The following is a 72,089-nucleotide window of genomic DNA, read 5'->3' on the forward strand; positions in this document are numbered from 1 at the left end:
AATACTTAACAATATACTGTGCGTTCCTGTCATTTCTTAGCGCTGGTGCATAATGTGCTGCCTAGCATGAAAACAGGCACCCTTGCGCAATGGTTCAAGGGTGCAATACTGTAAGCAGGATTTATGTAGTGGTGGAAGGGCCACTTTTATGAACAAAAACAGTCCTCTGTTCTATTTTCCTCTTTACATAGAAAGAAGATGCAACATGGAAAGGCGTAGCATTTTGACGCATTCTCAGGTCTACTACTGATGGTAAATTTGGGAATGCGCCAAAATCAATGAGAGATGCATAGGAACACCCAAGCTACACCCATTGAACGCCTCCCTGTTGCAGAGTATAAACAACCGCAATGGACCGCACTCCGCTAGCCCCTCCTCCGGGTCGCCCCAAGGGAAGCTGGTACATGAATCTTGAGTGGTTCACCCCAGTGGGTGCAAGTAAGTACTTGTTGAACTGATGATCTCTGATGGAGTTCTTGAGTGGTTCACCCCAGTGGGTGCAAGTAAGTACTTGTTGAACTGATGATCTCTAGACCCGATACATGTCCCGGGTTTTAAAATATCGCCCGAGACATGGCTATGCACCTGCACGCCTTGAGTGGTACTTTACCTGAGAATATTTTTTGGCAGCCTACGCAGCAACCCTACACACATACCTACTCCCTGCTGACGAGAGGCAACTACCTCGAAACACGTGTCCAGGGATGGCTAATGCGACACTTATTTTCATTTTAAACTTTTGGCATAGGCGTACCCGCCGATGCTACTTCATGGACCACAATTCTTTGGGGTAACACACTGGAAGGACTAGCAGAGTGCGGCCAATCGGAATTTTGTTTACATTCAGGCTCCCTTGAGCCGGTGGGGCGGACGAGCCCATGGCTACGCACCTGCGCGCCTTAAGTGGTACTTTACCTGAGAATATTTTTTGGCAGCCTACGCAGCAACCCTACACACATACCTACTCCCTGCTGACGAGAGGCAACTACCTCGAAACCCGTGTCCAGGGATGGCTAACGAGACACTTATTTTCATTTTAATCTTTTGGCATAGGCGTACCCGCCGACGCTACTTCATGGACCACAATTCTTTGGGGTAACACGCTGGTAGGACTAGCAGAGTGCGGCCAATCGGAATTTTGTTTCCCTGTTGCAGAGTAATGCAACGCAGTGATTTGCGCTGCTTTGTGTTACTCTACATTTATCAAGCCCCGCAAGGTGGCCTTGCATGACTTGATAATTCAAACGTAAGAGTTGAGTCGCTCTTGCGTTCCGTTGCGTGGAGCAAGGGCAACGCAAATCTTTCATAAATATGTCCCTCACTTTAGAAATGTGAGCGAAGTGGAAAAACTGAAATCATATTTTATAGTTTGTGTGTTAAATATGATTTTCCCTAAACATCAACTGCACACAATGCTCCCTTAATCTCTTCATGTGAAAATTCAGTTTAATGAGAAAGTGCCGTAGTCCATAAGAAGATTAGTGTAAGCTGCCTTGGTGTACTTTAAGGGGCTAAGCACCAGCGTACAAATGCACGAAAAGAGCTAATAGTATCATTTCATAAGCATTTTAAAACCCCGCAGCTTTTGTGATCACAAAAAAACCATACCACACACATGTCTATTTGACAGTCAAATAAAATCTGTTTATTGTGAATGGCTGGAGAGGTAATGAAAATGTAACAATCTAACAGATATATTGGGAAAAGGCGCAACTTGGATCAAAAGCGAAAGACTTTCAACGTAAAGGAAAAAGAGAATTTCCAATCCGCTATTTCCTGCAAATATGTAATGAAATTTAAATTGAATCTAGTTCAAAATCATTTACTGTTTGATATCGCGCATCAGTATACTGGCGTACATTGAGAAAGTAAATAGGCTTTTGAGGTGGATGAAAAATTACTCTGTCTCTTTCGATTTGATGTTAATTTCCAAATCTAAAACTACCTTGTAGTCATTTATTTAAGCCATTGCAGCCAAGTGTTTTTGTTTCAGAAACTTGGAAAGGAGTGCATCCAAAATTTAAGACAGCGCCTTATGCACTTCAATGTGTTCAGCTACATCATTTTGCTCTAACATTCGGGTTGAAAAAAGTAAAAATGGGAAGAGATGTGGTGCACTGTTTGGAGTACTATCCTGGGGAACCATGTTGGCAACTCTTGAATCAATATGTCCATCATGGAGGTATGAGGAAAATGGAACTGTGGTTCAGCGAGCACACTGGAAATCAACAGGAAGAAATTGCCTTACAAGAACCCCCTGGGAAATGCCACTTAACCATAACTACAATAACTGGATGCATGGGGTGCAGAAATCATTCCGATGGTCATATGGTCATTATTGCTTTGACATTTGTGACAATCATAGAGATACAATTAAAACTGCCTTCGCCTCATGTTAAATGAAAATACTCTGGTATAAAAAATCATGTTGAATAATTGCACTGAAAAATACATTGCCTTTCATTGTCATTGTGTTTTTGAAATAAAGCCAACAAGGGAAAAAGATAAGTGGGAAGTTATGTCAATGTACAAGAGGCTAGAGGATGTACCTTCCACTGAGGCAGAGTAAAACTGTTTTGAAGTTGGTCAGTGCAGTAAAAGTATTAAGGTATTATTTGCATTAACTGATGGGGTACAATTGTTTTTTCTGCACTGGTCTGTCAGTGCAAATGTCAATCTTGAACTAGTAAGTGGTGTGCATGTTAATGCAAATTTGGCCAGCACTCATGGAAATCGAACCAAAGTGTGTGCAGAAGAGCCCAGAACAAGTCGGGGTTTTGCCACCTCGCTGCAGCCACACATGTAACTTGACCGCTTTGTGCTGTACCATTTGAGAACACTAGTGAAAGGAAAATTGTGCATCAGAATCTTGTCTTTATGCCATGAGCATGGTGCTGTGATGGGAATATTATTTTGAGGACCCTAGGGAAGGGGTGAAATGCAGAGAATAATGTACACATCTCATATATTGAAGGTGATTCTCTTACTGTTTTTTAAAAATGTTAGTACATTTGAGACACAACGCACCCATGACACACCAGAGAATAAATACCGTGAAGTTAAAAACACTGAATGGGGAGAAACAAGCACAGACCTGAATGATTTGCAGACCATCAACTGTGGAAGAGCGCTTAAATATCGAATAGCATTGACTCTGTCTGGTGAGTCTCAAGAGCGAAATTGCACCCATTTTATTTCCATGATGCGGCTTGTTTAAAAAATGGAGGTTCTATGCTACCGGATATGCTGAGTCACCCAGAGACCAAATCATGATCTCCTTAAATCAAATTATGTGACTTCCTTTTTATTAGCCGTGCAGCTTTAGGCCACCTCCACCTTTCCTCTGTTATAACCTATAACTTAAATAGGCATTGATGGACACACATTTTGTTGCAGCTGGTAGTTGCTATCAGTCAGTAAAACACTGATCACGCCAGGATAGATGTGAAGTCATATAACTGGTACATGGTCCTTACTTGTAGGGTAGACTTGTTATGCAATATTTAATACAATTCATAATTAGAGACCAGAATATATGTAAGTTCTGGATCTTTACATGTAGCACTAATTTATTTATAATCTGTTTTAGAGATCCCTTTTCATTTAACCCTGGGCACAGGCATAAACTGATGTAAGAATTATTTCAATATCAGCCCCAGAGATGGTTTCTCGAGCAACATAAACCCACCAATATTTTTAGTATGCTTACTGTCCGGTTTGCACGACTAAGCAAAGACCCATTCTTGAAACAGCCAAGTTTAGAGACTAAAACTTGATATAAGGCTGTATTATTTCCTGCTATTAATCTCATAGTGCCATCTGTATTAACAAAGTAATTACCAGTAACTTCTAACCGTAGGGCAAACATACAATTTCTCATGATTTATTAACTGCCCTCCAAAATAACAATTCCGGTTAAAGTATGAATCTCTCCGCTTCAGATTAACTACCGACTTGAAATAACAGCAAAAAGAGCATTATACAATGTCTCACCTAAAAGGCTGGCTAGAATTCACTACCATTCTGATTGCAAATATATTCTAAATATAACATTCAGGGAAATTGGCTTTCTGTCTGACCACAGGCGTTCTGTACTTCTGTCTGTTCTTATTCTTCTGGGGTCAGTACCTTTCCTCACCATCTTTCAACACTATTCTTGCCCATGTCCCAGGGGGAATGACTGTATCAAGAATGCAGCTAGAATAGAATCCTGATGGTACCCTGATCACTATTTGCAGCAGGCTTCACCTCTGAACCTACAGCATTGAACTTAGGTAGGGACTCCTCCTTTGTCACCATAAGCATGGCACTCTCACAGGAGAAGCCTGAAAGGGGCTCCTGGGCAGTGATCTGAAAATTAAAAGCTTCACAGGGAACTACTTGCTGCCTAAAGGCTATTTCAGGGACATTGAAAACCCTGGCTCCTGATCTGTAGCCCTGCATGATTGAAACCGGAATCCCATATTCTGAAACCTTTTTATCAACTGACACAAAATTCTAGTCAGTGCCAGCCAAGCATTCAACAAGCATTGCCAATCCAATAGATCCGGAGTTGGTTGACAGCCTTCTAGCTTTGTCAATGTACATTATATTTTGTCATGGTTTTTGCAAAACTTTAAAAGCATTATTGTTGGTGATGCTGCTGGTCATGCCTCAATCTAAAAAGAAAAACATCTTCGAAAAACCTTTTTTTGATATAGCAAAGCACACATTGTGCTGAAGTGGAGTGTTTTATGTGTGGATGCCCTCTGTGTGAAAGGGCAGAATGCCAACACTCTCAGTGTAGTTAGCCAGTGGCTACAGTGGGCTTACCCACTGCCAGCTATTGATGTAGATGGTGGAAGAAAAATATGAATGATACAAAAACTGACCCATGGATGAACAAGGCTGGCTGCAGGCCCCTATAAGTATAATATACACTTAACACAGAATCAGTTCAAGAGGATGGGCGTTCTCTTACATCACTCCTAAAGCAGGGAATGACCTCCCAATCCACATCAGAGCCTCCTCTTCCATTCTTGAATACGGCATGAAGCTGAAAACCTGGCCTTTTAATTAATTGACGTACCCTGTGCAGGGATAGATGCACACACCGGCTCAGCGCCAGAATAACCTAGAGGGTGATAGTATGCTTTACAAATACACATAAAATATAGTGTTATCAAAATCAAAATGTCTAATGACATTACAGAGTTCCCCAGTTCTTGCTGTCACTAGAACATTGTGGTAAGAAGGGCACGCATATGCTCAAGCTTCCACAGATCCTAACATAGAGGCTGTGTTTGACACGTATTTATTCTAGGTGAGCCCAGAATAACTCCCGAGGTTCATAGTTCTGACTTCAACCCTCCCAACCAGTTATCATATACAAATGTTTAACCCCTTCAGTGCCACGCCCTTTCCCCCTCCTGTGCCGGGTGTTGCATTAGTGGGTGGGGTTCATGACGAGATAGTCTCGTCATGGGCACAGCGCAACCGTGCTCCATGACGAGACCATCTCGTCATGGGCACAGAAGAGGTTATCTGGAATCAAGCTATCCTGGCTGAAGAGGGGTGAAACCCCGAAACCGGTCCTAGGATGCTTGTTTCCAGTCCAGGGAGGACCTGGTTTGGCAGTTCGGGCTGGACTGTTCCCATGAGGCACAGGGTCAAGACTGATTTGCGTATGGCTGGGTTCACACTGGAACGGCATGGTGAGCAAAAAAACGATGGATTTAGGCCCAGATCTCTGTACTGGGGTGAATGTATGACATTGTTCTGCATTCTGTCCATCAATTGTTGTTTTTGCACAGAAGAGGTTAAGCCATAAACCTTATGGGGATCACACACAAAATTGGGAAAATATATATTGACAGTTAGGAAAAATGTAGGAAAATACAATGAGAGTAGAGCTATAAGTTATCTATTAAAATAATCAGCCTCAATTAAATATGGAACTTGGTTGAAAAAATATTTTTATCCTATAACGTATGCTAAATAAATATGAGATGAACGACATGACAAACATAATATTGCCATGGTAAAAGTAAAATATCATTCATACAAATAAACAACTAGAACTCCGAAAGTGAGATGATAATCGGAGAGGGAAACTAGAAACATGATTTAAACTGAAGTGTGCATGGAAGAATGCTTGCAGAAATAACATAGAGAGTAAGAAGGACTGATAGAGTGACGGACATTCTGAAAATAAATTACTGTTAGAAAGTAGCATACAACTATAAATACTGCAACGCCGGTCATCATGTATCCAAAATGCAGATGAGAACTACTACTGTCTTCGTAATTCAAAAATGTTACATGTTCAATGCAGAAATGTAACCATGGGGCCAAAGTCGCATAGATCAAAATGGTTTAGTAGATATCGCTAAAACATTTAAACTAAGATCATCTGAATCAACCTTTCTCTTCAGATGCTGTTACAAGGTTAAACCTTACCCAGAAAAAGGGATTTAGGGGAAAAAGAGTCTCAAATGTATAGGAGTAAAGCAATTAAATCCAGGTTCTCCAATGCAGTTACCCAGCACCTATCGATCAATGTGGACAAATATACATCTGAAAACGTGTGTTTCTGTGTCCTAATTCACTCTTCAAACATATTACCAGGAAAAAATTCAATATCACAGAGTTAAAAGAGGAACTGACATAGACAATTGATAGTCTGCTGCCAAAGAATACACTTCAGGAACTACATTAATGTGAATAACTGTTGTCTTCCACATCAGTCGACAAACTACCACTATACTGCGTTTAACTCATTCAAACTATGCTGTAATACATAAAAGTGTGACATTCATTGTTATTTATGGTTTTTATTCCAGTTTACAGGTACACACAATACAATATACAATTGGTTTAAAAAGTTGTGTAAAAACTGTAAAATAGGACGATGAACTCTACAGAATAGACATTCATGCATACTGCCAAAATAGAAAACCTAGAAGCAGCCTTCCACTGAGCCACAACGTAATTTCTCAAATTATGGCTTGGAAAATTGAAATTTGAATAAATTTAAAACACCTCCGTAATGGATAACATTTTTACATGACACATTTTATAAGATGTTGCGACGTCTGATGCCTGGCCAGGCGCTCTTCGACATCCCTTATTGGGACCCGGAGCAAGTGGGATAACATGAAGCTTCTTACATCGTCCTGTTAATATGGGCTGCTAGCAATCTATTTTGCATAAACTATGATAATCTACATAGTGGTATCCAGTGATACAAAATGGAACGAGCCTATGTCTGGCCCCACTGAATGAGAATCTACTATACATTTGAATATACACCATGTAGTTATTTACTAAGGTTTTTTATGGTTCCAACATACTTTGGATTGCTTTGAGGGGTTAGTATTGGATTTGTTTTATTTTTTTCATTTTTTTCTGGCTTTTTGGACACTGTTTTTCCTTTTTTTTATGAATAACTATGTTTTACTTAGCCTTTCATCCTTGCAAGGTCAATAACATGAGTATCATTGAATGGGGCAGCAATAAACACTTTTAATTTGTCAATAATGTCCAAAGACCTCCTTCAGTTGGCTGTTGCCCTCAACATTACCTGTGTCTACATCACATACACAAGTTGTAGGGTGAGGTTCCCACGTTGATATTAAAAACGTGGGAAAATCCTTGTGGATTTGGTTTTAAATGTCTGTTAAAAGCACTGTTGTTTTTTATGAAGGTGTTTCCATCAGTTTTATACGTTTTCTTTTTTTTTCAAAGAAGACTGAGGATGATACATTTAATGTTAGAGTATGCTTCTCTCAGAAAGAAATATAAGTGATCCCATGAACATTCTGCACAACTTAGGGTTAGAAACCAAGCTAGTGTATCCTAAATTTCTCAACCTGTACTTAAACTCAACATGACGACAATACCAGTACTCATTTGGCCCAATATTTGTAGAGGTAAAGTAAATAGACAACAGCATTGCTTGTACATGGGTGGGGTCCTACTGTATCAATGTAATCCTGGCAACTAATAAAAATACTACTACATTCCTATTTATTCACAGGAGCATGATTATACCTCCCTTGTATCTCTTCACCTTTTTCTTCATCTACATTTTTAGGAATCATCTCTCCATTTCCTATGGTGCTATATGTCTTGTAAAGGTTCAAGTGCAGTGTGTTCCCGAATTTGCAAATAGTTAAATAAGTTATGTTATGTTTGTTTGTGGTTTGGTTTATATTGTATTGTAACATGTTAAACAAATATAGTTGTAAAGTTACAAATATATGTATTATTAAGTTAATGCAACGGTCAAAAACACATCCATACATGTACTCATACATGTACTCATATGCCTTTACAGTCATTCAAACTGGTACAGTAGTAGGATAAATGGAGCCATATAAGACATTTTACCGTGGTAAACGTGGCATTTTGCACAGTGAGTAATCGTCTCACTCAAATATTCAAAGGCTGCTTGTATTCAGATGACCTCAGCTGATGAATGTTCTCCCAGGGATACTCTAGTGTTGGAATATTCTGCTGCACTTAGTTTCTACCTTCTCATACAGTTGTACACCCTTTCATGAATCGTTTTTAAGTACATCCAATTGGTATTGTTCCATGTGAATACTTCTTGGCAGTGTTGCTGGGTAACTGTGAGCCACCAATATTACACTGCACATATATAGTTGTTACCCTTTTCCCTCATAAGTTATAGCAAACTGCTTCTAAGCATCACTTTCTTTTGTGCTGTTACAGAGATATACATTCATGTGTTTGGAGTGATTGTGTAGAAAACATTATTTATAAATAGGTAATAATGGTTAATAATAGTTAAATAAGTTGTGTTATGTTTATTTGTAGTGAGTGCAATCCACAATATTCCTTAATTGCAATGAGATAGTGTGCAGGTTTGGGTTTTTTCTACAATCTTTATGACTGTTTTTCCCCACTGTTCAATGATGTGTGCTTAAAAAGTACATTGTTTATGGTGTCAGAGTAAACAAGCTAAAAACAGTAAAAAAAGGGAATATGAAATGCCTATTAATTAAATACCTGCCTTTATAGTATGAAAAATGTCTAGTTATTTCTTCGCATTATGTCTTTATGCATTGTTGAAATTGTAAATTACTTTTGTAATTGTATTAATTGTAAAGCTAATAAATATTTCAGTTTTTTTTAACTTTTTATGAAGATCAGTGGCACCATCTATTGAGGTAATGTACATTACTAATTTGTTTTTGCAGTGTTCCTCCATAACTTCATATTTTGAGGATGCACACCCAAGGACAGATTGCTACAGTTATTAGCACCCCGAGGCACACATCAGTCCAGCAAAGCACACACCCAGCAGCACACAAATAGAGGTACTAACAGAGACAAGCTAACACTGATAGAGCCTCTGACACACCCAGACACGCATCAATACAGTCAGTAACAAACCCAACTACACAATGGTACAGCCATTGACACATCCAGGCAAACAGTAATGCATACACCAACACACCCAGGAACACACATCAACATACCTAGGGACTTACCAATGCAACCATTCACACACCCAGCCATACAGCAATGCAGACAGTAACATAGGCAGCCACACACTAATGCATCAAATAACACACCAAGACACACACTGACACACACAGAGACTTATCAATGCAGACACTGACACACCCAGACATACAGCAATGCAGACTCTGACACATCCAGACACACATTAATGCATTTAACAGCACACACAAGCATATACTGATGCACACACTGACACATACATTGACACACTGTGTGTATAAAATCTGAACCTAACTATAACATCCCTGTAACTTTTGGATTTTTCAGTGAATGTATATATATATATCATACACACACCCATACATACATGAATATGCATTGCTGATTACCTCATGAACTTTCTAGAAAAGTGATGGCACATGAAAGCACAACATACTCAATTCAAAACCTGAAACTATATTCATAGATTTCTCAGTATTAACTGTAAGATGATTTCAAATATGACAAGAAAGATCACTTATGAAAATTGTAATTACATAAGTTACATCACAGGTTAAGTCATGAACATTGAATTTATTGTGGAAGTCATGGCTTGCATTTCTGTTTGCCAATTTATGGAATGTGGGGCAAGCCACACCTTGCGAATATCAGTGTGTTAACCAAACTGTTTTCTAACTGTAGTTTTTCCATTTTAGTTTGTCACCAAACTGTACTTCAGCTGTGTTTGTCACTTTAAATTCAGATTTGTTTCAGTCATAGATTAAGGTATGTTACTCAACCCTAACTGAAAGTTCACTTTTCAGTGAATTTCTTATTTTTTTATTATTTACTTCTCCTGAATTGCAATTTCCACTGGCAGCCAATGAAATCTGTGCACAATCTTTATCTGTGCCAGTGGGGACTTGCCAAAGTCAGACCCTTCTGGCAACTTTTCCATTGATACCGATCCCATGCTGTAACGGGCTTTTGCATAGTGGGGCTGAACACAGCACATGGCCAAGTGTGCACAATGCTATACAATGGCAGCATCAAAAGAAACCAATCAGAGTGCAGAAGATTTGCATATTGACGATCAGATTCACGGTGGTTAGACAAAATATTGAGTTTTTAATATCGACCTACAATAATATCGAGTTTTTAATATCGTAGGGACAGAATATCGTAGTCAAGAATATCGATGGACAGAATATCGACCCCAAGGTAAGTAATATCGATGTAAATAATATCGAAGTACTTAATATCGATGTAAGTAATATCGTAAGCAAACATATCGATGTCAATAATATCGATATTTATATGTATTTTATTTGTATGTTAAAGATTATTGTAATGTATTTTAATATATTGAAAAATAAATGTTTAGAGATTAATAATTATTTTAAAGTAAATTTAGTGTTTTAGTATCAGAGCGGGTTGTGGGTTTATAGGGGAATAGGGTGGGAAGTAATTTAATTATAATTAATGAATTATTATGTTTTGTTTAATTGATATTTATGATTAATTAATTGTTAATTAATTATTAATTGTAAATCAATTTTATTAATTGGTTAATTATATTAGTTATAATTAGTTTATTATTAATATTTATTTATTGTGATTGTTAATATATTTATTGGTAATTAATAATTAATTGGTGATTTATTTGTATTAAGTGATTAATTGATAATTAAATTAATTATGTGAATTTATATGTGTAGTGGGTTTCTAGGGGAATAGGGTGGGATGTAATTAAATTAAAATAATTATTGATATTGTTTTTTTATTTGTATTTATTATTAATTAATTATTAATTGGTAATCAATTGTTATTAGTTAGTTAAATATAGTAAATATAAATAATTTATTATTTCATTTTATTCCTTGTTATTGTTAATTAATGTATTGTTAATTAATAATTGATTTTTGATTAATTGTAATTTGGTAGTTAATATGTATTAACTAGTAAATTAATAACTATATTAATTAAAAAGAATGTATTATTAATTGTAAATAATAGATACATTGATAGTTACATTTATTGTGTTTTTTGTATGTGTAGTGTGCTATCCAACACTTTCCCTACTGTTACACTCCCTGTAGTGGAAATAGCAATTTTTAGCCCTACGCTATCCAACATTTTCCTTACTGTTTTTTTTGTTGGAGTTGGAGTAGTAGTTTTATTTTCTCTGATATTTAATATGTTTTATATTATTTCAGATAATGTAATATATCATTAATAGTGAAAAATATTCAAATTAATTTTTTTTTTTTTATTTGCTATATGTAATTATTTAATATGTATTAATGTAATTGTTTTATGGGTATAGATGTATTGGTAATTTTTTTACAAAATGAATAATTTATACGTTACTAAAATAATAATTAAAACTAATTAAGTAAGTATATATATTATATATTATATGTATATGTTTAATTAATGTTTTTATTACATTTTATATATTAATTATTAATTTTAAATATCATAAAATATATTTAATTATGTTTATTTAATTTATAAGTATTATTTGGTTTATTTTACATATATTTTTAAACTAAAAAAAACAATATTTTTTACTAACGATATTTTTGACATCGATATTTAATTATCAATATTTTTGTACTTACCATGTTGTAGATAGGATGTCGATATTCTTGACATCGATATTTTTGTTCCGATATTTTTGTAGGTCGATATTTTGACCTTCGATATTTAGTCAGTGATCCCAGATTCACAAATCCATGAAGGATGATGGGACAAAAGTATCCAATGCCCAACAGTGTGCATTGTTCATTTTGATTGGATTCTCAAATCTTCTGTGGATTCATGAATCCATGGAAGGTAGAGATATTTCTAACTTAAGAACGCTTTCCAGAACCCCTGACCTATTTTTATAACAGTACTTCTCAAAAAGCACTGAACAGATTTACATCAAACCAAGTAAATGCTCCTCCTTGAGTAAGGCGATATGTTTGTGGCAGTTTTGAATTAATTATGTTCAAATGTTTTTTTGTAGCCAAGAGCTAAGATTCCTCTGGGACTTAAAAAGGAAAACATTGCCTTTTTGTCTCCTCCTTTATATTTCCTCTTGTAAAAAAAGTGGCAAGTTTAAGTGTCAGCTGCTGCATACAAAAGTTAGTGAGGCGGGGGAAGTGGGCATGTAGGAGTATCAGCGCAGGGGGGGAGAGTAAGAAATGGAAAAAAATGTACCTTAAGATGACGGCCGCATCCAGAATCGCGCCCGGTGCTTCTTCTTCCATGTCCCAGCTGGCACTGGGGCTGCTGTCAGGCTCCCTGTCCAATCCCCATGCTGCAGGCTAGAATTACTACTTCTCAGACCAGGGAGTCTGTGTGGTTTCTCCAGCCCGGCTGCTCAATGTAGCCAGGCTGGAGAAACCTAACTGCACATGTGTGTTTTGGTCAGCCTGAAATGCCTGGCCAAACACACATGTGCACTTAGAGAGTGCACATATCAGTCCTCCTACCCCATCTCATGCCCCGCCCCATCCCTGCACATGCTGGCTGAGCCAGCTGCTTAAAAATAAAATAATATTCAAATATCATTTTATTTTTATCTGCAGGCTCTGCCAGTGGGGTGATGCTCTTCTGCCACTGCGGAGGAGACACCCCTGGCAAAGTTATTAGCAAACAAAAAACAGCTTCTCCATGGAAATTCCGACTTACCTGTTGTTGTGGAGTACCTATTGGCAACTGTAATATAGGGTCAGAAAATAGTGGAGTCCAGAAAGCAACTATTAACTTACACCAGCCATGCAAACCATAATTTATTCACCAAATACAATGCTCATGATCTCGAACTTGATGTGACAGATTTATTTAAAATGTTGGAAATTATCTTACATATGAGATTACATTGTACTTTTTGATGTTGTTATTTATTGGTTTAATTCTTGTGAGGTCATAAGAATTGCAAGTGTATAAATGGTGGTTCACATCTACATACATATGTAGAGTTGCTGCGCTTGTGCCCATGCCTGCTCCACCCACACACCTGCGTCACACGCAGAGGAGAGCCATTGTTGTTGTGATTGTAGCTGTGTCCATCGGGTTGCTCTTCTGTGTTGGGGCCGCTTGGAGCGAGAAAAAGAGTTGGGAGCAGCAGTTTCAGCACGCTTCTTCTGTTACTCCAGCATCTGACTGCCACATGCTGATATGGAGTAGGTTGTAGGAGGGGGACTTTTGTTCCATCTCCTCAAGCAACACCCTGCTTGCACCTCCAGTGGCATGGTAGCTGCCACTGCGTCTGGCCTGCTCAAAGAGGTGAGTCAGCCTAGGTGTGCGGCAGGGTGGGTGGGTGCTTGCCGTTTGATGCTTGTTCCGTTGCTGTGTGCCCAGCGTTGCCGGCTGCTCCTGACACCAGGGGGCCTTCTTGGAGATGGAAACCGGTGAGATATGACTTGCTAAAGCCCCCCTGCTCTGCCAAAGCTCTCTGGACCTAGCACCCGAGCATGGAGATTGCTTGCTGATGGCCCTTTTCCAGATATCTTAATTTGGTGTGGTGGGGGTGAGAGGTGGCAGCAGGTCATTGGACCAGGGGTGTGGTAAGTGTTTTAGCAACTTACTCTGTTTCTGCAAAGCATACTCTCCTTGATCCTGATTCCTTTTCCTGATTCCTTTGTGACTCTTTCCTGGGTCCCTTCTTTGGTCATTATTACAGACATCGACAGAGTGATTTTCTGTCTTTTAAACCACATCCCTCTCTAACTTACAAAAAAGCAAGTGGAGAACTCCCATATATGAGGGCTAGTGAAGCTCCAGTAAACGATCTGCTGGGAGCCTGAACGCTGGAGTAATCGCTGATGTCGAGGGTCACCGGTTCCAGGATCCCTAGCGTTCTTGAGAATACCTATTAAAACATAACTCCAGTGCCCAGGGAGGCATATTTCTTGGGCTCTAGAGAGAGGTGTTGTAACTGGCCTAGTTGGTGTATACCCTGGTGTCAGGCATCGGGTAAAAAGCTTTATTTCGAGGGACTCATGCAGATAGATCGGTGGTCTTGGATCACTTGTTTTAGGATAAGGAGGTTGGTACATTAAGGTTGCCCCCGAGGCCTGCCTGTTTGTTGTTATACTGACCAACATTCCAGCTTAAGTAGAAAGTACAGGGGAGACCTTTGACCAGCTTAAGAATAAAACATTGTATTGGTTATGCTCCCACGCTGGTTATGCCCATTCTAACACACATCAAATTTTGATGGTCGGAAGAGTTGCTTGGGTAGGACCCTTGCCCAAGTCCTATTGAGGTGACTGTATTGTTGTGAAGTTTTGGAACACATTGATTGTCCACCTCTTACTTACCTCAGGTGCATACTTAAAACAGAGAGGACCAAATATTACAATGCAAACTTGGGTTTCTTTTACCAGCATTTGAGCGATAGGAAGGGATCAGGTTGGCAGCACCAAAGATCTGGCCAGCTTAGTAGATCTTGGTGGGAAATTGCTGCCACAAGTAGCTACCTTATCCCACCAAACTTGCATTCTCCATTAGCAGAGATTGATTGACTGCCCCCAAATCAAGATGACTCTATAGTTAATGGGAGGGTATGTATACAAGGTGTTGAAGTGTCATCTTTTCCATCTAGTTTAATGTGCAGCATTCAGGGACAGGAGGGGTACACGGCTACCAAAGGGGTATGTGAGTGAGCCTGGTGCAGCCAGTCTAGAAATACCCCTGGACCATGCAGAAAGCTTGAGGAGAAATAAGTGTATGGCTCCATCGTGCCATTTTGCCCAATGGTGTGCCACAAACATCGCTGTTTGGGGGCACTTTTGTAAATAGCTATGGCATTTGCCTCTTTCAGGAAACATGGGCAGTTGAGCAGGTAAATAGGTGTGGAGTTAGAAGTTATTATATCCCGACGATTAAACCAAGTGGTGGTAGTCCCGTGGGGGGCCTTTTGGTGTTGATGCAGGACACACTTTCTTACTCAGTTACACCTGTGCACTTGGCCTCACCGGATGTTCAACTTCTGTTATTTGCAGGGTCAAAACTAGATCTTATCATGCTCACAAACATCTACAACAGGAGTACCATAGGCAGGAATCCCAAGTATTACATCTTTTGGATAGAGTACTTCAAGAGCATGCAAAGACCCATAAGGTAATCATAGTGGGGGATTCTAATTTGACATTCAAGCCTAGCAGCTTGCTTAGTGACTTGAGATGAGAACCTGGTTTGGGGAATTCCAGACTTAGGCCCCTCTAAATGGTGATATTTTTCAAGAGTAGCACTTCAGGTCTTGGATCTTGCTATTGCCCATGGAATGGGCATGTTATGTGCGCTCCTCATCTGATAAATGTTTGGTATTGACTTTTAGAAAAGGGACCTACCAGTGCACAATTGACTATATCTTTCTAGATGTAAGAATGTGGAGCAAGCTGGAAGATATGTTTGTTGTGGAAAGAGGGGAAAATGACCACAATCCATTGACTTTAAGGCTAAAAATGACAGTGACCCTCTCTAGAGCTACAGGTATGGGCAAGGGCTATGAGCTGTTGTTGCTACATACAATAAAAGGAAACAGAGATGGGAAGTAGTAAGTATTTCACCGGAGCGAGTCAGTGCCCTGTATGAAATTGTGGTTATCCATATGGAAAGAATATTTGTGAACTGGAGAAACAACAACCATATCCAGGCTGAGCATTCTATGGCTTTTGATAAATTGAGGGGTGTTTAACCCCTTCCCCGCTCATGACGGAACCGTTCCGTCATGAGCCACGGTTGCCGTGTGCTCATGACGGAACGGTTCCGTCATGACAATCCTGTTGGCGGCCGCTCCGCCTGCGCGGCGCTGTTTCCCCGCCTGTGCGGGGCGACAACGCAAATGGGCGGAGTCATGACGGAACCGTTCCGTCATGAGCACAGCTCAACTGTGGCTCATGACGGAGCGGCTCCGTCATGAGCACAGGCCCACCGCGCTGCCCCCCTGCCCCCCCCAGCGCTGCAGCGGAATGTCCGCAGCAGCGAAGGGGTTAAACTGAAGAGGGTGGGGAGGGTTCCAAAAGCATGATGGAGATTGTTCAATGTAGCCTTTTTGTAAACCGTAAAAAGAGGGGATGTTGAAGGTATAAGGGAACGCAGGACACTGTACAGGGAAACTGTGAGAGCAGCCATACTAGAATGGGATGAGGACTTGTGGGTGGAGCTTTTGGATGCTGAAGTTACTAATGACCCAAAACAGTTTTGGTCCCTAGTTGGCAATAGAGAAGGGGATCTAGGCGATCTGGCTGAAATGTCCATCCTGCCGAGTGAGTGGGTTGCCCACTTTAGGATATTGTATATCCCTAGTGTGGATGGGTGGAGTAAATGTGAGTGTTGTGATGTGTGTAGAAGACCAAACACAACACCGGTAACCATCTCCTTGGAAAAGATGGAGAGTGCATTCTCCTCCTTTAAGCCTGAGAAAGCCTCAAGCATTGACAATATCCCAGCGGATGTTTTTAAGTCCAATCCAAGGGTGTTGGTGCCCTATATCAGTGTGGTCTCCAATGCCATTGCTGCAAAGGGGTTGATTCCCACCTCTTGGATGGGGGCAGAAATTGCGCCAATTGTTAAAAAGAGGGATCCCAGTGTGCCCGCAAAATATTGGCCTATTAGTTTCCTAGACATCCTCCCAAAAATATTTTGTAAACAGGTACTGGAGAGAGTATTGGATTGGTGTGATGATTAGAAAATCTTCTCCAAACTTCAGGTAGGTGTTAGTAAGATGGGTAGTGCAGTGGACCAGGTCTTTCAGTTTCTCTTGACCAAGTGGAAGGTGATAAAGCTGGCCAAGGATGACCTTTATGTGGCATTCATTGACGTCTGCACCGCCTTCGACTTGGTACCTAGGGAGAAGCTTTGGGAAGTCCTCCAGGAAATGGGTATTGTATCTGCTATTCTCCACCTGATTAGACTATTGCATGAGGGGAATATTGCAAAAGTGAAATGTAGGGTGAAAGGAGAGCTAACCGATGCCTTTCCTGTCAACCAAGGTGTCCTGTAGGTATGCATACTCGCACCAACATTTTTCTCCTATACATCAACAATTGTATTACCTGTTTATTGGGCTATGTGAATCCCTGGCGGGATAATTTCACCAGTTTTGCAGAAATGTTGTCCTTGAAATCAACACTAAAAGACCCAATACAAGGTATAATCCAAGAAAGGTAGATTGAGAGGAGCCATCCAAGGTTGGTGCAGAGGTATTGGAAAGGGTTCAGGACTTTGATTATCTGGGTATCTGGCTGGATGAGACTGGATCATGGAACCTGCATATCCTAAAAAGCATTTTTATTCTGAACCATTGGGCAGGTGCCATACAAATATAGTAAAAGAATCGGTCTGATCAAAGTAGTAGGAATCTATAATGCACAGGCCAGGGGGCTGCACTGTATGGGGTGGAATTATGGGCGGGACTCGAATACTAGTCCCCTATGCACTGCAGAAAACAATTTCATTAGTGGGCTGCTGAGTCTAGGGACAGGCACGCCACTGGTGCCCCTCTGTTGAGATCTGGGATTGCATGAGTTAGAGACAGTGCTTCTGTTAAAACCCTTGTTGTATTGGATTCAAGTGTGGAGTACTGAAGAACAGTGTCTCCTAAAGCAGGGCTTGAGGGATGTGATTGCAGCCAATGGGGTAGACAGAGTGGGCTAGTTAAAGGCGCTCAAAAAACTGGTCTGATGTGGTCCTTGGGAAATTCTGGAGCGAGCCACAGGCCATTCAGGGAGGTGCTGTTGTTGCAGTAAAGAAGATGGTGCTGGAGAAAGCCAGACATCTTAGAGATAACAGGGTATCGCTACGGAGTCTGACAAGTGCATTTCTTTGCTACAAGTCTGTGTGTGAGGGTCTTCCCGAACTTTATACACCCCCCAAGGGCATGAGCCGAGGTTCAAATGGATTGCCCCCATATTTAGATCCCTCTGTTTTTTGTTGAGAGGAAAGGCATATAGAAAATACAAAAGTGAACAGATCTCGAACGTGGTGGTGGCCGTTTCTAAATTCTTGTATGCAGTTTGGATACTTGGAAGTAAAGTATTAAAAGCCAAACAAAGTCAGGTTGTGAATGCCCCCTTGTGATTCTACAACCTCTTGATTGATTTTATTGATATTTATTGTTGTTTCTATGTGTGTTTTATTTTTGTTTTAGGATGTTTTTAACTGATGTATACTATTTTGATTATGAAACAATGTTTCAAAATATCAATAAACAATACAGTGCAAGAGAGAGACTGTCATGATATCAGGAGCCTCCTCAAATTTGTTCTATTTCAGAAAGAGCTGAGGACACACCTCTTTAAAGAACAGTACATAAGGATGCAGTAACAGTGCACTTCCCCACTTAGACCCAACCAAGCTACCCCTCTAATCCCTAGTTGACTTTATCTTTGCCTTTGACACCGTATAGCACTTGTTTCCATTTACGTTGGTCAAGCTATAAATACCTTATACTTACATAAAAACATACAGCGAGAGGGAGCAGAGAGATGGACAGCAAAAGAGAAATCACAGGGGAAAACGTTTCAAAATGTGAAAAAAACGAAAATCCAATATGCAATGGTTTGCATCAGTATAGTTAAGCTTTTGACAAAAGAAAAAGCAAGCACAGCATATGACATCTTGGCTATATCCTCCTACAAGATAATTGCAGTAAAAGCAAAGGAAGATATAATACTGTATATTGAGCAATGTCTGCTACCTTCTTCACCCCCAAGCCCGGTTTTGCCATTTTGTATCAGAAATTCAGAGCAATGAAGAAAGAAGAATAGAACAATGGGAAAGTGGAGTAATATTTGGTTGCAAAATACTGTTTGCAAAGTGCGACCAGTATTTTTGCAACTTGTAAAGATTTTTAAGAATTGACCTATGTACTAATAGGCTATTTCTTGAAAAACCAAATCAAGGTGGGTCAAAATCCGTATCTCATAAATCATTAACTCGCGCCTCACTAAGGTTGGAGAAAGTCAAAGGGTGGTAGCCTGCTGTCAAACTACTGTGATTGGTTTTTGATAAAGCAAACTTTTGCTCCTTAAAGGAAACAGGACTGTGGTTAAAAATAAACTTTTGTTGTGTTTGTTTAAACGTTGGCAGCGGTCCCTTGGCAACTGCATACTCTTCAACACGTTTTTTTTACAAATGCAGTACCACCTACTTTGAGGCGTCAGTAAAATATAAATATATTGCGACTGGATTGTGGGTCGAAAAACATAGATACATTAGATACTGACTCGGTGTTTAGAAAGAACACCTACAACACACCTGTTCTAGGTGCCAAATTGGTATCCATTCCCAATGCCATTATAAGAGTTAAAAAACGTTTCTGGCACCTAAAATGGGATTAGTATACACAACACATTATTTTAAAGTCATAAACTCCCAATTGGAGTGTTGGCCACAGTTTAAAATGCTGAGGACATCTGGTCAATGATATTAACTACACAGACATCCTTTTTGAAAAATAGGTTGTTACAACAATACCAGAATCAACAAAAGTGGAATCTTAAAGATATTAGCACAATGTTTAAAATCAAGCTGCATGTGCCAACCGCAGCACTTTTATGCCTGAATGGAACAGTCAGCATTAGAATTTCATCAGGCTGTGCAGGATTAAACAAAACAAACACAACACTTAAGGGCCAAACATTGTGCTGGTGGTCAAGTGATGTTAAGCAAGGCAAAGCATTACAAATCACCAGAAGGCACCGCAAAAAGCAGTTACAGATCATCTTTCCTATCTAAAAAGCTATTTTGTGCCATGTCCATGGCTCCCCCTGGCTCATACATACTCCATAGACCTGTTGAACCTCATGCTCCCTCAGGTACTGTTTGCTGCTGGTGAGACCGAGCCTTCTCTTATCTTATCACAAGGGATTGACTCTACAATGATGGCTTGTTTTATGGCAATTTCCTTTACTTTGGCTAGTGTCTCCATTGAAGGCTTGAGGGCCTCCTTCTTTATTACTGCTCTTTTCTAGCGGCACCTTGAAGTTTATGCTGTGAATCAGTGCTGTGCCTTACACCCTCTCTGGATCATTTGGAGTGTGATCTTGGATACAAAATGGGGCAGATTTACAAGCCCCTTGCGACACTTTTACGCCGCCGTTGCATCACTTTTGTGACGCAGCGGCGGCGTAAACCATGCGTCACGTTGCGACTTATTTACAACGTGACACATCTAGGCAGATGCGTCACGTTGTAAAGCCCTGCGCCACATGAAACCTGAATCGCGTTTCATGTGGGCGTTCTGTCACAGGGTGGGCGTTCCCTCGCAGGAAAGCCCTGTAAAACTGATGCAGTGACATCTACAAGATTTCACGGAGTCAGTTTTACGATGCTGCTGCATCAGATCCTTACACCTGCTTGAAGCAGGCATAAGGAGTGACGCACCACGTTAAGAATGGTCGGCCCCAGTGCATTGCAGGAGTTGCGTCGCGCTTGCGACGCGACTAAAGCAATACGCCACCCGTACGCCACAAGATGCATCACGCACCTTCTCCTCCTTGCACCATGGTGCGCCACATTGTAAATGCAACGCATCCATGGTGGCGCACGGGGGGGATTACGTGACGCATCTGTTCTGGCATATCCCTGCTGATTTGCAGAGATGTGCCAGAAGTTGTAAATCTGCCCCAATATTTCTTTAGCTGATGTTTTGGTATTCCAGTTGATGTAACTGTGTTTTTCTATTTCTCACTATCATTTTCCAGTGCCTTCACATAAGAATCTCTGTCGAACCCCAGTAAAGCACTGCAATACTCAATTGAGAGTAACAGTGCACTCTACAAGTGAAAATAAAATGACGCAGAAATTATGTGCTCATCTGTAGCTGAGTTGTCAGCTCTGAGAAAGGTGGTGCAAAGTGAAACAATCAGTGATTAAAAGCACGAGCTGCCAAATCCTGATAGAGGGTGACTGTGGAGCCCTCAATTTGAAAGTCTTGCTGTTTTCTGACGGCTTCCATGGACTCTAGTCAGAATTTCCAGTGTTTGGCTCCCTGCTCACCCTAAGGTGGCTGTTCTGTCAGTGCCCTCAACAAACACAGTGGGCCCAATTCTCAAAGGTAAACTGAGACGAAAGTCTAACTTCAAAACGTTTGTTATTCACAGAGGAAGTAGTAAAGTTAGACTTTTATCTAATTTAAACTTAAGACCAAGACATAAATTGAACTAAGAAAAAAGTCTAACTTTGCTAGTCGCAAATGCCCTGTGTGAATACCGAAAGTAGTAAAGTTACACTTTTGTCTCAGTAAACATTTGTGAATTGGGCCCTGTGAGTGTCGACAATGTTACGCAATGAGCAGTTCTCAAAATCTTCAAACTTTTCATACAGGATTATGTTTAATTCCTGCAGAACGACCAGCTCCTTCCTGAAGGACTTCTTTTCCATTGCGTCATTATTAATTAGTTCTTCAAGATGTGGCACTCTTTTCCTAGGTCATAGATATCTTCTTTTACCTCTTCTAGATATCATATGAAGTAAAATTGTGTTTTAAGTCTTGATATAATTGCATCAGGAAATCCTTCATGATCATGGATAGATGACTATGAGCTCCACTATCTGCTCAAGAACAAACATTAATCAGAGCAGTAGCTGCCTAAATATTTTACTGCTTTTTAGAAATGGGGGACTCTAGATGGAAGAGGTATGTAGCCTTGTCCAAATAGGGACCGTTGCCCCTGGTCAGGGTAAGGGGGATACGCAATCTAGATAACCCCCGCACACCCCCTTGGCAGCTTGGCACGAGCAGACAAGTTTATCCCATAGGCAATGTGTAAAGTATTTGTACTCAAAACACACGGTAACAACGTGAAAACACCACAAATGGACACCACACCAGTTTAGAAAAATAAAGTATCTTTATCTAAACCCAACAAGACAAATTCAACAAAAATCCTACATGTATGAGATTACGATTTTAGAACAGTTATTGCAAAAATAGAACGTGTAGAAAACAAATAGCTCCACCTAGTGCTATTACAATGTTGTGACAGCAATCAATCCAAAGTAAGGCGCTGACCGCGAGGTGTGCGGTGTCGGGCAAGGAGTCACACATGTCCACAACCATACAGGCCCTTGGGAAACAGAGTCTATGACAATGCATGGTGCCGTGGAGCTGAGTTGTCAGTGCCAAGGTCAAAGCTGGCTCACTGGCTGCCGCGGGGAGGGGAGGCATCGTGTCCGCGAGGAGGTGACTTGTCGAATCCAGGACAGGAGAAGTCAGTTACATTGGCAGTGAGGCATTGGTTCCTGCAAGGCGATGTGAAGTCAGCAAGTTCATGGAGTAACCCTCAGTGGCTATTGGTGATCCGATAACTGGATGCAGGTGCTGGCAGTGATGGAGTTGGTGCAAGGCCTGGCATCAGGAAGGTCAATAACTGTAGGCATCAGCAGGCATTGAAGGTCGTCAGAGCTGGGGTGCAGGCAGGGTGGTCTATCGTGCACTTCACTAGTGGTACCCTTGGCATTGGTGCAGGTCAGAGCGTCACAGCGACGTTGCTGGTGGCGTTGGAGATGGTTTTCTTTGCCTTGCAACACCAACCACACAATGCTCAGGTCCCAGGCCCTTTGACAATCTTCTTTAAGCAGGTTTCCCTGCAAAGTTCCAGTCTTTGTCCTTTCCTTGGCAGAAGCAGCATCTGCAGGCTAATCCCACAGTGCACAGAGCATAGGGGCAGTACATGCCTCTATTACATTTATTTGTAATGGTGAGAGGTATGAAAAAGGGTAGAGGTCAACAAAATATGTCATTTTTAACTATCATCCCATGTGACATGTGTCGAGGCTTTTGTCTGTTTTAATTGTGCAATTTTGTTGTAGGTCTTTTCAGTTTATGATGGATAGTTTTCAAGACTTTTTGGCTAACGTTCCAGTCTATTAAGTCTATCATATTTTGTTGGAAATTATTTTAGCTTCCCTATGGTGTAACAATAGCCCCCGATGCCCCTGTGATGCGGGTGGGCCCCGAACTGCAGGGCACAGGTGGTGGGTGAAAGCTCCTGACTGGGTCATATGCAAGGGGGCCTCCTCAAGTTTCATAACACCACTGCAGCTGCCTCAATTTCAATATGTCCTGTCACAATGAAAAATGTAATGGTCGTCTTTGTTATTTTCATTGTGCTGGCGAGCTCTCAATTTCTCGATATCTTAATATGAAGCCCGTATATTGAGGACATTTTGTCACAGCTATGCTGCTTGTGCTGCCCATTCTGAGTCTCTTTGTTCCTTATTGCAATTTGAGGGAATATACATGGAGACAAATGAGTAGTTTAGGGAGATCTTTGGTGCATGGTTGGAACATTTAAATGGGTTTGCACTACATATCCTTGAGTGGTCTTCTTTGGTTTGAAACCAAGCACAATAGGATGCTCATTCCTGGTCATTTTGTAGTCAGGTAGGAAATCCAACACCCAACACAGAGTGGTAATTTCCTGAGTAGAAATTCATGCCACTGGAACATGTGGGGTCAGTTTTTCGCAAGCAATTTTCACAGCTCTTTCTTTCTGTGCTGTTTTGCCTGGACAAATTTTGCCTAAACATGTCTGGGGGAAACATCAGATGTCATTTTTTCCACACACAACTGAAATTCCCAATTTGTGGGCAACCTCCAGTTTGCTCACAAATTGAAAATTGCTCACTGCCAAGAATGGCCATTATGCCCTAATGTTTAATGCCTGGATAATCACAATGAGTCTGGTTGGTTTATTAAGTGTTCATATCTCTGGATGAAGGATTGTTTTATATTCAACCGCAACTCATGGACTTAAGCCTCTGGCTCTTCCGTGTCTCTTTTCAAGTATTGTTGGTGCTTTGTTTGTTCAGAGGTGTGGTTGGGAATTATCTGAGTTCCAACTAAAGCCCACATCCTACTGGCAACCCCTCTTGGTATCCATCTCAATGATTACCATGAGAGGGAGGACAAGACTGTTCACTTAAGGGTAATTTTATATCAGTTCAGTCTGTTCCACAGGCCCAGTCCGATTTTTAGGGCTTGTTTTCATTGGCCACACATCCCAATAGATTATCTGCAGAATCTCAGGGAGCTGAAAGTGTTAATTTTTCAATAACTCCAATCATTTGAACTTTCATGTTATCTTTTTTTCAGCTTAATTGGCATGGAGGTGTTAAGTGAGCTGATATCCTCGCCTGCAATTACAAGTAACAAGCGTCCGATTACAACTTCCTAGTTAAAGCACAAATTAAAGATATTTGTGACAGACTATATTTTATATGTTGAATATTCTTCCCAAGCATCTGAAGCATACATTCAAGAAGGAAAACGATGTCCGCCTTCTCATTTTGTTGTCTGTTCTTTTCTTTGATGTATGTCGCTTTCTTGTTTCTATAGCTTTGGGGCAGCTGGATATTTAAAAAGGAGCTTAATTGTACAAAAAGTACAGAACTTCTTTTGATTTTGGTATTTTTTATGAACTAGGACTCCATGTTATGATTTATTGGAATACACTTTGTCTTACACCTGTGTACATCTATTAAGAGCTAAAACAAGCATATGTTAATGAACTACAAACATATTTGTCATCTATAACTATTGCTTTAAAGAATACCACTATTTATATTTTTGGAATCTACGAATGATAGGACTTTAAAACCGCTGTACATTTGTCTTGTAGTGACATGTTTTCGTATTCTTAAATGTACCTTATAAAAGACAAGTGTTTACTCAATGGCCATTTGTTACATTAGCACTTCTGTCTAGAGTACATACTAGTGCCTAAGGTGTTGAATTACATTACCGCATATGTTATGATAAAAGGGCATAATGGTATAATACAGTGAATGTTAGACACCTAGTGTATTATTCCTACACTTTGGACCTTATTATGATGTCTGGCAAATGTGGGGTCTCGGGACCGACCGACCTACGGTCAGCAGTCCTGACACCGCTTTTACAATGTGACCGCACATGGTGCAGTCACATACTCCCATTTCTCAATGGGAGCTTGTGCTGCACCCGTAAACCGGCCATATCACAAGCTCCCATAGGGAAATGGGAGTTTCTCTATGGGACATGCCAGCCAAATGTTGCAGGGATTAACAACACCATAAGAGCCCCCAACTGGAGGCTGCAGGGAGAAGGGGGCCCTAGTCAGAAAGCCTGACATGGAAAACCTGTAGGACACCAACATCATAATCCGGATGGCAGAAATGACATCCATAAGGATTACGGTGAGGCCTCCGACTGGCCGACGGGTTCCTTGACCCCATCGGAATCCAGCCAGAATAAACGTCTGGTTTCACTTTCAGCCACGTGCATAGTAATATGGCGGTCAGAAGTGAAACTGATGATGTGACTCGCGGTCGGAGGGTTTCTGAATCACATCGTAATATGGCCCATTGTGTGAGAGACCTAAGTATAAGTGTATTGGCAACTTGAGAGTGCATTGTTCTTGGAAGAGGCACTGTAGATCCTAAATAGACCCTTGATTGATATACGGAAAGTAAAGTATGATTGTAGTCATAATAATAGGCTAACAACCTGCAGCATAGGGATGGCATAATCTGGGATGCCATTGAATCCTATCACAATGTGTGTGAGATGTAAGTGAATGAGTGTATTGGCTACTTAAGTACCTAACTTCTCCGTATGAACATCAAAGTATGATTGCAGAAATACTAATTGGCTGGAAATTGTCTTTGCAGTCCACTGTCATATGCACACCTTCACACTGGTGGTTAAGAAACAATACCCTCCAGTCCTAAATGTTATCAAATGTGTTCTAAATGCTCTGACCATTTGTATGTCCGACACACTGACTGTACCCAAACTAAGCATCTGTGTGCACATTGTCATGTTTCACGTTAGTTTAAAGATCTATCTCTATATATAAGAGTTTGCCTACAGAGAGTTCCCTTTCTTGACATCCATGAAGCATTTCTGAACCCAAGAGGGCCGCATTGATGCCAGAGGAGGGCGGTAGAATGGAAAGCATATACATCTAGTTGGTGATGGCACAATGTGAAACCAGAAAACGTGGTATTATTACCAGCTTCCGCATGTTACAACATTGTGTGATTCTAGGCAATTGTTCTATTTCACTTTCCCTCCTTTTTCTTTCATTATCATATTCAAGAGGTCCTCGAAATACATGGCTTCAAGATTTACACTGTACAAAACCATCCCTGTGTCTGATTTATTAAACTATAAGGTTGTTCATGTATAATAGGAACCAAGGCCACCCTAAAAGTGAACATAACAGCTGACTTGCCTCCTAGTTCACTATTGGCATTGTTGTCAGGGCAGGGAGAGAATTAATGTTTCTAAATTCACATTTAAAAAATATCACTTAAAAAACATGTTTCTCATTGCACAGATATAATCTGATATGCTATGGTGAAATAGTTATCCATGTTAATAAAAAACACTTTTTGAATTTTGAAGAGACCTTTTCCTATTTTTACCCTTTTGCTGCAAGTTGGCTTTGAAAATGAAGATGTTCCTGAGGTTAAGTGATGCAGGACAACTTAGTTACTTCCTTTCTTTAACTTCAATTAACCTTTATTTAAAGGCTTCCCTGTATATGTAACGTCTTTTAGATGTTAGTGCTGAGTCGGGTGAACAGCAGCCAATGCTGCTGTTAATCAGAGGGCCACATGTGAAGGGCAGGAGGGCCGCATGCACTTTGAGCATGCACTTTGAGTAGCAGTGCTATATAGCACTAGGAGACCCTTAGGGGTAGCTTCACGCTCTATAAATTTCTTAAATTAAATAAAATAGCACCCAGGATATTCACCCTTTGTGTTTGCTTTTAAGGACATTAGTGATATAGCACAATTCTAACTATCACAACCTAAGAGCCCTGTTTTATCTTAAATCATAGGTGTATCATTACCCACCAATAACAAAGGTATGAGAGCTTTGTGTAAACTGATTATGAGTGCATGATGGTGTATGCACTCTAGTTTGGGATTTACCCTGCCCCGACGAAGGTCACTAAGCTAAGATGGACACTGAGGATTTATTTACATTGAATTAGAAATAGCTAAAGCAATTTTATTCCTCACCCCAGATACATTGGCATCAAGATAGCATTGTCTGTACTGATTTAATTGATCTTCCTCATCATCATCGGTGTCAGGAATGGCAACATCTACATCTTCAGGCATGGAAATTAATTGTCTCCGGGCAGAGGCGTAACTTGAGGGGGCACCCCTACAAACGTACATGGAGGGCCCCCTCCTCCGGACTTAGAAACTGTCACGTCAGAGTACTATCGTGAGGGGGGGACCTTGAGCTGCGTTGCCCTTTGTTATGCCACTTCTAGTACCTAATATAGGCAAAACGACTGTTATACCAAATTTTGTGAAATTAATGTCTGTGCTGCATTTTGAAGCAACTGGTAGTTTCCAAGCACCATTGGGCACTCTGCATGCTATGGCACAACTCACCCTTAGTAACCTGTTGAATAAAATAAAATCTGCCCTACTTCACTTGGTGCCATGCTGTAATATATTGGATTGTCCAATGATCCACATAGACTGAACAATTTGAAAAATATATTCCATGCAAACAGTGGATTTTCTAATGGGCGATGTGCCTTGGAATGCACCCTGGTAGCATTAATAGCACAACAACCCACCAAACCGATTTTTGCAGTAGAAAACGCCAACTCACTATAAATACGCAAATGGTACGTGATGCCAATCTAATAATGACACATTGCACGTTTTCCCGAATCACCGCACAGTTCCATGATCCATAGACATAGCATATTTCCAATTCAAATACAGAAATGGCATTCAGAGATGACCTGGTGTTTAGGTATGCAAAAATGTAGCTTTAATTATTCATAGCTACAACTCCCATAATGCATTACTATTCGATGTATAATACTAATACTTGCATGATTTTAATTTTGCGTTGTATAATTTCATATTCTTTTTTTAGATTTTTTTTTATAGTTTGTATAATATATTTTATTACATGTCATTGACTGACTGAAATGACGAGTTGTAAACACCTGGTGTAAAATATGTTTATTCTAATCATGTCACCTTTTTTATATAACATGTGTGACTTAGGATACTCATTGCAAATAATAGTCTTGCTTTCCCCTTCTACAAATGCTGAATAAGCATTCAACATAGCACACAATGGACAAGAAATATGAAACCCCAAATCTTTGGCCTGTTAGATAAGAGTAGTAGCACTTTCACGCATTTACCAGAAAAGTATGTCAAATTGTTATGGACTTCCATCTTCCACATAACATTTCCCAGAGCCAGAGGCACAACATAGACTCCCTCACAGCCCCTGCAATGCTGGGTCCCTGAGCTCCAGGGGGCGCTCTCAACACAGTACCCTGGCCAGAGAGCTCTTGAATGAGTCTGGGGGGCCCTCCATGTACTTTGTAGGGGTGCCCCCTCAAGTTACGCCTCTGCCCGGAGACAATTAATTTCCATGCCTGAAGATGTAGATGTTGCCATTCCTGACACCGATGATGATGAGGAAGATCAATTAAATCAGTACAGACAATGATATCTTGATGCCAATGCATCTGGGGTGAGGAATAAAATTGTTTTAGCTATTTCTAATTCAATGTAAATAAATTAATCATCTGCACCGGTCAAAGTCTGGAAGACGTTGGGCTGGGCCAGGTCTCTTGGCTTTGGGTCTTAACTTCTGGGCATAGGTACATGTTAAAGGGAAACGGGCTAACTGGAAGCCAAAGGTAATGAGTTTGCTTGAATTTTTTATACATGCTTGACGTCGATTTGGTGGCATAAAATGGGCACAAGCAAGGGCAGTCAACTAACCACTTGTGCTAAAAGAGGGAAGGTGGCCTCTAAGTCTCTCACGAGTTATCTGTCAATTGTTATGAAACTTTGGATCTTACCTTAACGAGTTCTGGAAACCCTGGGGACAGACTGTAGGGGTTGGGGGATATACTCAGAGTACTCAGTCTACCCCAGGTGAGTCATCCCTCCATGTTTTACAAGATGATGCAATAGCAACGGAGCGTGGTTCATCTCATGAAGGGACTTTAATCGAACCTGTACAGTTAGATTAGTGTGTTACTCATGATTTATCTGCACTGAGAGTGATAGATATTATAATTTAAAAACTATAAAAACAAATAAATATATATATACGTATACCATCAACATAAAATCTAGTTTTTAAAAAACCTTATAATTAAATAAAAATTTAAACAGCTTAACATTTTTTAAATGTAGCAAAAATTATTTTACACATTACAAATATTAATAATTACAATTATTATAATTGTAAATAAACAAAAACACAATAATATAAACTATAACAGTATAAAATAAATTATAAAATATAAAATGTAATACATAACTGTTCCCACTACAATTTATACCACACTACACAAACTATTAAAATTAATATATAAAATGTACTACTCCCATGTCACACAACGCAAAAATAATAATACTTGTTAAAATTTACAAATCTTCCTCCAATAGAAGCAACAGCATTAAAAGTGTTGGATTGTGGCTAAGTAATATTTACTGTACCCATTTCAGCCAGTACAACAGCAGCAAAACCTTTGGAGTGCAAAAGGATACATTTACTATTCCCACTCCAGTCAGTACAACAGAAGGGAAAGTGTTGGATTGTGGAGGGGTAACATTTACTATTCCCACCTCAATGAGTGCAACAGTAGGGAAAATGTTGGATAGTGGTGGGGGGGAAATATACTACTCCCACTCCAGTCAGTACAACAGGAGGGAAAGTGTTGGATTGCAGATGGGTACAATTTACTATTCCCACCACAATAAGTGCAACAGTAGGGTAAGTGTTAGATAGCTGTCGGGTACAATGTACTTTTCGCACTCCAGTCAGTACAACAGTAGGGATAGTGTTTAATAGCAGAGGGGTAAAATTTACTATTCCCACAACAATAAGTGCAAAAGTAGGGAAAGTATTGGATAATGGAGGGGTAAAATGTACTGTCCGCACTCCAGTCTGTTCAACATTAAAAACAAATAAAATATTTACAACAAAATAACATTATTTAAAATAAAAACATATCATAAATACCTACAAATAGTATTATAAATAAAATTCCAAAATAATTTTCATATAAATAAATATTTTTACTTAGAAATTATTCATTAACAAAAACATTAAGGGTCCGCATCATAATGGGCTCCTCGGTTTACTTGCCGACTGCCTAATTAAGATATAGGCAGTCGAAAATTAAACCAGCCAGTCATTCTGGCTGGCTTCCGAAGGGCTCAGAGAGCCTGTCGGCCAGTCGGAATGCAGCCAGTATTCTCAAGAGTAGGCCTTTCCGCCCTTGAGATTACAATGCACAGTTTCTGACATGGTTTCCATGCCAGCCTGTGGCGGAAAACGTGTTTGCGGGCCCTCAGCAGGGCCCCCTTTGGTGCAGGGCTGGAGGCTGAGTAGGTACCTATGGTGCCTACCTTTTCATCCCAGCACCTTGTGGCCGCACAGGGTGCTGGGATGAACCACACCTTCTATTTCACTATGGGAGCGTGCATTACCGCCGGTTTATAGCTGTAATGCATACTCTCATAGTAAAATGTGGGAATGTGATCGAACATTGTTAGGTCGCATCCTAATAACATTTCCAAAGAAACCACAACTCCACTCATGGCACCTGTGCCCATTGGTATATGTTGGCTCTTAGAATGGAGGAATCATTATGTAAAAAGATGGAAAGACAGTGGAGGTGATAAAAAAAATCAGCGTAAGGAGCTGTATAGAACAGCACTTATCTGCTACCATCGTAATATAAAGACAGCTCAGAAAGTATACATCTCAGAGCAAATTCCTCAATCGGAAACCTCTTCCAAATTCTTTTAAAGTCCTAAGTGATTTTGTAAACCCCAGAGCATGCTCTCCAGCTATCCCGCCATCTCAGTCGCTCTGCGATTCTTTGGCTAACCTCTTTGAGCAAAAAGTAAACATAATCTATCAGAATTTCCCCTGCCATCTGGAAGTGACCGGGTCTTCCTTATCTCCTCACGCCTACGGAATCCCTAGCTTGGGAAAGTTCAAAGAATTCTTCTTGGAAGAAATCCAGATGGCTCTTATTTCAGCCAAATCAGGTTCTCCTCTAGATATCTGTCCCCCCAATATCACGGCTGCTCTCGCCCATCAATTGGCTCCTGCCATACATTTGATATTTGATCTTTCAGTCAATTCTGGGAAAATCCCGGCCAATTGGAAGGAGGCCTAGGTCAGGCTGATTTAAAGAAAGACTAATCTATCATGTTCGAACATCTCTAATTGTTGTCCAATATCATTGCTTCCTTTATATGCAAGCTTGTGGAAGGACTAATCAATAAACAACTTTCAGAGTTCCTTGAGTCCAACAACATCTTAGACTACTCGCAATCAGGTTTCATATCATCCAATAGTACTGGGACTGCTTTGGTAGTGATGACCGACCACATTAGAGGCTCATTAGACGCCAATATTCCAGTTATGCTAATATTGCTCGACCTGTCAACGTAGTTTGGCACGATGTCCCATTTCAAATTATACAAAGGCTACAGGGGATTGGCATTCATGGGACAGCCCTAAACTGTCTTGGGGATTCTCTGAACAACAGAATCCAAACAATAATTCTTGGTTCTTTTAAATCCCGCACCGTATTACTAGATAACGGGTTCACCAGGGCTCATGTCTTAGCCCGCTGCTCTTTAATATATATGTGGTCCCTGTTGCCAAGATTGTAAGAGCCTTCGGTTTTGAGATGATTACATATGCAGAGGATACACAGTTAGAAATCTCCTTTGAAAAAGTCCTAGTCAAATCAAAACAATGTTCCTTAGATGAGTTGACAGCAATTGCCACGTGGATGACACAAAACTATCTCCAGCGGAATGTGGAAAAAACTAAGATTATGGTATTTGCAAGGCACAACAAATATGGACTGCTGACTGGTGGCCAGATGAATTTGGAACTGCTCCCACACCCAAGCAGGTGATTAAGAATCTGTGAGTCCACATGGACCAACCTCTTTCCATGAAAGAGCCGATGATGTCTACCTCAGGTTCCTGTTTCCATATTATGCGCCTGCTGAGAAGGGCCCTCCCCTTCCTCCCATTTTCTGCTAGGAAAACGGTGGTCCAGGCCCCTTGTGATCAGTCACTTGGATTACAGCAACATGTTGCTGGATTCTGCTAAGGAGACATTACTATCATAAATACAGGTGGTGCAGAACACTGCAACTTGCCTTATTTGTAATCTGCCAGCTGCGACCGCCTCTACCCCCCTTCTTCAGACTTTGCATTGGCTTCCACTTCGAAAGAGAATTATCTTTCAACCGTGTTGTCTTACACATAAAGCCTTAACTGGTCGTGGCTCTCCTTATTTAGGTACCAAACTTAGACAGTACCGTCCTCTTAGACTGTTGAGATCAAGTGATAAATCACTGTTAAGCATTCCGTGTATCAAGATGGCTCGTTTGTGTAGCACCATTTTTTCCCTTTTGGCTCCTTTATCTTAGAATAAGCTGCCACACTATATCAGGATCTGTACGGATCATTTTGTCTTTAGGAAATTACTGAAGACAATTTTGTTCTGCGCTAGCTGTGTACGCTACCTGGTAGCCTGGTTGCGCAGAGATACCCTTCGAGGTGATTCGAGCGGGTTTTAAATGGCATTAGCATTAACAATGAGGAGGTCGGGAAAGCCGACCGGGTTTTGGTCTGTCCCAGGTCAGAGTCGGTGTTGGGCAGAAGGTATTCCACCCAACATCGAAATCAGGCTCTATTTATTACATACATGTAGTTTAGTTACTTCCCACCCTATAACATTACAAAACTCACAACTTGCACCCCAAAAATTATTTACAGTAGTAAAAAAAATATTCATCAACAAACTAATTTTCATTAATTAATTATTAATTAATTAAAATCAATATGCTTCCTAAAATAAATTCCCACAAAGAACACACCACACTCATAACATGAAACTACAAATTATTTACACAACTAACAAAATTAATAATTAATATTAATTACAAAAATGCTTAGTACTTGCTTAAAATTAATTTACTTCCCACCCCATCCCCTACAAAACCCACAACCCACATCTAAAATCTAAAATAAGTAATGATTTGCATAATTAACATAATTAATTATCAATTAAAACAATTAATATTAATGAGAAACCAAATTATAATCATTAAACTTAATTTACTTCCCACCCTTTACCTCTGTAATCCCCACCAACCGCACCTAAAATTAAACTTAAAAACAAATAATTGCACAATTAAAATCAATTTTCAAATAAATACCTAATAGTATCTAACAACTAATTATAAAGTAATTAAAAATAATGTACTCCTTACCATTTACCCCTATTAACCCTATACCCGCACCTCAGAAATGTAAAAAAATAATTAACATGAATAATTATCAATTAATGAATTAATATTAATCATCAACTGATTATTAATTAATTAAAAATAAATTACTTCCCAACCTTTACCCCTCTAACCCCACAACCCGTACCTACAAAAATTACACAACAGATGTAATAAATGATCAATGAATTAATATTAATTATCAACTAATTATTACTTAAATATAAATTACATCCCACCCTTTACCCCTATAACCCCACAACCCACAAATAAAACATTACACAATTAGCACAATTAAATATCAACTAGATAAGTATTATTAAATAAAAAATAATCATACATATTATTATAATTAAATTACTTCCCACCCTATTCCCCTATAAACCCACAACTTGCTACGAAACAAAAAAACACAACATTATTTAACATCATAACAACTACTAAAAATGTAATACATATATTAAAAAACATAAATAACACTTATACAAAAAAATTACATCACATGCAAGTGATATTAATTACTTCTCTATTTTAAAATTTCTTACCTTCAAATCGATATTCTTGACATCGATATTCTTGGCATTGATATTTCCATGTCACAATATTTTAAACCCGATATTCTTGTCTGTCCATATTTCCAATTCAATTTTTGCTTAAACACCCCACGTGACAATTTGGTAATATCAAAATGTCTGCTCCTGAGGACGGCTATATACTCTGAGAAGAGCAGGTGGAGAAAACTGGGTGATCAAAGCAGTGAAACTACTTCTAATAAATATGATAATAGTTAAAGCAGGATCATGTTGTCCACGCCCATATCCCTCCAGAATCTATGCCTTATATAATCACCCTTGAGAATGTGCCAAAGATAGACCCCTCATGTTTAGAAACACACATCTCTTTAATGAATACATTGACATATTGTTGCCGAAGCACTCAGGCTGGACTTGAGACTTGTCAAAAGAGGTCTTCACTGTTAGTGTATCATGGGTTGGGCCCATGAAGAACATCTGCCTGGAAGCTGCATTATAATACATTTTAGAAGACCAGATTCAGTATGTGCCATGCTACACTGCCTTTTTTAATCAATCACCCAACAGGAGGGCATGAGAGTGCAACCCTTGAGCTTTTTCTATGGGCTAAGATTAAATCATCTACAATGTAGTTATAGCAGGGCACAAGAGAGTGGCCCAGCTAGAGACAGAGCAGAAACCCATTCTCTACAGGGAAGTGTATTAGTTTCTAACAGATTTGCACCTTGTCACCTCTAGAACAATTGGACTGACAACCACAAACCTTTGGGCTTACAGAGGATGACAAAGAACGTAACCCCCACCCCTTTGACTGAGATTTTTGTGATTAATAATAATGCTGTACAGATAAAGGCTATGGGGCATATTTATGAGGTTTTGCGTCATGCTTACATCATACAAAATGGTATATGCATGACACAAAACTCTCAGTCATATTTACAAAGCCAGCTTTGAAGGTCTTCACAACTATGGAGTAATACACCGCAGCATTAATCGCTGGGTTGCCTTTTTTTGCTCAAGGGAAGCATTCCATGGGTGTTGCGGTGGGTGTTCCCATGCAACACCCATGGTTTTTGACGCATTCCCTGGTTTACAAGACCTTGTAAAACTGGGAATGCATCAAAATCATATGCCCCCCCCTGGTGAGGTGTAATGAGGAGAAATATGTTTAGTTTTACTTGGTATTAACTCTTTCTATGTGTACTACATTCTCCAGCACACATAGAAAGAAGGAATGCCTCTATGGATTATTTTTGTGCAGGAAGGTGCCTCTTCCTGCACTAAACAATCCTGCAAAGGCACCCCTGCACTTTGGAATTAGGTGTGCCTTCATTGGTGCTAGGATGCCAAAAACTGCACCAGTGCAGGGAAAAAGACAGGATAGCACCACATTGGATAAATACAGAGCATTCCTGCCATTCACCCGTGAAGCAGGGCAGTACATCAAGGTAATTATGATTCTTGGGCTTTAATCTCCTGGAATGTGGTAGGCATATGGGCCAAGTTAAATAACTCAGACTGGGTAGACAGTGGAGCAGTTCAATCTTATCTGCTCTCAAGATACATGGTTGCAAGTTTCTTTATGGTTTAACTCTTTTTATTATTTTGGAGAAGTACAATAGCTGCCACCTACATCCACTGGCCGGTGGTGATTGAAATAATATTTACCAGAAACAAGAAAGAGAGATGGAGAGAAAAAGAGAGATGAGCCTTAGTGGTCTAGGAATAAGGGGCAGTGTTACATTATAGTCTACTGTAGCCGTCCTGGGGGGTTTGCGGCTCCTACTTGTTTAGTTGTCTGTGGGCAGGAGCTCTTTGGTGAGTCTTAGTACTCAGGGGTATCTCTGGCAGGTAAGCTCCAAAAATTCTGTGGATATGAATACTAGGGTAGTGCACCAGGTTTTGTAAAATTTGAGGAGTGAATGTGTAATGCCTGCTGTAATCTTTTCCATGCCTTCCAGCTCCCACAACCTATACAGCCAATCCAGCCGGGTCGGAACCTCTTCTGTCCCCCTTTGGGATAGCTGCACCTGCTTGGCAGCGACTAGCACTAGGGTGATCACTCTTTCTCAGCAAGATTTAAGAGGATAAGTAATAGCGTTGGGGAGTCCTAACAGTACACAGCTAGGGAACCTGGGAATTTTGGTTTGGTGTATGTTGTCTACATCGTGTAAAATCGAGTCCCACAATGTTTGTATCTTTGGGCAGTGCCAAAGGATATGTGGGAGAGTTCCCTGCAGCCCGCATCCGGGTCAACACAGGTTGTCCCCTCCCGTCCCCCATTTTGCAACCCTAGCAGGGGTGTAGTACCAGTAGTGCGCTATTTTTAAAAACAGTTCTATACCTGCTGTGCTGCAAGAGGAGGCTCTAGCTCAGTGTATGATGTATGATGTTGTGTCACTCCCTAGGGGAAAATTCATATTCAAGTTCTGATTCCCATCAGCGCTGCCAGGAGACTTATTGCTCTGTCTGGGGGTGTTCAGGAATGCATATATATCCAACAGCAGGCACTTGTCCGAGGTTCGGGTGATGAACCATCGCTCAAACTTAGTTAGTGGGTGGCTGGCATTGGGGAGCACCTGTGGCTGGGTCACCCAGTGGCGAAGGGCGAAGGTCATGCCTATAAGCATTTCCAGGATCTCCGAAGTCTGAGACCAAGCTACTGAACTCCATCACCCCCTTTTTGTCGAACAAATCCCCAATTCTATTGCAAGTGGCTTCTTGCAAGCGTATGTATCCATTTCCCTTCTTTTCCGGGGGGAAATCCAGATTCCCAATGAAGGGGGTCAGCGGTGACATAGAGGTCGAGAGGCCACATGAATCCTGCACCTTGCCCACACTCCAAGAGTAGTACTTAGGACCGGAGAGACATATACACCCGGTGGACAGTGTCACTCTGGAGCCATGGTACCTTCCAAATATGCATACCCACTATCGAGCGGCTGATAAAGCACCAATGTTTCTCTGACTCCAGCTTATACCACTCGATCAGATACCTAAGTTGTGCTGCTTGAAAGTAGCGCTCCAGATGCGGGACGGCACCCCCCCCTCTTCCTGTTGCAGGTATGTCAGATGTCGAGCCATCCGTGCTTTTTTCCCTCCCCATATATAGCTCCAAATGAGCTGTTGTAGTTGTGCCACCAGCCTAGGAGGGGGCCGAAGTGGGAGTGTCCGCATGATATATAGGATACGTGGCAAGGTAGTCATTTTAATGGCCACCAGCCTACCCAGCCACAATAACTTGTGCCGCTTCCAGTTGAAAGTTACCCCCGGATATCGGCTAAGAGTTTTGTGTAGTTCACCTGTGCTATTTTGTCGAGCGCAGGGAATACCTGTAGCCCTAGGTAATGGATGCCTTCGGGAGCCCACTTAAATGAGAACTGAGTCACCAGCTGCTGTTGCATATTCTTAGGGAGCATCAAGCAGTCCCCCATTCTAACCCCTGATATTTTCGGGTTCTGACGGATTCTCTCTGCAAATGGCTCCATGTAGAGAGCAAAGAGCAGAGGCGATAAAGGACATCCCTGCCATGTCCTTCTCTCTATCTTAAAGGGTCTGGAGACCACCCCGTTCTCCCTTATTCGTGCTTGCGGGTTGTCATAGATGCAGTTCACCCATCCCGAAAATCGATCCCTGAATCCAAATCTACTTAACACCTGTTTCAGGTATGACCAGTGGACCTGGTCGAATGCCCTCTCGGCATCCACCGAAAGTAGCAGCGTGGGCTGCTGCGTGCCTTGGGCTTTATCTAGAAGATTACACATCCTCTGCATCCCATCGCTGCAGCTACACTCTTGAATTAAACCAGATTGATCTGGGTCCACCAACCCCTGCATATGGGGCGCAAGTCTCGCCGCTAGTATAGTTGTAAAAACATTGATGTTGATGTGGTAGTAGGATGCACAGTCCAGTGGGCCTTTGCCTGGCTTCAGAGTTACGACCATCTCTGCCATGGTCATGGTAGGAGTTAAGGTGCCGGTATCGCTAAAAGAGTTAAAAAGGAGGACCAAGAGCAGAGCTAGGTCATGGGCAAAGGTCTTATAGAAGTCAGTTGGGAATTCGTCTTCCCCAGGGGCCTTCCCGAGGTGAGTCCTCTGATAGTGCATAAAACCTCATCTAAATGGACGTTCGTGTCTATTGATACCGCATCTTTGGTGGGGAGGGAGGATACTGGTGCATCCCGCACATATACCACCACAGTCTCCAGAACCAAGCTGTCCACCGTATATAGATCAGCATAGAGGGAATCAAATGTCGCCGCTATGTCTGAATCCGCCCGAAGGATCTCCCTCAGTGGGTCTCTGATCTCCGTAATGCTGCGTGCATTAGTTTGGGCTCATAGCACAGTCGCGAGAAGTTTCCCAGCCTTGTTTCCCGTTTTGTAGTAGCACTGCTTAGGGCGCAATAGAGAGTATTCTGCTCGAGTCCAGTGCTTTTAGCTGCTGCCTTGCCACATTGAGCTGTTGTCTAACTTGAACAGCGCCTGTGCAGCAGTGTACCCCTTCCAGCTCACTAATCTGCAGTTCCAATTGTTCCCGCTTGTCTCTCCTATCCCTATTCAGGCCTGCGGCAATTGCTGAGAAACACCCTCTAATGACAGCTTTCAGAGTATCCCATAGCAGGGAGACCAGCGTTGAGCTGTCATCATTGGTCTCCAAAGAAGTCTGTATTGTTGCCCTTATCTCCTTGATATTGGCCTCGTATGTGAGCAGTTTATGGTCTAGCCTCTATCTCCTCTGTCTCTGGGGCCACCCAACAGTTGCACCACCAGAGAAATTGGTGAGAGATTCCGAAAACCCAGCTGTATCTATCACCACTTCACACACACCCTTCATAACCCATGGGGAAGTGAAAAATAAGTCTATACGTGCATAGGTTTGATGGGCTGCCGAAAAGTGTGTATATTCCCTATCGTTGGGATATTGATGTCGCCAGGCATCCGTCAGCCACAGGTCCCTCAAGTTTTGAAGCATGGAGTCTTAAAGATCCCCAGAGTGACCCATTGATTGCACAGAATGATCTAGTTGTACGTCTGGGACTATATTAAAGTCTTCTCCCAAGATGAGATCCTCTTCCGGTGACTCCAAGATTGAATTCAGTGTGTCTTTGAGGAAAGTTTTTTCGTGGTTGTTTGGGCCATATATGGATGCAATTGTGTAGGTATGGTTTCCTACAGCTATCCTCAGTGCCAGCGCTCTGCCCGGTACCTCTGAGTGCCTTCCCAGGACTGAGCCCACAAAGTGTGTTGCAAATAAAATTGTCACCCCTGCTTTTTTCCCTGCTGTAGAAGAAAAGTATTGCCTGTTGAACCACCTGGGGCGGAGACGCGTCCAGTCGACCTTTAGGAAATGGGGCTCTTGCAAGAGACAGATATCGCAATTTGACTCTTTCAACATGGCAAGAAGCGCACGTCGCTTAACCGGTCAGTTAAGGCCCCTCACATTAAGGCTCAGTATCTGCACTCTATTCGCTGTCATGTGGTCTGCCTGCAGGATCTATTCGAGGTCCTGTTCCTGGTGTTTCAGGTGGCTCTCCCCAGCTCAGCCTCCCTCTGTTTCCTCCTCCCTCCTCCCACCAGCATTTTCCCGTAGCTTGATGCACCACCACACCCCTTCCCCATCCGCAGCTTCACTGTACCTAAATAGAGGCCCACCTCTACTACTAAGGGGGGTAAGCACAGATCATATTGCCAGGTCTGGGGGGCACGATTTGTCTACAGGTTGGCACATGTCAGTCTCTGTTAGAGACCTCCTGGTCTGCACTATTCTGTAGCTGTCGGAGCAAGGCTTCTCTCTCTTTCTGGCGTTCTTGTTCTGTGGGATTTGCATATTTCCCTCTTCCAGTCCTCCGCCGCCACCTCTTACTTGTCGATCTCTGGGATGACCTTTCCTCCAGGTTGGCGCTTCCGGGCTCTACCTCATCTAGGTCCACACTGAGGGCCTCCTGGGCCTCCTTCAGGGAACGCACCATCCGCAGCTCCTTATTCCAGATGAAAGATAGCCTGAAGGGGTGCCCCCACTTGTAGCGTATTTCTTTCTCCTAAGAAAGCTTGTGGCTGGCTTCAAGGTCCTGCGACATTGGAGAGTGAGGGGAGAAAGGTCCTGGTATAGTACGACCTGGAAGCCCTCAAACTCGATGGTGGCCTTGTCTCTAGTGGCTTTCATTATGACTTCTTCCTGTCTGAACGAGTGGAGACAGGTGAGGATATCTTACTGTTGGCCCTGGCCCGACACTGGCCTCCCAGCTTGGTGTGTGCAGTCCAACATGATTTCACTGTCCCCAAGCTCCGGGGCTACATGTTTGAAGAAGCGAATCACCCAGTCCTCCAGCTTCCCACCATCTGCTTGGAGTGGCACACGTTTAAGACTGATGTTGGACCTCCTCATGCGGTTTCCAGGTCCTCTAGGCGAAGGTGTAGTTCTTCATTATGGTCCATGAGATCCAGTAATTCTCGGACTTGCTCAGTGAATTCTTAATCTCTACGGTCACCCGTTTGTTCCAGGGAGTACACTTGGTCACCAATTTCCCGGACGTCATTCTTGAGTTGCATAATGTCTGAAGCGACATCCTGCCTGAGTTCCGCGAAGTCATCTCTTAGTGTGCCGAAAAGCCATTCAAGAAAGCCTCGTGTGATCGGCTCTGCCATTTGTCCGCTCTCAGCCTCTCTATCGTTCTCTGAGAGCTGTGTCATCGATTGCTTAGGCACCTGAACGTCAGCATTTTCAGAGGGTCATTTTCTGTAGGAGATCCTTAATCGTAGCCTCCTTTTTCGTCCTGTGAGTGGAAATCATGGTGGACAGCTTCCTTCGGGTCTAGGGAGACGGGCCCAATGGCGGCCCCGACTCTGGGTCCCCTTTAGCGATGTAGACTGCGTATCTGGCTCCTTCCCCTGTCAGCCTTTAGCTCCCTTAGTCCTCCGGTGGCCCCTTCCGGTCCAGGGCCCAGGCCCTGCTATTCTATGCCAGCAGTTCCCTTGTGACTCACAATCAATCTCTGTACACCCAGGGGGATGTATTCACAGTCTGGGTAAGGCAATCTAGTCCGCACCCATTTCCTCCAGCCTCCAAGCTGGTGCTTTACTGCAGGCCTCTTCACCTCAGGGCCCTTCCCAGGTCAGACCCTGCTAGGGTCTCTCCTTGTGGGACTGTGCTGGCCCACCACAAGTCCTTAATCTCTGCCCGGCTCCTTCTAGCTCTTGGATGAGGGTATTCCCCAGTTGTAGTCTAACCACCAGCTTCAGGCCTCATGCTCCCAGTCCAGTCCCTTGCACTCAAGATAGCCACGGTCTGGGCCATCTTCCTCTCAGCCCTCGACTGTGCGCTGTCAAATTAGGTTCACCCTGGGATGAGGGGATCACCTCTCAACTCCCTACTAACCAATGGGGGCGCCAAGCGCCAGGTCTGCTCTTCCCCCAGGCACAAGGAGGCCCGCAAGGCGATGCGGAGGGGCACTGCTCGCCACTCCCAGCCTGGCCTCCCGCACTCACCTTCCTGCAGATCTGTACTCTGGAGTCGCTGGCGCAGTACTCATCACGCCCGCTCCTCTCTGCGCTGACCGAGCTTGTTGTTACGCCTCCCACCCGGGAATCAAGCTGCCGTCGCCACTACGCCTCACTGAGTGCAGCCTCCAACTTAGGTCCGCTCGTGGCTCCCAGTGATGTGCTCAGTAGGCCTGATTGCTCTCCCACTTCGGAATGAACATCCGTCGCTCATCTTGCTGTCTTTTCACCGCGGGGTCTCGTCTCGCCTCCCCTCAGTGGAAGACTCACCGCCAGCGCCGCAGCTGCCAGCCTTCCCTTCAAGTGCTTCTTTCCTTGCAAGCTGGCCGAATGGGATCCTCTGTACCAGAAGGCTGGTGCAGCATCTCACCATTGTTTAGTGGTCCCAGAATGCCTTTAGAACAGCTTTATTCGACCATGGCGAGCGGAGCCCCTGGAGTTCACTTCTACTCCGCCACCATCTTGGCCACGCCCCTGGCTGCAAGATTCTTTATACATAAATGGTTATCCAACTTTTACCGCTCCAGCTTGTCCATCTAAGTCAGGAAGGGCAAAATGGGGTTTGATTAATTTTATTTCTGTTACTCTTGTCGGTATGATTGAATTTAACAGCTCACGGCAAGATCAAATGCCTTTATTGAAACTGCCGAAATCTTTTGATTTGCTACTTATCAATATTTTCCATAATATCTTTGACACAACTGTAACCAGGGTTGTGGATGACCTGGGGGATAACCTGCATAAGATTGAGAATGATCACATTAGGGAACCTTTAATAATCTGTGTTGGGAATTCTATTATCTGTAAATGTGACCTTAAAATGATAATGACTTGTGGCCTCTGGGACGATGCCGATTAGCCTGTTATAGACACTAGGCATACCCCATACGGAGAAGCGCTGAATAGATTAGTTGCCTCTAATTTTTGTACAAGACCTCAATAGCTCTAATTCTAGCGAAGTCCCTACATTCACAGGGTCCACTTCATGCTCTATAATGGATCATGTACTAATTTCAAAGGAATTGGTTCCAGTTTTTAACAAACATGAGGTACACATAAGCTGTCTAAGTGAACTTAATCTCAGAACCCTGAAACAAAAATCAGACCTTGGCATTAAAACTTCTAATATTCCTCACCACATGTTTGAATACGCAAAGAAGAAGGGCCTGGATATCAAATGGCTTAAGACTGATAAAGATCTTTTTATGAAGGATCTGGTAGTGAATAATCAGGTTTACATTGCCACTGTCTTACAAGATGGTGGTTGCCTTGCAGTTATTTTTCAGGCATATTCTACTCTGAATATGTATATGGCAGCAAAATTGACCAGAAATACCTTATTGGTCTGTAGTAGCCCAAGCAGTTTTTTTTAAATTATGCTTGCAGTCAAGCTCATAGAACTTTTAAATTGTCCCTTAAAAAGCAACCTAGGGATCAGCTAGGTGGAATCCAACAAAGAAGTCTTTGCAACTAGGAAATCTGAAATACAGGAGATAGCTTGGGAAGATCTTAAGGCTGCAAGTGGTCTGAAGGACTGTCATTTTTTCTGGAAAGTATCTAACTCCCCACCTCCTCTCAGACTGTGATAGTCCAAAGGTTAACACAGCTGTACTGGGGGAAGTAGGGGTAGAGAACCTCTCTAAAACATTTAGATCTGGTAAACTAATACCGCCCATGGTATCAGGAGAAGAAGCTCACCATGATCAGAAGGCTGCTATTGTCCTGAGTAAATCGATGGAAGTGTCAGAGGTTTTATTACCTATAGAAATAAGCCCTGCAAATAAAGCTCCAGGCACAGATTAAATCCGCCTGATCTTTACAAATTATTACCCTAATTTTGGGGTCCGGTGATCGCAATTTTCATAAGCATTTGTAGGTCCCTTGTCCAGCCCTGGCAGAAAGCAAATATTGCCCCAATATTCAAAAAGGAGGATAAGAACTCATCTCATTGTTACAGTCCAATCTCGCACCTAGATAGCACAGTCAAAATTTTGGGTAGGGTTTTTTTGGCCAAGTTAGAAGTATTGGCAGCTAGGAACCAGGAGCTCTCTGATGTACAGTTTGGATTCTGTCCAGAGCTAGGAAATGTTGAGCAAAATCTGAATTTTTGTCTCACCACACAAAAATACATTAAGGCCAAAAAAGACTGCACCCATTTGTCTTTTAAGGATTTAGTGTGTGCATTCGACACAGTTCAGTTGCCAAAACTATGGTCAATTATGAAAGAAATGGGAATAGACAGTGCAATTATAAACCTACTCTGTTGACTCCATGTGCACACTACAGCCAAAATCCGGTACAGTGGGGAAGGGGACCTCTCAGAAGACGTTTTCTCACTAGTAGGGTTTAGGCAAGGATCTGTACTGGCCCCTTTTCTATTACTACTATACATAAATGGCCTTGAGGATTACCTGTGTAGCAGAGGAAAAGATACTCCGAAGATTGACTTCTGATAAGTACCCCTGCTATTGTATGCAGATGATATGGTTCTAATAGCTAAGATAGCCAACAGTATACAGTCACTTTTAAATGCTTTAAACAGGTTTATGGGTGACTTGGGGCTAGGATCTAATCTCACAAAGATTTTCATAATGGAATGCGGACCTAGGGTATCAAAAACAAGGACATTTATGCTTTGTGGTGCAGAAATTGTCAAAGTCCCACATTTTACTTATCTGGGTATACCAGTTGATCTGGCTTTTTCAATTAAAAACTGTTTTCTGCACATCAGAATACCAAAGTTTGAAAGGTCCATTGAGGCCATGTAACGATTTCCTAAAGGACAAGTGGGTGAATTAGCACATATTTTTAAGAGTAAATGTTTATCTATTGCTACTTTTGGTGTTGGTGTGTGGGGCTATGCCAACAGTAACTGCCTCCAAAGAATAGAAATTAATGTATTTTTAAGAAGGCTGCTGACAGTCTCCAAATCTACCCACACTAATTCTTCTCATGCAGCAGTATTTTTTATTTTAACAGAGCAATTTTGGCTGACTTTCTTGCTTTAGACAACTCACTAGACAATGCTTGGTTTTACTATGTCAAGCAGAGCTTCAATCAGCTCGATGTCCCAGAACGTTTCACTAACCTGACTTGATTCCTCCAGCTGGTCATCTGAAAAAGCGAAAGACCTATTTATTAGGTGCAATCAGTTCTTGTGTATGGTGCATATGAGTGTCAGGGTTAAGGAACATCTCCAATTAAATTCCAAGTAATTTTTAAAGAACGCCAACGATTTCTACTACCTAGATGTTGTTGTAAGTCTCTTCCTGTTTTGATTATTTTTACTACCCAAGGGACATGGTTTCCATCACTCCTAACTTGCCCATGTGATGGTATCACAGCAGAAAGCAAAATGTACTTTACTATATTTTGTTACCTTTCTTCTTTACAAAGGAGACAGTATCTGTGCCCTGCACTGAGAAAATCTGGGGTCAGGTCTCATCAGTTGGCATTTGCACATCTACAATGGTTGGAAAGTTTGGAAAATTGGCATACTGTGCTGAATTTCATAACAAGTGCCCTGCAAACCTGTAGCAAATATGGAGAAACTGCATTCATTGTTCTTTTTTTGTAAGATAGTACTGATATTTAGTATTTTATTTTGGACAAATTTGTAATCATGATGTATATTTTTATTCTTCTTTATACATATATGTATATAATCATATGCCTTTTGTATTATGAATGTTTATGGCTCCATGGAGCCGAATTACGTATTTGATTGATAAAATCAATTTATATGTATGACAAACAATGCAGACGATACAGGGTTTTTAAATTTTGGGGATTTATTGAAAATCTCAACTTATTACTTTTGTTCCCTTTGCAATGATTGTAATGATATGTTTTCAATGTTGAGCCTCACATATACATGATTATCAAAATGGATTATGTAAACTGTCCAGCAAAACTCTCAAATACCTGCAGATCATTCCTCTGCTAAAATAAATATGCTTTTCAAATTGTTTTCAAAAAGATACAAAACAAAATATTTAAACATAGCCTCATAGGTGAAACTGGCCTCGAAGGCTAGGAAGTAGAGGAAGCTGACTTAAGTGTGGAAGGTGTAGTGCTCCTTTGTTAGATGTCCTGAGATGGGTGAGAAGTGTGTGGCATTAAATGGGATTTTAGGATTCCAATTGCACAGTTTTGTGGCTATATGGCTGCTAAATGGGCTAGCTAATTGAGTGCTAACATGTGTAGCATGCCTCAAAATGCTACTTGCTCCTCATTCATTTATCTAGTACACTCTAGAATGCCTGTTAGCCTTGTTGGTCTGCACTTGCAAAATGCATTGGTGTTGTCTTACTCCTATATCACACCACATTTTTGTTCTTTGGACAATTGCTGGTCTGGCCTCTTGGTGTTGTAAAACCTCTAGCACTTGCAGTGAGCCCCTTATATCAGGAACAATACAGAAATGCAGCGGCATAGGTTTCAGAGTTATCTATCGGACTAGTTTGTTCACACTATAAAGCCTGCAGACTATCTACTATGCCCTCCACCTTCCTTGACAAGGTAGTAACAGAGTACTGGAACTCTTGATGGTCTTCGTGATGGCTGTCACAATCCCCCTGACAATCTGTGTCCCACAACGCATGGTTTGGAGAACCATGCTCAAATATTTCATGTAGCACCTGTACCTGTGTCATTGCTTCAGTGGAGGTTGCAGCTGGTGCTGCAGTAGTGGGTGTAGAGGTGGTGGAAGTTCCTGTGGCTGAAATTCCTAGTGGTAGCAATTGGAGTTATTTGTCTGTGTAGTAATTGTGGACATTCATCTTTTCACATATACCTTGATATTGTTTTTACTGGACAGGCATGCATAGTAGAAGACTGAATGTTCTCATCTCTGTCCTAGCCAATATCACTTGCAAAATCAAAAAAGATATGTGACTGCATTTCACAAATATTACTACAATTTCATATATTGTTTAATAATATATGCAAGTGGTTGTCCATTCCAAGCATTACTATTAAACTCCCACACACCTTGTCTCTCTTTTGTATTTCATGGCAGTTTGAAGAATGCTGTGCTTCCCAATATCTTAAATGTACTGACCCGTCCTACATTAATTCTATAAACGCATCCCCTCCACCCCAACTACTCAGAGCATGTGGTAAATTATTATATGTAACCCCAAAGAATATCTATACCATGTGTTTTTTTCAACTTGTAAATCTTGAAAAAGTGGTAATATGGTATCTGGGACAATGGAATGTGGACTGCCATAATACTGATGTTGTAGAACCATGATTGGTAAGGGATGTTCTTTGAGGGAATGTTGCTATTTGAAAAGAGAGAAGACTGGAGCAGCTGCAAGATAGATGCCTGGGATGTTTCTCCATATCCTGTATATGCTTTTAAACCATTTAGAACTTGTAAGGACTGGAGTCTCTTCAGTTCAACGGAAATAAGACTTTTACAGGTAATTTCCGATTCACTGAGTTTTATCTTGGAATTTTAAGTTACTAGTTGTGTGTGAATGCACGATTCTGGAAATTATTGGTGTACTTTACATTCGCCTACAACCCTGTAAATAATAATCAGGCTCTTAAGATTTTTTTTTTAATAAATATCATTAAACTTACCAGATTCTGCGCTTCCCCTGCCTTAACACCACCAGCTGTGCCTTCCACAATTGGTCCTTATAATTTTCTTTCAGTGTTCCAATTTGATTTCAAGTGCAGGACCTCCTAAGTGTCCAGGATATCTCGCCGTTGGTTAGACAGCAGGTCTCTCACATTCTTCTTAAGGTAACTAAATAGTTTTTTTTTACAGTTTTTTCATTGTTGAACTACTGGAATGGAGTCCAGTTAAGGATCAATAAGTTGAGAGAATGCAAGATATGACCGTTGTATGTTCCACTGCTTTGTGGTTTGTAAATGGCATTATTGTTTGTTTAGTTTAAGGAAATGTCCTGCTAGGCAAATGTCATTCTTATTGAAGCACGCTTCAAGCTGTAGAATGTTCTTTACATTCATCCCTTCTTCTTTCCTGTATGGCTTCCCAAGCCAGTTCATCATTGCAATCAGTGTCTCTACTTGGCCATGTACAGTACGGACTGTGTGGTAATACACCAACTCTGAGCAGAGAACACCTCATTTACACGCTTCGACTGACTGTAAACATGCCACAATAATTTTGTATCCAAAACATCCTGTTCACTTACAAATTAGGTACTTGAAGAGGTAAGGAATGTGGTGGCATAAAGACATTACGCTTGATCTCTAATTGAAGGCACAATGTAAACTTCATAACTTTAAGTTCAATTTCTTTTTCATAAACATAGAAACTGGGAATGGAGAACTGCTCCAGTGGCCTGTGTAAGCTGCCAAAGCAGGGCAATAATAAAATATTACTGATAATTTTGACACTACTACAACAACAACTACCAGCATACTACTACTGCTACTACTACTAATAATAATAATGATAATGATATTGATAATAGTAACAAGAAGAAGACTTTGTTTTGGGTGGTGCTTCATACCTCACTGATCCTGGTGGTAAACACTGTAAATAGCAGATACTACTATTACTCAATTTAACCCCTTGCGTGCTCATGACGGAACCACTCCATCATGAGCCACGGGCGGCGTGTGCTCATGACGGAGTGGTTCCGTCATGCTGCGGCCGCTCCTCCCACTTGGCACTGATTCCCCGCCTGTGCGGGCGAAATAGAGAGTGGGCGGAGTCGTGACGGAACCACTCCGTCATGAGCACAGTTCGCCCGTGACTCATGACGGAGTGGTTCCGTCACGAGCATGGCGGCGCCGCGCTCACTCCGCACCCCCCCAGCGCCGCAGCAGAATTCGCGCCGCGGCGAAGGGGTTAAAAGGCATTAGTTCCACTGTCCTCCAATGAGTAGAATGTTGAGTTGACCTCCAGATCTCTTCAAATTTATCAAAGAGGCAGCAAAGTATAACAAAAAACTGCACCCTCCCTGCATTATATTTTCAAGGGTTGATCAAAAGTGATTCGTTTCATCCCATATCACTGTGCTGTATAACATTATATGATATACCTTAAACATACTCTGACTATCAAATGTCACTGGAATTCACTTGACCATAAGTCTACAGCATACAAATTGACATCCTCAGATCTTTCTGCAGACATATAGTCCATCTCTCCTCAATATAGTCACCCATTTACTACATCTACAGCTCGGAATGGTCATTAAAATATTCCCAATTATACTATCCCTATTTTGTCTTTGGTACTTCATTTTTAGAACAGTCTGCACATGGATATATTCATACTGTATAGGGAAGCACACATTCAGCAAAATAATGTTACTTTCTTAAGCTGTCAATCAGCCACTCCCTATGTAGCACAGCAATGCATTAGGTTTGATTGATTGTGTGACTGTAGACATGAGGTGCTGTTTATAATTGAAAACCATCAATTACAGCCACACCCTCAGCACACAAACCATTCAATGGAGTCAAAAAAAGAGCAAGGCATCAACCCACCCTTTCCTCTTTAATTGAAAACCATCAATTACAGCCACACCTTCAGCACAAGAGCCCTTCAATGGAATCCTGTTGCTTTCAAGCGCCACTATTATGCCTGCAAACACAAGAGCAAGGCATCAACCCTTCCTTTCCTCTTTTGAGAAGCACGCCACAACAAAAATGATGCCTCATCATACAGACAGAAAAATTAGGAGGGAAATACCCCCACTTGCCAACAGTCCAGCAAAACATCCGCCTACGCAGAGACAGACATACACAGCAATTACATGATTTTGTGTGTGAAATGCTGGCATCCGTTTTACTTTGGGACATATTTAGGCACTGCAGGGCTGCCATGTGTGCAAAGGTAAGCTTTGCACATGTTTCACATATGCCTTAATCAAGGGGTTTAAAAGTATACATTTAGATGAGTATTTTTCCCTTATTGATGAACAGAAATAGTGCAGATTCAAGTTTAATGAGAAACACATTTGGGTTTTTAGTTGGAAGTGCTAAGCAGGATGATCAAGTAAAGGGGAAACAGGACAATGTGCAGGGCCACTCAGAGCAAATTCCTTCCATGTAAGCACCTCAATTATTCAAGGCTCAGCAGAAATTGAACAACATATGCATGAGTTTGCCTTACTGAAAAACTATTCCATATATTTTGCAACATGTCGAACACTAAAGCACTATTCTGTTTCCATGTCACAAGGGGAATGCTCACGATGTGTGTCCTCTTCCACAACTACTTTAATGCAAGAATTGCAATGCATTTAGGATATAGCATATGTTCATGAAAGAGCCATCAAGAACCATGGGCCCCATGTACGAACTGTAGTGTTGGCGATTACCAAATAATGAAGTTTTGCGATTCACTATTTGATAATCGCAAACACTGATGTACTGAAATGTGTTTTACACTTTTTGTGATTCCTAGTGGGTCGCAAATATACCTACCACATGAATATTAGTGAGGTAGGTGGCAGTTTGTGACCTATTGAGAATCACAAAGGTCAAAGGGATGGTGGTCTTCTGGGGTTAGCAGACCATCATGTCTGTGATTGCTTATAAATAAACAATCTTAAAATAAAAAATTCAGCCATTCACTTGGGGACCCCTTCCCATTTGCGAATGGGTTACCATCAAATTTGAGTTGGTTGGTAAAGTTCAAATATTTTGCGACCGCATTTCTGTTGCAAAACATTTGTACACACCGTTGAGATTCGGTATAAGGAAGGGACGTCCTAAACATGCCCCTTAGAAATACCAAATCTCATACACAAATTGGGATCCAGTAATATGTAAACGAATCACAATTTGTGTTTTGTACATTTGTAAAAGCATGTTTGTGGTTGGAAACGACCCGATCAGCCATTTCCAACTGATAAAATGATTCATACACATGGCCTTATAGGTAGAAATCCTTTCTATAATGTGCTCAGCATTACATATAGTCCTTCAGGTTACGGGTTCATCTACTTCACTGTTTGGATATATGTATATCATTCTCATTTGTTAGATTTCAAAGCATGCAATATCTACTAGCTTTCTGAAAATCAACACCTGATTATCTTGTATTTGGAACCACTGACAGCATTTTGACTATAACTGACATACTCTAAGTATACAAGACCCATCCCTGTATTAATGGATATATTTCCAGTATTTTCGCTGTTATCACAGTTTGTAGAACACAGTTTCCAGGTATTGGCATGTTACACACTATGCAAAGCTCCACATAAATGTAGGAAATGTAATTATCATAGTGATTGTCCTTGTCTTTTCTTACTTAGAGCTTTTGAAAATGGACATTCTTGAGTAGACTGAGAACTGCTAAACTGTGAAAGCCACATGTTTCCTCATAAAGCAACATGACTGTGCTCTCTTGGTGCGGCCTCCGCTAATGTGGAGCTGGACTGAGTGCATTTTATCATTTTAGATTGATTGCATCTTGGTTAAGTATGAAATTAGGGGCAGGAAATGTTCGCTCAATATTGAAAATTACAATGATGCAGCTCAAATAGCTCCTTTGACTCCAGACAGCACTACTGTAAGTCCTATGTAGCATATAGATAATTATTATAAATATTTGAGTTGGAGTAAAGGGATTGTGGTAATAAATATTATGAGAATGCAATCAATTCTATAACTTTGCCTGAAAAACTCAAACCTACAATCAAAGTATAGTTACCCCTTTAAATTTTGAATTGTGTTACATTGAATATTGGGTGTCTATGCTGCGTTCAGTGAAATAACAATATTGACACTTGAAATTGAATTGGATAATGGCTCACCTTTTAGTGATCCAGCCTAGCCATCTGCCAGTACAAAAAGCTTCAAAAGGAGCACAAGCAATACCAAGCAAGAAGGGAAGGGTTGCACTTTACCTATTCCCATTCCACTTTCCCCATTTAGACCACTGGCCTTCTTGTCCCTATGTATGTGGTCAATGACAGAGGCAGTAAGAGACAAAAGAGTGTATTGTTCCCATTGGTTCTACATCACAAGGTTAGTACATTCTGAGAACTTGCTTAGAACAGGTTAATATCAATCCTGATCAATGTATTCTGACACTACTCTCCCCTAGATCTTAGAGGTCAAAACTAAATTACAATGGCATGTCAGTTTAGTCAAATCAGAGAATAAGGTGCTACTTTTAGAATGAACTGCAATGAAAGAAGGTAACATGTTAAAGTCAAAGAAGAGAGATGCAGGTAAAGTACCTTTACCCACAGATTCCAATAATGCTGATTTATGACATTACAACTTACTTCGAGAGCAATCAAGTTATTTCAACTTACCTGTTCTGTGATGACTAGTCGTGCCATTAGCAGCTTCAGAATGAGTTTCTAGAGACCTTAAGAAGTTTGCATTATTTCTTAGTTAGAGGCAGTTATATTTTCTGTGCAAACCTGTTACTTTCCCTGATAAGCAAAAAGGTAGCTTTTGTTTTGTCGTATTTATTTGGGAACATGTTAAAGTGCATTATTTCATTAGTAGAGATAAATAAGCATTGTCTTTTTACTTTTTTGCCGTCTGTGATGAAATGTGGAAATTATTTAACAGAAAATATGAATTATTTTTAACACATTTAATCTCAAGGTAGTTGAGAATGGTTTGGCACAGGTGAAAAAGCCATCTTAAATATATCAAGGGATGTGAAGCAAATTGAAGGATGTTTCGACACAAGTGGTCAATTCCCTTTTAAATGTGATGAGCGGATAGAGTTAGTGGTGCAGTTGGATCATCATGTATCTGAATGTCATTCAGAAATGACCAAAGTATTAGTAGCTTGGCATAAGGTGGACGTGAATTGAGTTTTGAGACTCCAAAGTCAATTAATTTAGGCAGTATAAAAAGGCCCATGTCTAAAGAAGAGACAGAATGAAGTTGTGCAAAAAGGTCATGATTTTATTGTTGAAGGTCAGGTCATTTTACAAAAGACTGTAAAAGATAATCACAGTTATTAAAAAGTCAACCATTGGCAATATTGCCCATCGAAAAGGCCACAGCCAGTGGAAAAAACAAGTTTAATCAACAATGTAATTAGCAGCCTTTTTGAGTGAACAAATTTTGTCAGTTTACAGAGAGCTAGTTATTTCCATGCTATGACACATATGGAAACTGGCATGAAGATGATTTTACCAGATGGTTAGGAGAAGGTGATATCAGGGCTGTTTATGTTCTGGCATTCAGTAAGTTTTATAAACATTAACTTTGCTGGAGTTCTTGAAAATTCCTGTAATAAAGAAAATGCTAATGAGCTTAAGGCATTGTGCATCAAAAATAGAAACTTTCAGATAGCACCAGAGAAAACCTTGACTCATGGATTGATTAGGCACTCAGTCCCCTGTTGCTTCACTGTTACTGTTACTTTTTCCCCTAAAAGTAGGTGAGCTGAGAATGTGTATAGACTATACAGCTCTAAAGTAAACCATTTAAAAAGATTTATGCCTTGTTCTGTTAGATCAGATCTGAAACAAACAGATGTCTACAAAGTTGGACCTCAAGAGAGCTTACCATCTAGACAAAGTACAAGATGGTGATGAATGGAAACAACTTTTCACACTAAGTTTCTGTTAGTTTGAATACAAAGTCATGCTTTCAGATTCTGCAATGCTCATGCAAAGTTTGAGCATTAAATTGATGATTTGATCATTGGCCAACACCATTTCAGGCAATGCTGTTCATAGTTTTTGGGCTTTGCCAATTTGCATAAGAGGTTTATTTAGTTATTTTCTGAAATCCTCAACAAGTGACTATGAAAGAGAGCAGTTTTCTTTGCTCAAAAGAATCATCAGGGTTTTTATTTTATGAAGGAATGGTTTCTTAGTTTTCTAAGTTTGCACCATTCTAATATAGATTTTTTTGTTATTGTTGTCATGGATACTTCTTATCATACTACCTGAGCTGTCTTATCTCAGATAAATCCTAACAATGGACAGGGTCACACAGTCGCTTACTTTACCTCCAGAAATATCACCAGCAGACTTAAAATACTCGATCACTGTTAAAAAACTCTTGGCCACTAACCGTTCTTTGAAGAGTGGAGACATCATTTGTTGGTGTATAATGCACTGTAGAAGTAAATACTGATCACAGACATTTGAAGCTCCTGAAACCAGCCAATGTAGGTACTCCAAGCCAACTCAGATGGACCTTGTTCTTGAGGTTAATTGTGTTTCTATTTCAGGGGGAAAGAGACTTGGCATTTTAGGCTTGACTATTCCAATAAGAGAATGACAACTTTTGATTCCCATATGGCTGGTTCCTGTCTGATGTGGGATGGTGGGCACAAAAACAGTTGGCTTGGGCTGCGACCAGATCAATTACCAGTGGCTGGTATTAATCCATACAATCCACCATTAACCTTACTCAGGGTGATGCAATAAGTGCAATGGATGGGCCCAGATCTGGGTCTCCTGCTGCAATATGCTGATGAAGGTGTAATAGGCTGAATCTGGTCTGAGGCTGCTTGTATTCCTCTTCCAAAGAACCATGGCCTGGCTGCTATTAGATGTCAGTATACCAAATGGCCAAGGAAAATGATGGACATGGCTGCTGTCCAAAGTTGTTACCAGTGGCAGCGGTTAATTCAAGAAATTCATCCATCAATTCTTTATTTGCTCATTGCAATGTATTGGGCACAATTAGTCATACATAGCACAATATGTGAGCCACTGTGGAGATGAAGACTGTGCTTTAGCAGACTGTGGATTTTGAATTATACTAACTAATTATACTAACATAAATAAATACAAAAATCAATAAATAAATAGATTTAAAAAACTGGTGACCACCAAATTAAAAAAAAAGTGCCATGGTAAGATTGAGACAAAATGTAAATCTGCACAAAACTCTAAAATGATGAATCACTAAAAACAAGTTTGAATAAACAATGAATGTCTGCGGATCAGATGAAATTGATATAGACTGAAAGTTTGAGAGCACTTAGTATTAAAACATGATCATTAAACTCATCCAGCGTATCTAAGACTAAATAGAATTCTCAAGAGGAAATAAGGCAAAGGGGGGAAATACATTTTTACATTGTAGTTACAGAGGGCAATGAAAACATTACTGTTTGGTTAGGGATGTTTTACTCATAATGATAACATTTCCTCCTGCTCATGTAACAATGACTCTTAAAGCTTTTATAAGAAGATGGTAAAATATGACCTTTGTGGTAGCTGGGTGCACAGGAAAGGATGGATACTACAACTTTGCTGCAAGGGCGCCAATAGGAAAGTAAGATGTGACTGCGGGAATACAATTAATTAACTGCATACTTATATTTCATTGTCAATGCTAAACTCTGCATGAATATTGCTATTCTTTCAAAGCAAATACAATAGCTGGAACCTAAATGAGAATTCCTGCACAAATTGAAAGCAAAATTAAATAGGTTTAAATCTCAGGAATATTGTTATGTCAGAGCAGTCATTTCCACATTTGCATAGTTGTGTACCCTTTTTATCTGCCTTGAAGTAGTTTCAAAGGAAGACAGGCTTTCTTTTATTTATGTTGTAACTATAATTTAGCATGGAGTCAGCATGCCTTCTAATGTTTGCTGGATTTGCGTTACCATACAGAAGTGTGTATATTAAGAAAATACATGGTAGATGAAAACCGAAAGAGCAGAACTTGGGTTTTTCACCATGTTAGGACTCATTTTAACAAGTGTATCTCTAGACAGGTCTTAGTCATAAGGTAGATTGATCAAACTGCAGGTCACAGCTATGCACTGCAATACAAGTCCACAGTCATAAATGTATGACACGTCACAATATTAATTTTTGACTAAATTAATGAGGAAGGCGATCAGTCAATCAATCATAGTACTTGTAAAGCGCACTACTTACCCGTGAAGGTCTCAAGGCGTTGGTGGGGGGGGGGAATGCTGCTACTGCTCAAAAAGCCATGTCTTGAGGAGTGTTCTGAAGGTCAGCAGGTCTTGGGTCTGCCGTAGGTGGATGGGGAGGGTGTTCCAGGTCTTGGTGGCGAGGTGGGAGAACGATCTGCCATCGTAGGTCGCTCTTCGGATGCGGGGGACTGTGGCGAGGGCGAGGTCGGCAGAGTGAAGCTGGCGGGTGGGGGTGTAGAAGCTGAGTCGTCTGTTGAGGTACGCTTGTCCGGTGTTGTGGAGTGCACTGTGTGTGTGGGTGAGGAGCTTGAAGGTTATCCTCTTGTTGACGGGGAGCCAGTGCAGGTCTCTCAGGTGGGGTGTGATATGGTGAGGGATGTTGAGGATCAGGCGTGCAGAGGCGTTCTGCATGCATTGAAGTCGTTTCAGGAGATTGGCCGAGCCTCCTGCGTAGAGGGTGTTTCCATAGTCCAACCTGCTGCTGACAAGGGCCTGGGTGACCGTTCTTCTCGTTTCGGTGGGGATCCACTTGTAGATCTTGCGGAGCATGCAGACGGTGTTGAAGCAGGAGGAGGAGACTGCGCTGACCTGCTTTGTCATGGAGAGGGTGGAGTCGAGGATGACCCCTAGGTTGCGTGCGTGGTCGGTGGGTGTTGGAGCTGTTCCCAGTGCGGTCGGCCACCAGGAGTCGTCCCAGGTCGAGGGGGTGGATCTGAGGATGAGGACTTCTGTCTTGTCCGAGTTCAGCTTCAGTCGGCTGTGGATTTTATTTTGTTGTAGGTAATTTATCAATCAATAAACCAACTCAGATTTGTAGAGCATGGATATTCACCCATGAGGGTATTCAGGCACAAGGTTTTTGCTGGGATCAGCCAAAAAGCAAGGTCTTGAGTCCCTTTCTGAATTCCGGGAAAGAGAATTGTTAGAAATGGGATATGGTTGGTTAGGGCATGCGTCTAAGCCAGGAAACCACCACTCTAGCCAGGGCTAGGGAGTTACACGCTGAAGATAACCCCTGCTCACCCCCTTGGTAGCTTGGAAGAGCGGTCAGGCTTATCCCAGAGGCAATGTGTAAAGCATTTGTGCAACACACTCACACAGCATTGACACACTAGGCACACCACAAAAGAAACTCCACACGCGGTTATATATAAAATAGCCTTTGTATTACTCATAAAACACATTAGAACGTAATCACATATATACACTGTGCTACCTGGCACTTAGTATGACTTTACAGGGATTATATACACCACTAGGCCAATTGGGCCACTGTCATAACATCACAACTCAGTTAGTGAAGACAACCAGTAACTACTGGTAAGGGTACACTTTGCATGAACACCTTAGGCAAAACATAATCAGCAACGGTGCACCATAGTGAACACTGGTCACAGTACACATCTCATGAGGCATGAACATCAGAACAATACTTAGAATAGCACATTAAGCATGGCCACATCCTCAGTAGTGCATCCCAGTAAACACATAACACATCATGCCCCTCTTAGGCATATGTAGGTCACCCTTACTCAACATCTAGGGTGCAGCCCACACAATGTAATCTCAATTACATGAGACCATCGGGCCTGTGGGGCAATAGTTCACTTTGCCCTGGTGATAAACCAACCCTCAGGGCCATGCACCCCAACCCCAATCTCCACCAGCCTCCACCGATAGGGCACCTTACTCCTGTGCCGCTATTTAGGCAATGCGGTACTATTGGGAAAATCCTGTCTCCTTTGGGACAAAGGGGGCCTCTGTCAAGGGCTCACCCCAAGCTTCTGAAAACAACAATTTCCCCGACATGTGTAACATCAGTAGGTGAGGCACCTGCTCTGCCCACGTTGGCCGGGGACCTCCCTGTATCCACTGGACTGGCCCCCGGGAGTGCAAAGCCCGCAGTCAGCTATTGCCAAAGCCCTACCAACGGCAGCTGCCCGCTACCACCCGGGGCAGCTGCTATTCTGGTAAGTCGGGTGCCGCAGACTGAACTAGCTCTCTGGGTTTTGGGGAAGTGTGGGACTGCTCTGGCCTTCCAGGAGCTCCCACCACTCACCCGCCTTCAATGAAATGGCCTTGTAGCATGTCCGGAGTCCTTGGGGCCTCTGGCCGCCCCCAGCTGTCTTTGACCTGGAGATGCTGCTCCCACCTGTTGTGCGCTTGGTGGCTTCCTCCTTCCTTTTGCTGCCTGGGGAGCCCGCGAGGCTCCGACTCAATCTCGCTGCCACAACAGACTCGGCAACATGTGGGGCTCTCCTCGTCACCACGGGGTCCCCGCCCCAAACCAGGCACGACTGTGCCTGACTTCCGGTGGCCTATTCCGGCTAGCACCTGTTGGCTTGCCGTGCCCGGCAACGGCCCCGCCCACAACCAAACCCTCCTTGCCTGACTTCCGCTTCTGGGGGGTGTCCTTAAGCAGAGCAAAGTCTCCGTTGACGGGGCTCCTTCACGAATTTACCGGTGCCCACCATGCACTTCTGGCCACAGTGCTCGTTATGAGCACAGTTGGAGCCCTCTTCTCGGGCTCTGGGGACAAGAGCAAAGCACCAACCACATGCAGCACTGAGCAGGGGGCACGACACTCACACTGGCTGCTCCCCCTTCTCTCAAGGACTCGACGGCAGCACCCTCACTCGTTCTGGTCAGGGAGCAGAGCAAAAAGTGCTCCTCCCAAGATTCTGCAGCCTCTGCTTGGAGTCAGAAAGTAGTCACCTGGCGCTAAATCCCAGGATTCACCTAGGGCAGAGCTGGGCCCAGGTAGGCCAGCTCAAAGGGCCCTCCAGCAGTGGGGAAATCCTTTGTGGCGGTTGCTCCTGGCGCCCAGCAGCCCTCTTCTTCCTTCAGATCCAAGTAAGTCCCAACAGCACAACATTTTCATGGGGTCACAGCCCCAATACTTGTACCAGTCAGTGTCTTTGTTCTTCCACCTGGCACAGGCCTAAGCCCAGTCCAAACTAGTTCTGGGGGCTCTTAAGAACATCTTTACAGTGCACAACAACCTCCTTTGTCAGTGCAGGCGCTGGCCCCAGACACACCACAGGGGGGCCAAGCCAGCATTGTGGAAGGCAGGAACAGTCCTATTTAGGGTCAGGTGCTACCCCTCCCACTTCTCCAAATGCAGATTGGCCTATTCAGTCTTGCACTGACTCATCCAGCCCCTCTGGAGCCACTGCACCTCCCCAGCCCCTGTCATCCAGAGCCAGACATGCAATACACATCAGGCAGGCACAAAGACACATAGCACACAGAAATGTCCACTTCTAAAAGGGGCATTTCTAAAATAGTGATAATAAATTTGCGAATAGCATTACGCAGCATTTATTACCACTATTCCAAACATGCCAAACTTGATCATGCTACTCCTCTCCTGTCAGGAATTACCACTGAAACACATATCGGGGTATCTCCAATGCATTCCTATGAGAGGGCAGCCTCACAGTAGTGAGAAACCAAATAGGCTGTTTGTCACTACCAGAACATGCTACACAGTTAAGACACATATCCTACCTTTTACCTACAGCGCACCCTGCCCATAGGGTCAGCTAGGGCCTACCTGGGGTGACTGATATGTGGTAAAAGGGGAGTCATAGACGTTGCAACCACTTTCCGTGACACGTCACAGTGGCAGTAAACTGCGCGCGCAGGCCCTGCAATGGCAGAGGCCTGAGACAGGTTTGAAAGGCTACTTTGGTGGGTGGCGCAAGCAGCGCTGCAAGCCCACCCCTAGCATTTATATTACTGGCCTTGGGTATATGAGATACCACTTCACAATGGACTGATAGGTTAAATAAATATGCCAAACAGGTATAGACCAATCTTACCATGTTTACCATAGTGAGCACATGCAATTAACCACTGGACAGCAGTGATAAAGTGCCCAGAGTCCCCCAACACCAGGTCAGAAAAAATACCAGGAGGTAGGCAAAAGTTTAATGGTCAGAGGTGAAGGGGAAGGTTGTTCCAGGACTAGGTAGTGAAGTAGGAGATGGATCGTCCTCCATTGTAGCTAGTTTGATGCTGGGAGTATGAGCAACATTGAGGAAGATGGAGCACAGGTGTCTGGAGGGTTGTTGAAAGTTCAGGTGGAGATTGATGTATGATGGCCCTTGGTCATGAAGGGCCTTGTAGGCATGTATCAGCATCTTGAATTGGCATCTTTTCCAGAGGGGAAGGCAGTGGAGGATCCCTAGGTGAGGGGTGATGTGGGTCCACTTGGGAGCTGAGTTCCTTATCGTCTGGAGTCTCTTCAGAAGCTGGGTGGAGATTCCTGCATAGAGCGCATTGCCGTAGTTCAACTGGCTCATGAGTAGGGCTTGAGTGACGGTTTTCGTGGTGTTGACAGGAGCCATCTGAAACGCTTTCGGAGCATGTGAAGAGTGTGGAAGCAGGTGAAGGAGACTGCATTGATCTAGCATGTCAATGGAGAGTTTGCTGTCCTGGATGATGGCAAGTTTGCGGGCGTGGTCTGTAGATGTGGGTCGAGTTTGGAGAGCCACCAGGCGCCGTACCATGGGAGGTGTATTTCCCAAAAATCAGCACTTCTGTCTTTTCCGTGTTGAGCTCCAGGCAGTTGTTCTTCATCCAGTTGGCAACACATATTATGCAGTTGTGAAACCTGGTCCTAGTGGTGAAGGGGTCTTCTGGGAGCAATAGGATGACTTGGGTGCTGTCCCCATAGGATATGATGTTGAGCCATGGGTTCTGACGATGTCTGCCAAGGGTGTCATGTAAATGTTGAACACAGTGGGACTAATAAATGAGCCTTGAGGGACGCCACATATGGTGGTCTGGGTTCCAAGGTGAAGGGTGGTAGGCAGATTCTTTGGGTTCGTCCACAGAGAAAGGATGAGGTTCAATTGAAGGCATCTCCTTGGATCCCGATGTGGTGGAGGCTGTTGATGAGTGTGTGGTGGGATACTGTATCGCACGCTGCTGAGAGACCACTGTTTCACCCCAGTCAAGGAGAGTTCTGATGTTGTTGGTGGCCATGATCAGGGCAGTCTCAGTGCTGTGGTTGGCATGGAAACCGAATTGAGAGGTGTCCTGCAGGTTTTTTCTCTCCAGGTGTTCAGTAAGTTGGCGGTTGATGGCCTTCTCTACTACTTTGGCGGGGAAGTGGAGTAGAGAGATGGGGTGACAGTTTTTGAGTTTGCTGGGGTCAGAAGAGGGTTTCTTGAGGAGCGTCCATACTCTGTGTGTTTTCATCCATAAGGGAAGGCGGCCCTTATGATGGATCTGTTTGAGAATAGAAATTAGTTTGCAGCTTGTTTCCTTGTTTCCGAGGTTGAAGAAGTGGTGACAGCAGTGGACTGGGGGTGCTCCCAAGTGAATGGAATTCATGATGGCTGTGCTGCCCTTTGTTCCCATGTGGTGAGTGGGAGGTTGTAGAGGTCAGTGGGGTGGGGTTTGAGGTAGGCCTGGGCGGTAAATTCTGTTCCGCTCACGGAATTTGGGTAATTTTGCGTTCCGCGGAATTGCCCAAAATTCCGCGATCCTCGGTTTTGCAGAATTTTTGGCTTGTTCGCACTTTAAAAATGCGTGTTTGCGAGATATTTCCCCCTGAGCATGCAAACAGCATTTGTGAACAGGAAAAAAGCATGGCAAACGGGCGGAACAAGCAATTCTAGTGAAGGCCTCGCAAAGTCAGACAGCTGTTGAACAAGGACTCAGTGAAATAGCTGTTTTGGCAAACTCCATTTTTAACACTCCACTCCTAAATGAATTCAATTTCCAAAGTAAACATAATCACCTGCTCACCGACCTAGGCACCAAGGGCGCACACAATAATCCAGTAGGGGGAATGGCACACCCCAGACCAATTATCATCCTGACTATTGAATAGAAATATATATGTACATGCATATGTATAATATGCAGGGTATGCAAAGTAATACATGATGTACTTATGCTAAAAGATAAGGAGAATGTAAAATGAATACTTCAAAGGTGAGTGGCAAGAGTTGAGTGTATAAAACATCTCTGAGGGACAAGGACTTAAGTGTAAAGTTTACATGTAATGTAAAATTAAGGCCTGATTGTTAGAGAATGCAACAATTTTTAAGGATAGCGTTCTGTTACCATTACTCTATGAAGGTGTTGTGGTTTGTGGGATGGTATTCCAAACAAGATGAAAGGTTAGCAGTACAGTGGTATGCATGGGGTGCACATATTTTGTTTTCAATTTGAAAGATCTGATGCCATTTCATATTTATTTTAGGGTGCAGCCCTGTATTGAGTACTTGTTTTATTCACCATGTTTAAAATTGGGGTATTACTTGAGGGTGTGTATGAACCTCAAGTAATAACCACAACCCTTGTCAGAGTCAACCAATACATTTATTAAATAAACCTGAGCTCAGTCCCCAGAAAGCTATGGCAGAAAAGAAACATGTCACTTATGTTTGTTTCTTCCACAGGTATAGAATGGGTTCTGAGGAGGGTGCTATGGGTGCCAAATCTTTGCCTGGCAGCAGTGTGTGAGTGGGAGTGACTCCTTGCCCCTCCCTAATCAATGAGGTAAAGGTTTCCCAGGGCAACTCTGCCCACTTTTACAGCACTGTCTGTGTGCCCAACTGCAAACAATTCCACAGTGCCCCTCGCATATAAATCCAAGATAGTGAAATCCTTCATCCTTTGTGAAGACTGAAGAGCCTCTTTGCCTTCCCCAGAGGTGCAACCAGGGAGATGAGCAACCCCTCTTCAGGAGTAACTCTAAACCAGTTCCAAGGATAGCACTTCTCCCACTGGCATTGGCGGCTACCTGTCTGACTGGAGGAACAAAGAATACCCCTGCCTGGGTGTCAGCAAGCATTTTCCTGTGAAAGGGTAGCCCTCTTTGAAGTTAATCTACTTCCTGGACACAGCCTAGATGGTATCCTTCCAGAGGAGCCACACACCTTCCCATACTCAAACCTTTCTCCTCTGTCTGGGAGCAGTATTTACAACTCATCAAGGGCTCTATGCAGCAGCCAGGTGACAGTTAGAGTCCATGCAAATGGGGCGCCAGAGGCTTAAGGAAAGGAACAGTTAACTTTCTAAAAGTACCTTTTCCAAAAGACTTATTTCAAATCCAACTTGACCAGTGAGTTGATTTTGTAATTGAACGGGGGAGGAAAGGCACTTTACCAATGGTTAGTAGAAGTGAAGTGCACAGAGTTCTACAACTAGCAAAAGCGGTGAAATAAAATATCTGTAGGTACACCATGCAAAATTGGGTAATTTCTAACAGTACTGAAAACAATGACCACAACCAAAATGCACCCTGCAGCACTAAATTCTTGTTTCAATGGAGGACTGATGCTAGAACTCAGTGCCAGGATACCCATCTGGGTAAACGCTTGCTCCAGATATCTGCCTAACATAATATAACAATTAGATATTGAAGTTAATAATGAAAATGCAAAATGCTTGACTTCCCCCACTAAAACCTAGTGACTTACGCTATTTAATTGAAAGGATTTGTGCAGATTCAACAAAGGGCATTAAAATTAAAAGTAAACATAATGCTACTTTTAAATGGAAACTGAGTCATAACCCTATCTACATAGCCTATGAAGAAAAACATGTAGTGAATTGTTCTTTTCATACCAATAATATAGCTTCTAAAGATCTTAAATATTTCTTCAGAAAACGTTTTGGTGCTGTAAAAAAAAAGACATTTGATTATTTATTTAGGGTTATCTGAGCACACCATAAATCACACACTTAACATTAAAACACTAACTTGCTCACCAAATGTGTTTACCAAATACATCAAATGTACTGCTCAATAACTCACATATGATGTGTCAGATGGCATTGCACATGACATTGATAACATCACTAGCGACAATTTATATATTCAATTCATACAACTGACTTCATGAATGACATCACTATGGATAAAGTATCTTTTTTTGTTTCACTATCTGTTTTTATTTGATAACGTTAAGTTGTTAAATTCTCTTTTCATTGTTATTAATATCATAAAGTCATGAGTATTGCATTTCTTTGGGTAAGATATGGTTTTCATGTTGGGGGTGTCAGATAGGGGTTTCTCCTCATAATTGTTATAGAGAGATTATTTATTAATAGTTGCAGTGTCAAAGAAGACATTGAACTCTATATCAGAGATCCATTTAACCTTGCTACACAAGGTAATAAGGCTCAGTCTACACCTAGAAAAAGGTTTAGCAGATAGCTTTTCTTAATGGAGTCTCATCCAATACCATGGTCTTAGAAATATTATTACCATGGCTGAAAATACAGAGGTGGGGTGGTATGCAGTGGTTTTGAATGCAGAGACTACATTAGACAAACTAGAAAGGTCTTTTCAGTTCTAGACACTCTCCCCTTGGCATGATTTTTCCTTGAATTGTATATGTGTGAATCAAAGTTTTCACATCAACTCTAAAGCTTGTATCATACAAAATCCCTCTGCCTCACTATTTCATATTCAACCATGTCACACAGTACTATTGCTTCTTTTCTCTTTTCATTCTTTTCATGTTAGCTTTGGGACTAGTACTATAAAAAATTGAATGAACAAAGGTATCCATCCCATTAAAATTCCTGGATAAGAGTGTAAGAAACCCTACATCAGATTCATGACTTTGCCACAGTACCTTGGGTACAAGACTTACAAAGAAAAAAGAAAATTATGCCACTCAGCTTCTCATTTTTTAAGGATGATTTCACAATTTGCTCCTAAGATGTAACTGCATATTACTGAAGTACCAGCATATTCACCTCAAAAAGCAGTCCAATGAAATCCTACATCACCGCAAATTAACAAATGAGAACATTGTTGTTGCACTAGAGAAATTGAACCCCTTAAAACTATTGTAAAATGAGTGTTTAGACTACATTAAACTCATGGTCACCCCCATAATTTTAATTTAACCTCCAATGCCACCTCCCTCTCAAAATAATGAAGACATTTATATAATATTACAGATATTTCCCTGGTCAGGAAAACAACTAGACATATTTGTAAGACATTGCAAGCCAACAAATACAAAGGGGAGACAACTTTTCAAATTTGAAATATTTTTTCATGCCTTTAGGAAGCAGTTGCCATCTTCTATGTCTTCTGTCACAGACAAATTGAGATCACCAGCATTGGTGCTGTCAGAATGATTCATCTGATTCCTCTGCTTTTGTTTGCTAGCATGATCTGAGCTACTAAATATTTCACTCAAAAATCTTGAAGGGTATAAGAAATGGGTTTACTAGTCCAGGGGGATGAAACCCTCCTCAAGCAGCAACCACAATGTTTGGTATGGTGAAGTCACAAGCAAACCCTAAATTCACTGGTGCTCAACTCATGAGTAGCTGGCATAGAGCAGTCAGGCTTAACTTAGAGGCAGGGCTATAAGTGGGATGAAAAAACTGGGTGGTCTCTCAAAGGGGCGTGACCAATTAAATTAAGGGTATGGCTTAAAAACACGTAAGCTAAAAATCTGTGTTTAGCATAGTGTGCCGCCCGACTTGTACTTTGCTGTTTATGTCATTGTAACTAGATATATGATACAACAAGTAACATCATACCTACAACAAGTCAGGACTATTGGCTTTGTCAATGGTTGTTAATTGCATAAGATAAATTAGCAGCAACCATGGTTCGAATATTATTGAAAAAACTTACACATAAAGCCCTGGTGACCCCACAACAATGTTGCTGCTCCAGAGTTGAAAAAAGAGAAGGGAAATCTAGCGAGAAAATGACTCTCTTTAAAGGATTTCCCTTCCCCTACAACGCTCACCTGGCATGACGTCATGCCGTAACTTCTCCACTAATGAGAAGTCAGCAGAGTGAGCAGCGCACATCCATGTGCCTGCTGTCTTTGCAGCAGTCCTGAAAAAACAGGCCGCTTGTGCTAGGGTACAAAACAGAGCCCGATACAGACCCGTTTTGAGACACCGGCCCACTTAAAGCCCTGCTTAGAGGCAATGTGCGAAGTTTTTATGGAGCACTTCAAACTGTAACACAGTGAAGACACACCGCAAAGGGGATCCTACACCAGATTAGAAAATAGAGTTGTTTTTAATAACAAACACAAAGCAGAAATGACAAAATACCAATCAGTAGAACCGGAGTCATGCAGGTTTAAAGATTTCACTGGAAATAGTGCCAAAAGCCACAAAGTACCAACTGTGGATACCTGATCCTGCTGGATTGAGACAGAGACACAATTTGAGCCTGACAGTGATGGAGTGTGGGCCAGCAACAGGGACCCAGTTAGGCTCACTGAACTTGAGAAACTTGACGCCTGGAGGCAGAGCATTGCGAGGTTCCGTGCCGAGGATGTGTCAAGCAGTCAAGGCCATGTGTCAGTTCCGAGGAGCTATGAAGCTACATTGCAAGCTCCTACATTGTCGTAAAGGATCCCTTCGACAAGATATTTGCAATGAGAGGGCCTACATCATGGATGCATCATGCATCAACGGTTCCTATGGGGGCTGTGAGGTCACTCCTTGCGCTGGTTAATCCTACGCAGCAGAGGCGATGTGTTGGTTCTTCTCGAGGAGTGCCGCATAGCAGAGGAGATGCATCAGTTCAGCTTGATTCACAGATGGACTGGCAGAGCACTTTCAGGCCCACTTCCAAGGGCCCACGACTTGGGAGGCACCACTTGGCAGGGTAAGTTGGGCTACGCCAAGCTCTGCCCAGTGACCGCTCATCAAGGCACAGCAAAGCTCTCTATTGTGTGTGGCTGTCTAGGAGGAATACGCAGCCCAACTGCCAACTACACCCAGTCATGTGACCCAGTGACAGGCAGCAAGCACTAAATGGCTAAGTCAGGAAGATTCCAACTTTCTAAAAGTCACATTTTTAAACTTGTAAATCAAAGTCCATGAAAGAGTATTTTCCTTTCCAATTCTAAAGACACCAAACATGAACTGGTTATCTGTTCCCAATTGGAGGTTACAGTTTAAAGGGTAACTCCAATGTTATCATATGGGTGAGGTGGCCTTGCAGTAGTAAAAAATGAATGTAATGTTTGTTTCCTTGCCAGGACATTTTTTTAAAGTGAAAAGTTCATGTCCTACGTTTTAAATACATTACACCCTGCCTTGTGTGCTGTTTGGGGCCTATCCTAGGGGCGACCTATATGTATTAAAAGGGAAGGTTTAGGCCTGTGAAAAGGTTTACTTTTGCCAGGTCAAAATTGCAGTTTAATGCTGCACACACAGGCTGCAAGTGAAGGCCTAAGACATGTTTAAAGGGCTACTTAACTGGGTGGCACAATACGCGCTGCAGGTCCACTGGTAGCATTTCATTTACAGGTCCTGGGTACATGTAGTATCATTTTACTAGGGACTTACAAGTACATTAAATATGCTAATTGGGGATAAGCCAATGTTACCATGTTTTAAGGAGGGAGACCATGCACTTTAGCATTGGTCACCAGTGGTAAAGTGCACAGAGTCCTTCGCCCAGCAAAAATGAGATCAGCAAAACATGGAGGAGTGAGGCAAAATATTTAGGGCTATGACCATCCTAAAGTTGATAGGTCTAACAATTGGCATAAAAAAATCAGAATAATTTTCAGTTACATAGAACACATTCCCACAAGGGAATGACATACTAAATGCAGTCAATTCAACAACAAAAGCAAAATTCACATTAGTAACAAAACTGAAAGACCTGAATACACCAATGGATTTTGGGCACAGACAAGATATTCAAGTTGGCTAGAATGATTGTCTATTCTTCTTTGCAGTAAATGTCTGATTCAAGACCTGCTGGTTTCAAGCAATATTTCATTCTTGAGAGGGCAATTTATAATGCAGCCTTCTCAATGCATACAAGATAAAGTGAAGAAAGGTAACCCTTCCATCAGCCATATTAACATCCAAAGAACGTGTTAACTAAAGTTACACACGTTTACTCTATCCTGAATTTTAAAACATCTATGGAAAATGTCCTAAATCTTATTTCCAATGGTGAGACGGACAATTTAAAATAGAAGAGAATCTCCCAACCCTCCAAATCATATTCCCTGACATAACCCTCATCAAAATAACACACTGTGTCTTTGGCATCTCATAAAATTCATTAAGCAGGCAAATTAACTAATGAGAGGCCCTGAAGGTACAAATATTACAATGACTCACTTGACCTCCTGATCATCACATATCTCTCTCCAGCAACGTATTTGAAATAAAGCAAAACAACACCTCTCGACCTTGAAATTGTCCATCACCATTCAAAATATAACTCAACTCTTACCCTTAATGCTCTAACTCATAGCTGAAAAAAAGCTCTCATGTAACCCACTGCTGCCAATTTTATAACGAGCAAATGGAAGGAAGCAGCACTACCAGACTATGTAGAATAGTGGAAATAATTCTGCTATAAACATCATATGGAAGGAGCAGCAAGAGACCTAGATGGACGCTCTGTATGGCATCAAAGATAATCTCACCAAGTATGTTTCCCACACCTCTGTAAAATGCAGAACCTTAGAAGGGTATAAGTCTAAAAGCTCCCATATCCCCACTGATTCCAAAATATTAGAGTGTTGCTCCTTAGCATATACATCACACAATGTCTATCTTCTTGTCTTAAACTCTTATCTGATCTACATCTACCCTGTATTTAAAATGAGTATTGACAGTTTCTACTACAGTCATTAACTACTTGTAAGCATTTCCAAAATGGGCACCTAACCAGAGGGGATGTTCCACCCACTCCACATGGTGCCATTGAGGGAGATGGAACATCAGATGAAGTGTGTGATGTGGTGGCCTTATTGTCAGATTTGCATTCTATACCAGAGTATGTGCAGTGGAATATAATTATTCTCACAATATGCGAAGGTAGAAGAATTATAATGGCTCCATCGAAAAATAAAAACACAGCTGCTGCACACCGAGTATTATTTGCAACTGGCATGCTGTAAGAAAACAAAGGGAGGAGCCCTATAGAGCCCTGCAGATGGGAGATGCTCAACCTTGACGTGGGGATGAGAGCAGGAGCAACCAAAGATTAGGTAGGCTCCACAAAATGTCAAGGAAGACAGATGAGGGCTGGCCCTGTCACAAAGCCACCTAAAAGGAGGGAGCAGCCAGCACCAGAGGACTTAAATAATTCTCTGAGTGCCATTGACGGTGGCTCTAGAACAAGGGCCTCTGAACAGAGGCAGAATAAAGCAGGCAGAGATCATACAAGAAGAAAACAGGTGAAGCTGGTTTTGAAGGGTGATGCTGGACAGCGCATGATAGAGATGTTGTAGGACAAGAGGTACAGTGTGAGAACCCAAGGAGGAAGTATCATTGTTTTCTTTCCAGGATTTCCGTCCCCTGGGGTAGACTCACATGTATGTGCACTTCCAGACCATTGGGATCAGAAATGCAGCTATGATGGCTGCATGGATCAGGACGGTAAAGGCAGAGAAAGACAGAACTCTATATGTCTCAATAGGTGCAGACGACAAGAGCACAGACATTGTGTGAGAGGAGCTTGGTACTGGAGTGATGGGAATAGGGGGAGATCAGAGCTCCTAGGATGAGCGGGTGGTGGCTGTGTTGGTGGAGCTCCATGAGGCAGGACAGGACCAGTGTCAGAGAGACAAGGGCCTGGCCCTGGGAGAGCAACCATACGTTAGTCAAAGGTTTGCATGGCAATAGACAACAAGGATCTTTTGAAAGAGTTAAAAGAGATGTCAAACTAGCCAGGGAAAGATAGCCTAAAAGATAGCTTAGAGGAAGAGATGCTGGGGCGCTCTGAAATTAGAGCTCCTACCTTGCCGATGGCCAGGACAATGGTCTATTAGATAGTTGTGCCACAGAGACAGGGCAATGAGAGTAGGAATTAGCTGTTTCAGGAGCAGCAGTAGGAGGGTCAAGAAGATGGTGGTAAGCAGCAGCTCACAATGGGGAGGGGCAGTGCCACTGTGAGATAAGAGACAATTGTCAGAAGGACAAAAGATAGATGAGTGAGTGAATAGTGGGCTGAGGCAGTCAGTCAGGGGTCCCAGATGAAAAGGGAGAGACCCTGAAGTTGAGCATGGAAGATATGGTGTGAGGTATGAGATTGATGGAGAATGGAAGAGGATTGGGGAGAGTACAATAGACAGAATAGGGGAAGAGTTGAAAGGGTGAAATGGATGGGATACATTTTGATCAGTTACAGAAGGCAAGGTGGGATATATGAGAAAAAATATTTTGGGAAACTGACAAACTGAGGCAGGGAAGGAGTTGGCATGTGGATCCATTACATGGGAGTAGCTGGTTGTCGGGCAGAAATGCAGATGTCAACATGCGAGGTATTGTTAAAGAAGTAGAATGGTCAAGAACAATGGGACAGACTTGTGACAATGAAGACAAGAGAGGGGAAGAAGTGAGCATTGGAATGAGAAGGACTCAAACAGAAGGAAAGTGCAGGAACTGATCCACAATAAGATTCCTTGCTTAGGAATTGCGGCACTGCTGGGCAGCCACTCAATGAAGGAGAAATAACTTTTAAAATGTTGATATATTTAAGCTTTTCCATAGACAGACAAAATAAAAGGATGGATTGAAAGCAGAAAATAGAGAGCTAGCTGTATGATCAAAGATGGCTACAAATATTGACATATGGACAATAGTGTTCACTATTTGCCCATGTACTTTCTGTGAATATTTGCTGTAGAGATACGTATCACTGTACAAATACCTACATCTTAAAAATACGCTTCAGATTAGCTTTGGAGGATTGGACTAGCTCTGCTATGATTAACAGTTTTAAGCGTGAATAAGGGCAGACCTCAGCAAGTCAAGGGAAGAGACTGACATTGAGCTTTGGCCACAGCTAATGATGCCCATCAGACTGGTCCCATCAATGCACATGGTTAGAGGTGTGTGGCTGACCTCTGCCCCCTTTTTATGGTGCTACGGGATAGGAGGTCATGCAAAGAACAGAACTGTGAGGAAATTCTGGAATCTTAATAGCGAACTTGTTACAAAGTTGTTACAAGTCCCCAGGTAAGATTAAGCACAAATACACAGAGAGCCTTATTCACAGACTAAACTTTTGAATATGGTTGCTGAGATGGGTGGATGAGTCTGGGCTTTATGCTACAGTGGTCAAGGCCCAATGCTGGAAGTGGCACGCACCTCACAAATGGCTACACCCAAGAGCCATTAAGGAATGCAATAGTTTAGGTTGTGGGTGGAGGTCTGTGCCTTCTTATTAGATGCCGTACGAGCGTGGCATGGTCTATGCTGTCCCAGGAACAGAAGAACCACAGAGACCACATCACACTAACACTAATCGATTACCAATCAGACATTCTGTCTTGAGAAAGCCCTCGGCCGATTGGCCATCGGGCAAAACACGTGTCTGCTGCTTTTCTTGTGTGATTTTCATATTTGGAACAAATGATTAAAAACGAAACACTCTGTTAAACAAAAGAATAGGAGTTTTGGAAATTATTCCTTTTACAGCATCCAATAAGAGGGCACAGACCTCTGCCCACAACCTAAACTTTTGAATATGTTTACAGTTTAATGCTTTTCAGTAGTTACAAAGTGCATATTTATAGTAAATTGCACCTTTCTAGTAACTTGCACTATTGTAGTAAGTCCCGCAGTACACATGGCCAACCACTGGTATTGCAACACTCTCCCATAGAAAATAATGGTGGTGGAGACATAAAATAAAACTCCATAGGAAATAATAATAAATTAAAATAAATTCTTTAACATAGTTACAAATATAAATAAGTATAAATTAATGTTACACAATTATAAAAAATACTACATATATTATTTATTTATAAAATATTTGAACACTAGGTTAAAAAATATTGCATAAAAGCCTAAGACACTAACACAGTGTTTTGAGAAGTTGTAAGCAGAGTGACAGGTCATAAAATAATTGCTTGGGTAACTTTAAGAGTTATGTGATGTTGTGGCACCCACCAGGCACTGCATTTTGTAGAAAATGGCATTCGTTTTTGAGGGTGTTTCAAGACTGCACAATAGGATCAGGATAACTCAACTACTGAGACAAGACAAGCTGGTGTGGATTTCGCTTTTTGGACAAATACAGCTGAGTGAGACTCTGACCACTGGGTGACCGGGTGACTTTTAATGTTTGAGATTTTTTCAGATGCATTGGGGTCAGGGGGTTTAGCCTATAAGGAAAGTGAAAATGTTTGCAGAGCACTGACTTGAGAGCAAAACAAAATGCCATATTTACTAATTTTTCACACAAAACAGAACAGCACTCAAAGTTGCTGCTCTGTGCTACCTTACATGAAAGGGAGAAAGTCAAATAGCACCATGTCAACTTAGATATGGCGCTGCACCTCTCTCCCCCTGGGCCAGATGTTTCGGCTGTCTTGCACCATGCACAGATCTTTGCACCATAGTGCTAAAGCTTGTGCATGATGTCAAGGATATGTTTTGTAATAGAATAGTACCCTTTTAATAAAAAACTAAAAAACTATGCTTATGCATAATTCAAAAAATTTCTAGGTGTT

This window comes from Triturus cristatus, chromosome 4_1 (genome assembly GCF_964204655.1).
Source record: "Triturus cristatus chromosome 4_1, aTriCri1.1, whole genome shotgun sequence".
Lineage (NCBI taxonomy): Eukaryota > Metazoa > Chordata > Amphibia > Caudata > Salamandridae > Triturus > Triturus cristatus.